A 72,089-nucleotide genomic window follows, 5' to 3' on the forward strand; every position below is an offset into this window, starting at 1 on the left:
TTGCCACAGCACACACGAAACACTACTTGTTTCTCTATCTGTTTTCGGCACATATCATTTGTAAGTTTTGCACTGATGCATGTGCATCTGTTGAGTCGTCAGGTGCTAGAATCGGTGCAGGTGGAGAATTTGGTGATCTCGGCGGTGGCCGAGGTAGTGGACACATGGAAGAAGCTTGGCTTCATGACCGTGGATCCACAGCTGAGAGATGAGGCCAAGAGGCTCAGCATGGTCACCATTGCCGGCACCATCCTACTCCAGAAGCCCACCGCATTGCCGATGACCGAGGACGAGCTGGCGTTCCTGGAGATGGGCTGGCCGCTCTGCAGCTTCGTCGACCTCTTGAACGGGATCGCATTCCCATGGCCGCCATATGCTGACCCCGTGGCCGCTGCCGTGAGGGGGGCGGGCGGCAAGGCGTAGCTACGCCGCGGCCTCATGCAGCGGCAACCTCCACCTCGGCGTGAACAAGTGATCATGACGCCATTTTTCTGAAGAATTTGTTGTGTTTCTTTATTTGACAATTGAAGTTAGTTTACATACCGTTTGCTTTAAAAAGTCAGAAGAATGGACCGATAACTCTGAAGTTTTGACATTTGGAGTTTTTTTACATATCTTAGACATGGTTGGGGAACTTCAGTGTATGCTTATGTTATCATGGGATCTACAAGTTTTTGGATGACAAGGAATCGTATTTTTCTGTCGTTGATTGTTGCGATGGTATTTTTTTTTCTAGTGAGATTCTTGGGATGATGGTAGGAACCTTGCATGTACTCCCTCCGTTTCTTTTTAGTCCGCATATAAGGTTTGGTCAAAGTCAAGCTTTGTAGAGTTTGACTAACTTTATATTAAAAATATAAACATTCATAATGTGAAATCAATATTATCAGATGCATCATGAAACGTATGTTCATACTATATAGTTTTAGTATTGTAGATGTTCATATTTTTTATATAAATTTGGTCAAACTTCGTGCAGTTTCACTTTGACCAAATCTTATACGCAGAGTAAAAAGAAAGAGGGAGTACAACACTTTTTAAACAGGATGGGCTCCTAGAAAATGAACGACACGACTCCTTCCCCGGCACGTCGCAGGCTGTTGACACAGCCTTACTCAGCATCCCTTCTGGGCATGATTCTTGTACTTCAGTTATGGTCGATGTGTGATTTTCTGTTTTGGATCTAGTTCATCAAGAAAGAAATAGTCGTGTCTTTGTTCTATTGTAAGCCCAAGAGAAAATCATGGTACATACTCACCCTATCGATCGCCACCTCGGTCCACATCCGTCAACAAATGAAATTAGAGGGTAACAGACTGGTTGAACGGAAGAATGATGCACGGCTCTTTCTTAATGGCAAACTTATACTAGTGTGGTCATTAGAATTTTGTTTTTGGTGAATGGAGAATTTCATTGATCAAGTAGGTTCAGTTTGGTTTTGCACCTTCAGGCATCAATTTGGTTTTCCAGTTCCCCTGGTTCAGTACAATCAGCAGCACAAAGGGCCAGTAAAACCACAAGGCGCCTCCCTTCATTCCAGTGAGAGCGCAACGCCGTCCAGACATGCAATAACCTTGGCCTCAATGGCGCAAGAGCGTGCAATAGATGGCGACACGAAGTGATAACTTGCCCAGACGAGTCTCGCAGCACCATGACCGCCAACGACCACGCGGCAGCGGCTTCAGCAAGGGGGTCGTCGAGCTCTTCTTCGACGAGGCGTAGGAGTAGGGTGGTACATCAAACTTCAAACACATTCTTTATTTTCATATCCTGCACGTTCAAGGACAAGCACATATTAAGCATGGGGCGACATATCGATTCCTTTTGAAGCACATACTCAGCCAGACAGTGGGTTAGCGATTTGTTCAGGCTTGAACTCATGTTTGAAAGTTATAAATACTGAGTCTTTTATGCTCTCCATATTTGCAAATGCATCTGTGTATTCTTTTGAGCTTCTCTTATTGAAGCTGCGGGCCTGCGGTAGAACATGGAAAATTATTGTTTGCAGAATTAGGTGGCACCCTGGATAGGATGTGTATATATTGTCCATCAGGGTAAGAAGTGAAATGAAAATGTATAGCAAACCAATTTCAGTACAAGTACCTGCTCTCCCGGTTGCCTATTTGCACTGGTTTCTACTACGTACTCCCTCCGTTTCAAAATATAAGTCTTTGTAGAGATTCCACTATAAACTACATACGGAGCAAAATGACTGAATCTACACTCTAAAATGCATCTACATACATCCGTATATGTGGTCCATAGTGAAATTTCTACAAAGACTTATATTTAGGAACAGAGGGAGTATATGATAGAGATGAACAGTTAATACATCCACAAAACAGAAAATGGTGATGATGCCAGAATAGTTAAGAAACATGTTCAGATTAATGGTAGTACCGAAAATTCATAGGCTCCTTGCGCTGGTCCAAGTCTGCATTTCAGTACACCAACTACTGATAGAATGAAAAGAAGAAGTTTTTTTTTCTCGAATACAAGGAGGAGAAGTTTTATTACACCAGAGCAGTTCTTGATGGGAAACCAAATTAACATGATTGATTCTATTGAATAATTATTTTGATCCAGGGCCCTGGTAGGCACATATTGACATCCTGAAGGTCAGCATCAGCAATACCTAAACCTCCAGACTGAGATGGTTCATCCGCTTGTGAAATCTGTAGACGTCGTAGCTGATGGCTATGGCCGACTCCTATGGCCGGTGTTCCCTTCATTTTTGAGAATCATCATGTTGCTAACGGTTATACTAGCTCGGTATCAGCCCCTTGTGATTTGTTGCCATCATTGACAGGTTCTAACACACAAGAGACTGGAATAATAATCACGAGAAGCTTTATTCTGGTTCACGATTAGAGCGCTTATTTAAGCGCTGCACGCGCGCGCGATAGGGGCTGATGGCCGCCAAGCACGCACGCATGCATACGCTATACGACTGTGCGCAACATCACACATACATATGCTGCTGACATATACACACATGGTAGTGTGCTCCGTTACGTGTAAGCTCAGTCATCGGCCCTGACGACGAAGTTCTCCTTGCGCTCGTGGAACTCGCCGGTGCGGGTGTTGACGTCCTCCTCGAGCCTGCTCTCGCGCACCTCGAAGTGGCCGGAGCCGCGGCCGTGGTGGCCGTGGCGGCGGCCGGCGGTGTCGAACTCCTGCACGAACGTCTCCCTGACGATGTGCTCCTGCACGCCGCCGCAGCCGCGGCGGGCCGGGTTGCCCACCGCCCTCACCTCCTCCGAGCAGTAGTCCACCTCCTGGAAGTGCGCCATGCCGATCTGTGATGTTACTATGTGCTTGGGTTTGTGTGTGTTCGCGCGTTGTAGGACCAGTTGTGTGCAGGATGTTGTGGGATGAGGTGCGCTTTTATAGTGTGGTTCCGTGCAAGAGTGTGCAGGGAATTTCCTCGTGAAAGACACATGTGCACACTGCTTTCTGCCTTCTTCCTTCACCTTTTTCTAGCATCCTCTAAGAATTTTTGGCCGGGAGGATCGATACCTTGGCTGCTTTGGTGCCCTTTTTACTCAGTTGGACATTGGGAAAAAGAACTAATTAACGGCTCACACTGATCTGCTTTTTTCTTTTTCTTTTTTGCAGAAAGATCTGCTTTTTTCTTTGGAGTCTACTCACACTGATCTGCTGTTTGCTCGCAAAGAGAGCTACTTTAGCAGTAGCTCCGTTGCCTCTCCGATCTTGGTCATGTTGCTTCTGATCGATCTAGTAACTTTAGGGACGTAAATCGGATCCCGTTTAAACCCGTTGATGGTTTAACAATTCAATAATTAAAAAAAACAATCGAGGTAGCTAAAGCTAATAAACGGGACTTACCCGCAAAAAAATAAAATAACGGAAAGTTTCTGCCTAGGCCGAGCTCCACATGACCCACTATCCATACCGTCCGCTCACGTCGTGATATGTGCTACACAAGCTGTCCTTCTGACATGTGCAGAGTAATTAGCAGGAGAGGCGAGCTGTGGGGAAGCTGCAGGATGCACTGTTCTGTTTTTTTAATCGACACGCATGGGCCAAACCACTGTACACATTTTCTCCTCCATCCCACCGCCTGCACGCCTTTGACCAATCTGGAGAAGAGTGAGCAGAGAGTGCTCCTTTTTTCCTAGAGAGATGCTGTCAGATATGAGATTCAAAGGGAGCGAGGTGCTGTTTGTGAGAGAGAATAGGAAGAGAGAGAGGTGCTACGTGACTGTGTGAGAGGAAAAAAGAAGAAGAGAGAGGGGTTGTGAACAGTGACAGAAGATGTTGTGTGACAGTGTCTCCCTCTCAACTCTGGATGCAACTTCTTTCTCGCTCTATCAACTTCTTCTTTTTCCGCAAATCAACTTCTTTTCTTCTATCTCTCTATCAACTATGCATGCACAACGCAGCTCTTTTTTTTATTTAAATCTTGCATGCGGCAGCCTCTCTCTATTGGAGAATTTTTAAGAGAGAGGATCACTGCATGCATGTCAGACTAGAGATGGCAATGGGTACCCATTACCCGCGTACCCGACGGGTAAAAACCTTATTAGGACAAGGGTATGGGTCACAAAAATACCCTTGGATACATAAATAGGAAAATTTAAGACCCATCGGGTATAGTGGGTACAGGTATGGTTTAGTACAACCCATACTCGTGTACCCATGTACCCGCATGTAATATGAGTTTTTAAATAGGCCTTAAATATTATGTATCCATATACTAAACGTTTTTTACATAAATCCTGCAACTGGCCCACAACAAAGCCATTGGACCCACAAGCCATCCCATACGTGTACATATCTAGGTGATTAATGTCCTTATCTCATAAAAGGTGATTAATGTCCAGAATTGCCTCGTTCCTTATATGGCTATATCAGCGTGATTCACGTCTAAAATTACCTCGCACGCTCGTAGCAGCCAGCGCCCAGCAAATCGATCTCATCTTCTCGCCGCTGCCCACTTCCGCCGGCGCCTCCAGCCATGCCTCGCACCACCACCCCTTTCCTGTCTTCCGAGGTGGACGCCAACTCCCCGGCTGACATCAAGGTCTCCCTCCTCCTGCTCTGGGGTCCAAGGCGCAACATCGTTGCAACTCTATGTCCAAGTTGTCCATGAAGCAGCGACACCCTAGCTTGCTTAGCAATGGTCCATCTGCTGCTGCTGCTACCAAACACAAGAACAAGAACAAGGTTATTTCGGCTAGGTGAGTTTCAATTTTATTTACTATTTTATGATTATGAGCGCTGATCTTAGAGTAGGAATATATTTGTTGTCCATAGATAATGTCATGTATTCATGTGTTGCTGTCATGATGTGTTGATGTTTATAAATTATTATTTTAAGTTGTTGTTTATGACTATGTAATGCTCAAATTGATGTGTTGCAAATCTGGGTAATTTTACCCGCGGGCACCCATTTACCCTGACGGGTGATGGGTATGGGAAAAAGTTGTACCCGTCGACGGGTATGGGTACGGGTGATGGGCAAGATTTGAGGCGACGGGTAAGGGTATGGAGTGGCTCTACCCGTACCCAAACCCTGCGGGTGCCATCCCTATGTCAGACATACTAGCGTGAAGGGAGAGAGATGCGTATACAGTAGACCAGCCTATCATAAAAATTACTATTGTACTCACCTAGGGGATAGGCCCCTTTTTTTACACAACGCACCATGTGCGTCTGGACTGGATGGGGCGGCGCACTGTTCCTGCGCTGTTAACTACTGACAAGGCATGTTTACATTGCACATATCTCCATGAAACATGGGCACGAATGGAAGGTTGAGATAGGGGGTACCGTGTAGCTCCAGCTAGGAAAAACCGTTTTCATAAAATAAACGGGACTTACGGGGGGCATTTATTTGCCATTTACATCTCTGTAGCTTGCAGTGGCAAGCATCGGTCTATCATGATCAACTAAACATTTCCCATCTCTTAGTTAGTTTAGCGTTAGTTTCTCCAACTCGTAAGAGAATTTGTTAGTCGAAATTCAGTTTTTCGTAGAAGAACGGAAAATAACCTGGTGATTAGCAACGAGAGCTGCCAACAGAAATGTCTCCATGCTCATGTCTTGTAGGTCACCTTCAAGAGTGGTCGCCAGTCATGTAAGAATAAACTTATCTCTTGCAAGTGGGAATATATACTTGCGTCTCGCCCTGCACTACGTTAGGACGGGCAGAAAGATGCGCTCCGTCGAACGTAGGATATGGTACAGAATAGTCCCCAAGTTAACTGACATGCATGGTCATGAACTCATGATAAACCCTGATAGCACTGTTGAATTGCGAAGGGCATCTCCAACGGCGTCCCAAAATCAGATATCCGTCCGCGGAAGCATCCTCTACGAAAGCCGTGCATCCAACCCTGTCCGTTTGTCCCTCTTTTCTCTTTTCTAAAGTCCGCAGCACTCAAAATAACTATAGATGAGTATAATTCTTTGAGTATTCAGAATACTCAAATGCAACACTAGTTTAACATCAAATATTATTACCTACGTTCCCAAATATAAGATGTTTTTGCATCTTATATTTAGAAAAGGAGGGAATACAATCCAAACATCAAGTTTTAAAATAAAAATAATCAAAATTGAATTCAGCTTATGTTCTAGTTGTCCCCATTAATCACACAGATGTTTAAACAGATCATTCTTAAGCTCCTCATGAGTTTCTCGATGCCGAATTTGTTGATGCATTTGCACAAACTCCTCAAATTTCTGAGTTGGAAGTTGGATAGGATCTCATGTTCTCTAATTCCAGACCTCCACCAGCTCCTTCATCCTCATCCTCCACAATCATACACAAGTTGTCATCTACTCATCTCATATTTTTTGCAGGTCCTCAAACAACTGCAAAACGAGCTTGGAGCACTCCAAATGCCCTCTCCACATCATTTCTAGCTCATTCTTGTCTTTGGAAAAAGTGAGCTCTTTTCTGACCAACAGGCTCAGAGATGATCTTGACAAAGGTCGCCCACGAAGAATAGATACTATCAACTACTCCCTCTGTCCTATAATATAAGATGTTTTTGCAAGCTAATATAGCTTGCAAAAACCTCTTGTATTATGGGGCGGGGGGAGTAGATACTAGCACATGTTGCAGTCCTGACCATTGATAGTATAGTTGCATGGAGGAGCTTTTCCTTTAGTCAACCTAGCAAACAATGGTGACCACTGCAGCATGTTAATGTCATTGTGAGACCCGGGCATTGCCAAAGAAAGCATGCCAAATACAAAGGTCTTGTGATGTGACTGATTCAAAAATGATGGTGGGCTTCTTAACATGGCCCTGATATCGCTCTTGTAGAGCATATGGGCAGTTCTTCCCTCTCCAATGTATGCAATCAAGGGGTCGGAGCATACCTGGCCACCCTCTTGCTTCCAGGGTATTGTGAGTCTTTTGGTGTCTGCGATAGTTAGTTCTCTCGGTTACTGCAGTCCAAACACCTTGACCACCGCGGTAGCAAACCAAACCATGGAAACTCCATATGTGCTTCCAGACATCCGGAGGTACTCGTCCCACTAATCTATGGTCGTGCCATAGGCAAGCATCCTCAATGCAGCCATGCACTTCTGGTAACCAGACAATGCAATTCTTCCAATGGCGTCCTTATTCAAGATGAAGTATTCATCATAGGCCCGTACACCATTGTAGAGGTGATCAAAACTTTTTTCCGATCCGAAGGTGAGCTTCCTCTTAACTAGGAAGGTGTTGGGCCTCAAGTGTAAGGGTTTGTAGCAAGCAACAATGTTTCCTCAAAATGGTTGACCTTAAGGTTTATAGAACCAGTTAGAGTTTACTAAGTAACCAATGATAAGTACATGCACACATAAATACAAAACTGCATTGGCCCCAATGAAACTAGCGAGATTGTCAGTCTCACTAGTTTTGCTTGTTAAAATGATTAAATGCAAGTGTTATGGAAGATTGATTGTAAAAAAAAGTAAAATCAAGAATTGTAAAAGAGCTTTGACCGAGATTGGAAGAAAAAGGAAGAGGAATGTACCGGGTACCATAGGTTCACTAGTGGTTTCTGTCCAAAAGATAGCGTAGTGTGTTGAATAAATTACAATTGTGCATCGATTAAATTGCATTTTTTATGACTCTGATTATACATGGCATAACTACATATGAGCATCCGTTATCCAACTGCATCTATAACTAATACTCCACCCAAGATCGTTATCCAGCATGCATCTTTAAGTATTAAATAATAAAACAGAGTATTATATTAAGTGTGATGACATAAAGTAGATGCTATATTATCATCACCCTGCATTCAAAGGACAACTATGCAATCATCTTTTTATCCCTAGTGACAACAACACAATACAACCATTTTCCAGTTTATGTCACTGTGGTAGATTCCTTGCAAGATTCTACCCAACTATCATACACAACTCCCTTTTGGAGAGCACTCATCAAACTTGGTCAAAGAAAGACAACACATATCAAAGAGCATATATGATAAGAATTATGCAGCAAAGAAAGCAAATTGATCTCAGAAGAATCCATGGATAGATATGATCATAGTGATAATTCATCATATTGCAACAAACACACGAACAGATTACATCAGATTGATCACAATCATATAGGGCAGCTCATGTGATCTTTGTATTGAGAAGCAAAGAAGAGAAACCATCTACCTAAGGATCAATAATCCAAAGGAAACTACTCACGGACGATCATGGTGACCTTCAAATTGATGGAGATGGTCATCGCAATGATTTTCCCCTTCGGCGGAGTACCGGAAAGGGCCTCAAGATTAGATCTCCGAGGAATAGAGAGGTGTGGCGGTGGAAACAGAGAAACTCCTCAATGGTTAGGGTTTTCGGAGTGAAAAAAATATAGGCGTAAAGAGATGGTGGAATCGAGTCTCGGGGGGGGGGGCCACGTGACCACCTCCCTAGCTGCATGCTCTGCCCACATGGGGCCCACAAGGCTCCCCTCTGGTGGGACCCAGGATCCCTATAAGCTTCCCGACTCAAAACTCTTTCTGAAAATTTTTCATGATTTTTGGAGCTTCGTAAAATTGATTTTCCTGTAAGTCCAAAAACACACACAAAACAACATTTGACACTGAGTTAATAGTTTAGTCTAGAAAATAATAGTAATTGATGTTAAAACTATGCCAAGATGATATTTACACATAATGAAACAATCAAAAGTTACAGATATGTTTGAGATGTATCAAAGCGTCGGCGACAGCTAGTATGACGTCGGGGGCAAAATAGTCGTCCACCAGCATCAAATGCCCCCTTGCCCTATTCCGACTAGTTGCCTTGTAACGCATACACTGGAGCGTTTGTCCCATCGACGAAGGCCACTATACGCGTTTTCTAAAGAGCAACATTATCCTTTCTTTTCCTCTAGCTACTAAGATGTTTCAGTTCACCAGGTTGTTTCTTGCCCAGCTCATGGATTCAGCGAGCAGTTCAAAAGGTTGACCTACTTGAGAATCTCTAGAACTATGCTTATTTTAAATTCCCTCGCTTGTCACGCCCTGGGTGCCATCCTTAAGAATCGATGCACCTTGATTGATACTTGAAATTGTGCTTATTTTTTTTAAATCACCAAAGCATTTCGTCACTTGCCATGCGCCATCCTTAAGAATCGATGTACCTTGATTGATTCTTGAAATTTAGAGAATGCTCCTCTGCATGCTCCATATCTGCAAGGACCGCCCGCATCATCGTCGTTTCATCCTCATATTCCTTATCTGACGAAGACGAATCCATGAAGTTGGTGTAGAAGTACTCGTCGTCCGAATGCATGGTGTTTGCTTTAAAGTAAGGCATAAACTGTCAACAATTTGCCCATTGGGACAAACTCGTGTCCTGCGGACGTCCACAGGGAGCGGACAGCGGAGTGCCAGATGTTCAAAGGCCTGGGCGGGTGGTACAACAACGACGTTGGCCTAGGCAAAGGGGGACAGAGTGAGGAAAAGCAACACGCTGTTGGAGATGCCCTAACATGGGGAAATAAGAGAAGGCCTCCAGTATAGAGAGATGCAGAAGCAACAAAACATATGAGCACAAAAAATACATGCTTAGTTCACTGTTTCGATAGAACTACTGTAATCTCCAAGGTCGCTGATACATGAGATTCTTTCATATGAGCTCCGGTACAAAAATATTAAGAATGACTTTTGTTTTGATCTCTAACAGTAGCAGGATTTCAAAGAAATTCCCCAAAAATGCATTTAATTTAATGCCTAATGTATACAGATAAAACTTCATCGTTCCGTCTTTTCCAGCATCAAAATGGATCTTCATTTTCGTTTCTTAGTATCTTCTACGTACTGGAATGGAATTTGATCCAGAACGGTTACCACCATACCCACCACCAAACCCACCTCGGCCTCTTGACCGGAAATTGCCTCCTGGATACAAGACAAAGAAGAAATTAGCAAAAGAGAATCAAAATAGGGACACTACGCAGCATTTTCCTGAAAACATTTGGGTTAGTACCTCCTCCCATAGAACCAGAGGACTTGGACATAGCTTCTAGCGCTGGATTCACAACCTGCCCAGCTTCGCGCAAGATCTTAACGAGATTCCTTGAATATTTTGCATTGGAATGTGTGAAGAACGTAAATGCCATCCCGGTAGCACCAGCACGGCCAGTTCGGCCTATCCTGTGAATATAATCCTCGATAGTTGTCGGGAAATCAAAATTAATCACGCACTTAATATCCTTCACATCTGCAAAGTCAACAAGACCATCATCAGTATACAAACAAGATAAATGTGTAGTCCTGATTCCTGAATACCACTGCGGACCACACTGGGCATCAACATTGTCGATCTCCACAGAAAGGTAGCACATGGCTTAGACAAGATCCAAAGAACACTGCACAAGGCTTCACTTTCAACATCTACAGCTAACACAAGTCGAAGGGGCTGCAGAACTGAACTGGGTATCAATCACTGCTGGATGTGGAATTGATGGTGCTTAAACTCAAGCCTTTTTTTACAAAGGGTGACTTTTATATCCAATATAATGTACCAACACCAACATATATCCGTGTGAACCAGAACAAATCTGTCATCCACACCAATCCAACAAAGGCCGCAATGCTTAGGTGCTTCATCAGAGGTCAACTTGAGGATTTCAATGACAATACTACAAACCATCTTTATACCAATTGGCAGTGATACCAACAGACGAGGCACTTATTAAGCAGGTAATAAGTGTAGGGGGCAGGGAGATCCTTACAGTTCTATAAGAATGAACAAATTATCTTAATTACCTATGCAAGTCACACTGTGTGAGCGCTTTTATTGCTTTACACCAATAAGGGCAGTCACAGTGCTCCATGGAGAGAGTTTTAACTTGTCTTACTCTAGATATAGCTCATTTCACTGAAACCAGGGCAACTAATACTTTTTGTCTAACAAAACATATTAAATGAGAGCACTTCTAGATACAACACTAAGATAAAAACCATCAGGGAAGTTGTATCTAAACACATATTTAATGTATATGATGATACAAGCTCCATATCAAAATGTACGTTTTTGTAGGGTAGTTTAGCCTTTAAAAATGTCTTATATTTTGGTACGGATGTAATATAACTTAAGATATGATGCATTAGGAGTGCCCTATGCATAACTAGGCATAGTATATGTTCATGCAGAATTATTAGCAACATTATCTCAGGAATCAATGCAATGGAAGATGTTAAGATGCAAAACATGTACTACTACCAGTTAACCAAGATGGTACTTTATAATAAGGTATGTAAAGGATGGTACTTACCGAAGAAGACAGCAACAAATAATTAGCAATGCTTACAGAAGATGTCTTCCAGGGATAGTTAGAAAACTATTACGATGCATATTAAATAATAGGTGCTCAAGCGAAGCTGCTAAAAAATCAAATAATAGGCGCCCTTTTTAAAACTAAGTTAAGGATCTCCCTCAAATGCAAAGCCCACAAGTCTAACAGGTCTCTAAATCGTAGACAACTTGGTCACCATGATAGATGGAAACTGAAGTCCCTGGTAACACTGCCAATTGCTTACGCTCAAGTGAGGCAAACGGAGGGAAAAGATGATCTACCTCTGACTTGATAGCACCTCGCATACACCACCAACCCACAAGTTCAGTTCACTCAACCAAAAGCAGCTGAACAGCCCTCCGACTTATCATCCCTGAGCACTTGGAACTATAACATAATCCTAATATTCAAACAAGTCACCATACCAAGACCACGTGCCGCTACATCTGTGGCAGCCATTATAGGACTCTTCCCATTTTTAAACTCTGCCAGAACATAGTCCCTTTCAGACTGAGCTTTATCGCCATGTATAGATAATGCTGGCCATCCGTCCATTCTAAGTTGCCGAGTGACCTTATCACATTCCTTCTTTGTTTGAAAAAATATCAAGATTCGGCTCCCATCCATCAGATCAGATAAAAGTTTACTTAGCCTGTGAGGAAAGAAGTGGAAACAAAACACATACTGTCAGTTCTGTAATTATTAGACTGAATTTTGACTTAGTGTACCACTAGATAGGATGTGAGTAGTACATACCTGGGATATTTTTCATGATCCGAGATAACTTCAACAATTTGCTGTATGGAATGGTTAGCTTTAAGTTCAGCTGTTCCTATCATTACCTGCATAGCATAGCATAGGATTACATGTAAAATGTTAATGGCTGGATGAACAAAATTGTCTAGCCAACATTTCAACTTCACGTGGCACTCCAGTACAAGGTTTGCCTGTCTGGACAGATCTATCAGCCTATGTGCCCCATGCCACCAGCATTTTAGACGTGCACACGCCAGATTTGGACGTATCTGTGCCTTCTGAATTAAAGGTCACAAAAGGAATGTAAGTAATGACACAGCGGAAACCATGCGCACCTTGTAAGGGTTTTGTAGAAATTGTCTAGCCAGCGTTTCAACTTCTCTCGGCCACGTGGCACTCCAGTACAAGGTTTGCCTGTCCGGACGGATCTATCAACAGCAGAAGCATGCAATACCATAAGAAACATGGAAACAGGACTAAATCATAAGATTTCGTAGTCAGTTCTGGAAGTACATACTTGTGCCAATATTTTTCGAATCTGAGGTTCAAAACCCATATCGAGCATACGGTCTGCCTCATCCAGGACAAGGTATGTAACCCGGCGTAGGTTTGTGTGACCAGCTTCCAGCATATCGATCAACCGGCCTGGTGTTGCAATGACAATTTCAACTCCTAGGAATAGAGATCACAGGCAACAGAGTTAGCTTTGAAATCATTATTCTCAAAAAGAAGTATGTAGAAGTACTAAATACCTCTCCTTAGGTCACGTATTTGTGGTCCCTTAGGTGCTCCACCGTAGATACATGTGCTTCTAGTTCTCGAGTATGATCCAAATTTTGTAGCTTCTGCCTGTATTTGGACAGCCAGTTCTCTTGTTGGGGCAAGGATCAAGACAATCGGGCCATCACCTTGTTCTACATCCATTGCACTCATTAATTAATAAGATGGATCAAATCTATCAACAATTTATAACATACATAATGCAACAACAGGAACATACCTAGTCGAGGCTGTGCACCAACATGAACCAAACCAGGTAGTATGTAAGATAGTGTTTTCCCGGATCCAGTTTCTGCAATACCAATCACATCCCTGCCCTTCAAGGCCATCGGCCATCCCTGAGCTTGGATAGGCGTTGGCTCCACAAATCCGGACTTAGCAATTGCTTGCATGCAGTAATCTGTTCAGACATAGTTAAAAGGGCACATAATTAGCAATTGCTTGCATGCAGTAATCTGTTCAAACATAGTGAAAAGGGCACACATCATGTTCATCTTCATACAATGCATGCTGCAGCACTCCCAGCTTAATCAGCTCGCAGCTAGAATAAAGGTATGCTTCGAATTAGCACTGCATACCTGGAAAGTTAGCTTCATGGAAGAAGCGGATAGGCTTGGGCACCTCCCGGCCTTCCACGGTGATATCCCGGAGCTGACGGTACTGCGCCACCTCCGTGTCCGACATAGCCTGCACGGCGGGGCACTCCACGTAGAAGCTCTTCTCGAACGGTATAAGGCCCCGGAAGTCCGCCTTGGGCAGGGAGAGCGAGTCGAGCCCGTCCCTCCCGTTGCTGCCGCCTCTGCCACCGCCGCCACGGAAGCCACCTGGTCCACCGCCGCCGCCGCCGCCGCCTCTGCCTCTACCGCCGTATCCCATGCCACCGCCGTAGCCTCCGCCGCCCTGGCCGAAGCCACCGACGGGGGCGGCCATGGGCGTGTACGGGGCGGCGTAGGGGTTCTGGGCGGGGGCCACGGGGACCGGAGGGGCGAGTATAGGGGCCGCGGCCAGGTCGCTGCACGGAGGAATCAACCACGCGAGCGAGCTCGTATCAGATCAGATCGAGGAACACGGGAGCTAGGGTTGGGCAAGGGGGGAACGTACCTGCGCCTGTCGCGGTAGGAGGAGGGGTCGGCGTAGCGGTTGTCGGCGTAGGGATTCATGGCGGCCGCGGGGGGGATTGGGCCGGCCGGAGATCGGCGGGGGGGCGCTGGTGGAGGGAGGACGCCGGGGACGCTCGGGGAGGGTAGATTTGGAGGAGTGGATCTGTCGGGCACGAGGCGGCGGGCGGGTGGAGGCGTGCGTTTGCGCTTGCGGGCGGTGGGTGCGCTTTTGATGGTGGTGCGTGTGGGGACGGGACGGGACGGGGGCTAGGTTTTCGTGGCCGACTATCAGAAATTGGAGAATAGTCTGCCGACTGCGGGTCCGAGGAGCACAAATCCCTCACGCAACTCGCCGCGCGTCGACGGGCCGGGCTAAATATCTTGGGCTTTGCGTGGCGTGGAGCGGACGTGGTAGGCCCACGCACTGATAACTTGTGCGCATCGCTAAAAAAAATAATAACTAGGGTTACATATATATGTACCCTAAATTTCTCGGGGTCTGTCCACCGACCGGCGGTCTTCCGCCGCCGTGAGTCTCCGATTGTTCGAGCACCGGCTCTCGGACGGATGGACTGCTGGGAGATGGCGAGTGAGGGATACACATCAGGTGGGGGAAAGGACCTGGTACGTTCGTAATGAATTAAGTAGTTCACTACAAACCAGCGCCGCCCATGCAAGTGTCAATCAGTTTTCTTCAGAGATACAGAAAAGAGTTGTTGTGCATTAAGCTGAACCCACATGCAGATCCAGTGAAAGGAAAGTCGATCATTACGCTCGACCGAGCCGCCAGACAACCTAGTGTTGCCGCGCCAGAGAAAGAATTAGCTTGGGTCCCTCCAGTACCTGATTGGGTTAAACTAAATACGGACGGCTCCTTTGTATCAAGTTCTAGTGCAGGTGCAGGGATGATTCTGCGAGATAATATGGGCTCCATCATTTTTTTGGCTTGCAGAGCACTATGGTCGTGTAGAGATGCTTTGGAGGCGGAGTTGTGTGCGTGCATGGAAGGACTATCTCTGGCGTTACAGCGATCTGATCTTCCTATAGCCATTGAGATGGACTCAAGCATGGCTGTGTCTATGATCTCATGTGGCGACATTGATCGATCAGTTTATGCTTCTCTGGTGAATGAAATCAGACTTCTTTTAAGTCTTAGGCAGACTTGTGTTACTCATGTTTCTAGACTACAAAATAAAGTAAGTGATAGACTAGCTACCTTTGCTAGAGTTGAAGGTCGGACTATGACTTGGCTAGGGTCTGGTCCAGTAGAGGTTTTGGAACTAGCTCAAGGTGATTGTAAGGACATTGTTATTGAGTAATACAAGTTATGTTGCCGCAAAAAAAGGTGGGGGAAAGGAAGAGGTCGACCTGAGGACATGTTGCAGCTGACTCACTGCAATCTGGTTTTCTGGTAGCAAGATCTGTCACGGAGAACTTTGCCCTTATGGCGGAACTAGTCCAGTGTGTGCACAAGAGGAAGCTACTCATGATGGCCTTAAAACTCGATTTCAGAAAGGAGTTTGATAGTGTCAGTTGGCCTGCGTTGCTTGCCATTCTTCAAGCAAGAGGTTTTGACGCAAGATGGATCAAGTGGATTGATAAGAGACAGGGGGTCCCTTATCCCCATACCTTTTCATCCTTGTTGTTGACGTCCTTCAACGGCTCATCTGCAAGGCGTACTGTTGCGGATATACCCCACGGTGTAACCCGACCAGCAGTATGACCTGGCTGGCAGAAGACAGCTTGACGATGACTCGGCCAGTGGGCCAGGCAAGACATGGCCCATAAGGCGGCTCATAGAAGGCTGGCTCATGACGGGGCAACTGTTGGGCCGGCTCTTAAGGAAAGATAAGGAGTATTTACCTTGCTTGGGAAGTGATACGTCTCCAACGTATCTATAATTTTTATTGTTCCATGCTATTATATTATCTGTTTTGGATGTTTTATATGCATTAATATGCTATTTTATATGATTTTTGGGACTAACCTATTAACCTAGAGCCCAGTGCCAGTTTCTGTTTTTTCCTTGTTTTAGAGTTTCACATAAAACGAATACCAAACGGAATAAAACTTTCGCGATGATTTTTCTTGGATCAGAAGACACCCAGGAGACTTGGAGTGCAAGTCAGAAGAGCCACAAGGCGGCCACAAGGGTGGAGAGCGCGCCCAGGGGTAGGGCGCGCCCTCCGACCTTGTGGGCCCCTCGGTGACCCCCTGACCTAGATCTTCCTTCTATATATTCTCAAGTACCCCGAAAACTTCTAGGGGAGCCACGAAACCACTTTTCCACCGCCGCAACCTTCTGTACCCATGAGATCCCATCTAGGGGCCTTTTTCCGGCATCCTGCCGGAGGGGGATTCGATCACGGAGGGCTTCTACATCAACACCATTGCCTCTCTGATGAAGCGTGAGTAGTTTACCACAGACCTACGGGTCCATAGCTAGTAGCTAGATGGCTTCTTCTCTCTCTTTGATTCTCAATACAAAGTTCTCCTCGATGTTCTTGGAGATCTATTCGATGTAATACTCTTTTGCGGTGTGTTTGCCGAGATCCGGTGAATTGTGGATTTATTATCAGCTTATCTATTGTTAAGGCATATCTCTCTAGATGTAGTTTTGGTGATTGATGACAACATGTTTGCGGACTAATCATGTGCTTTGAGCATTTCAGAGATTCATCCTTTGGCACGAGACGATTTCTTTCCCCTCGGAGTGGTATTCAAGACGGTGTAGCTCTTTCGTTCCTATTTTGGTGAACTAGTTCCGTAGGAGTCACCGTACTATCAAGAGGGGTCCGCTTTGGTAAGGCTAGGGTGGAATCAACACGTACACATCCTTTTCACACCCTCTGAGCCTTTTCGCTTCAATGGAGAGCTCATTCCCCTTCCTTTGTGCATCGTTTGGTCCCAGCGGTAGTACCGCGGTGCCCAGCGGTAGTACCGCTTAGGAGTCACAGGCGGCAGTACCGCTCGGCAGCGGTAGTACCGCTAGTGGGTCCTCAGTCGTAGTACCGCTGCGGTACCAGGCTCCTACCGCGTCGACTCGAGGGGGTCGCTCCTCGTGTCGGATTGTGCGGCACTAGGCAGCGGCAGTAGAGCGGTAGTGCCGCTCATGAGCGGTAGTACCGCCCTACCACCACGGTAGTACCGGCTTGGGTCCAACTCCTGCTCTCTCGCCAGCCCTCCTAGACTGCACGGCAGTACCGCTAGGTGGAGCGGTAGTACCGCTGGCCACAGCGGTAGTACCACCCACACCTGCGGTAGTACCGCCCTCTGCGGGGCTGTTTAGGGGGGTAACGGTTGGATTGTTCCCCCCTCTATAAAAAGGGGTCTTCTTTTGTTGCTCCAAGCTCCATTTTCGCCCGATCTCTCTCCCTAGCAAATCAAACTTGTTGATTTGCTCGGGATTGGTTGAGAAGGCCTCAATCTACACTTCCACCAAGAGAAATTTGATCCCCCCCCAACTAATCCCTAGCGGATCTTGTTACTCTTGGGTGTTTGAGCACCCTAGATGGTTGAGGTCACCGTGGAGCCATAGTCCATTATGGTGAAGCTTCGTGGTGTCGTTGGGAGCCTCCAATTAAGTTGTGGAGATTGCCCCAACCTTGTTTGTAAAGGTCCGGTCGCCGCCTTCAAGGGCACCAATAGTGGAAACACGGCATCTCGCATTGTGTGAGGGCGTGAGGAGAACACGGTGGCCCTAGTGGCTTCTTGGGGAGCATTGTGCCTCCACACCGCTCCAACGGAGACGTACTTCCCCTCAAAAGGAAGGAACTTCGGTAACACATCCTCGTCTTCACCGGCTCCACTCTTGGTTATCTCGTCCCTTTACTTTTGCAAGCTTACTTGTGTTAATCCCTTGCTTGTTTGTGTGCTTGTTGTTGTTGCATCATATAGGTTGCTCACCTAGTTGCATATCTAGACAACCTACTTTGATGCGAAGTTTAAATTGGTGAAGAAAAGCTAAAATTGTTAGTTGCCTATTCACCCCCCTCTAGTCAACTATATCGATCCTTTCAATTGGTATCAGAGCCTCGTCTCTTTATTAAGGACTTTACCATCCGAAGAGTATGGTTGACGTCGTAGAGGGTGTGGAGGAGCACTCCGATGAGAATCCGGTCTCGTCTACGGGAGATGGGGGAACCGCAGTCTCTCGTGAGGAATTCAATGTGGCGTTGGACACATTGAAAACCTCCATGACGACCGAGGTCGAAAGCATGTTTAATAAATTCATAGAAGGGCTTAAACTTTCCACTGCACCGTTGAAAGTGGGTGATCCCGCTAACAAGGTGACGGATGCTACCTCCGACAAGGGAGAAGCTACTGGCGAGAAAGCTCCTTCTTCTAGTGGTAAAAATGGCACCGGCATCTTTGCCCATGTGGAGCCTCCACTTGTCTATGGTGGACCGCTTCCTTCCACTCATTTGAATCATGCCGGTCCGGCCCCTAAGATTGAGAAGAATGTGGAATTTGATTCTTGGGTCTATCGCTTTAAGCGTCATTTAAATCATGTGAACACTAACCTTTGGAGAATCATTGAAGAAGGTTTCTATACGCATGACCGAAGCAACTTCACTCCTAGAGAAGCCGTGGATAATCAATTCAATGAGAATGCTCTCTTCATCATCCAAGAAGCAATCCCACCAAAAGATCTACCTCATATCCGACCCTACTCCATGGCCAAAGATGCTTGGCACCAAGTTGTTTCCCTCTACCGGGGAAGTGCAAGCATTCAACGCTCCAACTATGAAGTGGTGCAAGATGAAGTCGATGAGTTTGCAATGAAAGAAGATGAAGAACCTCGTGAGCTATATCGGAGGGTAACCAAACTCGCGGTCTCACTCCGAGATCATGGAAGTAAGGACACGGATGACAATTGGATCAAGCGCAAATTCCTCAAGGCAATGATGCCCTACCACAAAGCCATGTCCTCCGTCATTCGTCAAAGACCGGACTTCCACACTTTGTCCTCAAGTGAAGTGTTGGATGAGTTTGTTGCTATGAGCATCTTGGACAAGACCGCCGACAATGCGGTACTTCGCTCTCAAAGAGTAAAGAAGCCCAACCTTGCACTAAAGGCCAAGGTTAGTATGGAGGAAGAGGATGAAGAGGAAGAAGAGGAGAGCAACCTCGAAGATACGAAGTATGCCTATCATGAACACATGGCTCTTGCTTCAAGGCAATTTTGGAGCAAGAAGAACTCAAGGCCCAACTTCAACAAGAACAATTCAAGTGGCGCAAAGGGCAAGCAACGAGTGAGGACTTGCTTTAATTGTGGCAATGTGAGCCACTTTGTTGCGGAGTGCCCTTATGAGAAGAGGGAAGACAATGGAGGCAAGCTCATCCGAAAGGACAAGGCCAAGTCTTTCCCCAACAAGAGCAACTTCACCAAGAAGACTCCTCCCAAGGCATTGGTGGTACAAGAAGAGTACAATGAGGATGATGATGATGATGAAGATGGTGAGTCGATTGCCATGGCCTCCGTTGCCATTGCAACGACTCCACGGGTGTCTCTCTTCGACTCACCCAATGAGAGCATCACCGCCAAGTGCCTCATGGCTAAAGCCACCAACAAGGTAACCCCCAACATCAAAACTACCATCATTAATCATCCTTCTTTGACGGATGGCATTGATGAACATGAGGGAACAAATGTGGAGGAGAATGAGTTTGAGACCTTTATGGGTAAACTCAAGGGTAAATCCATGAAGCACTTCGTTGCCCTCTTGGAACAACTTGGTGAAGCCAATGACATGATCGAGGCTCACGAAGATACCATCTCTAAGATGGAGGGGCATAGTCGTGACTATGCCGACGAGATTTCGGATCTTTCCAATGCTCTTGAGGAAGAGCGTGGTCTTCATTTGGCTCTTGAGGAGTCACACAACGATGATCATGCTAAGTTAAAGAAAGACCTTGATCATGCTCTTGTTGTTTCTCGCGTGCTCAATTCCGAGAAAGACAAACTTGGGGTTGATCTTGCTAGACTCAAGGAGGAGTTTGATATACTTGACAAGGCTCACAAAGCCTTGAAAGGTATTCATGCTAGCCTCAAGGAGTCTCATGATCAACTCCAAGTGAAGTTAACCAAGGAGAAAGTCACCTTTCCTCATATGGTGTTAATTGATAATGCAAATGCTACTAACCCTTGTTGTGAGCATGTGCATCTTGTTGAGGAGAATGCTAAGTTGAAGGAGAAACTTGAGAAAGGCCTTGTGTCGTGCATTCAAGGTAAGAAGAACCTCAATGACCTTTTGAGCAATCAAAATGAAGTTGTGGGCAAGGAAGGGATTGGGTTCCTACCCATGCCCAAGAACAAGAAGAAGAATGACAAGACCAAACGACCTCCCCCTCTCAAGCAAACCTTTGTGAAGGAGGGAGAGGGTGCTTCCAAGGAGAAGAAGAACAATGTGAAGGGTGGTGTTGTCAAGAACGGCAATGCCACACCTTCCAACAAAGTCGGCGACTTTAACCCTTCTTATGTTTTGTGCCATGCTAGTGATGGGCATGTTTATGCCAAATTTGTTGGTTCTCCTCGTGAGTATATTGAATGGTGTATTTGGGTTCCTAAGACCCTTGTTACTAACATCAAAGGACCCATTACAAAATGGGTACCTAAAACCAAGCATTGATCTCTTGTAGGTGTTTGCTTCCGGTGGGGGATCATGGTTGCTCGATAGTGGAGCTACAAATAATATGACCGGAAGCAAGGACTTGGTGGTGGACATGCACAAGATTCCATCTATGCCCACCAATGTCGAGTGGGGTGATGCCTCGTCTTCTAAGGTATTGGGACTCGGCAAGGTTGTCATTTCTCATGATCTCACGATCGAGAAGGTCATGCTTGTTGAGTCCCCTGCATACAATTTACTTTCCGTTCGTCAACTTGCAATCACGGGCTTTGCCACTTTCTTTGATATTGATACCGTGGCCCTCTTGTGGAGCAAGACTCTTAAAGTAGCCTTTGTTGGGCATGTCGAGAACGGTCTCTATGTGATTAACTTTTCGGAGCGACCCACTAAGACCGCGACATGCCTAATGGCTAAAGTTGACGTGGGATGGCTTTGGCACCACCGTTTAGCCCATGTCAATATGAGATCTTTGCAAAGTCTTCTCAAGGGGGACCATGTCCGTGGACTAACGAATGTTAGTTTTGCTAAAGATCGTGCTTGTAGTGCCTGTATCGAAGGAAAGCTACATGAGAAGGCTCACCCTCCCACGACTATCATTTACTCGAAGAGGCCTTTGGAGCTCCTTCATTTGGATCTCTTTGGGCCTCCATCCTTTGATAGTCTTGGAGGTAGGAAATATTGCTTGGTGATTGTGGATGACTATTCAAGATACACTTGGGTGTATTTCTTCAAGAGGAAGAGCGAGACCCAACAAACCGTCATTGACTTTGCAAATGAAGCCCAACGTCAACACAATGCAAAGATCTTGACTATAAGAAGTGAAAACGGCACCGAGTTCAAGAACTACACCTTGGATGAGTTTCTTAGTGATGAGGGGATCAAGCATCAATATTCCGCACCATACACCCCTCAACAAAATGGTGTAGCGGAGAGGAAGAACCGGACGTTGATGGATGCGGCAAGGACCATGATGGCGGAGTTCAAGTCTCCCTACAACTTTTGGGCCGAAGCCATCAACACCGCGTGTCATGCATCTAATCGGCTCTACCTCCGCAAAGGCTTGAACAAGACTCCATATGAGATACTCACCGGCAACAAGCCCAACCTCAAGTACTTCCGGGTGTTCGGGTGTAAGTGTTTCATTCTCAAGAAAGGTGTCAGTTTGTCTAAATTTGAGGCTAGAGCTTATGAGGGCATATTTGTTGGCTATGCTACAAACTCTCATGCTTACCGTGTCCTCAATAAGTCCACGAGGCTTATTGAGGAGACGTGTAACGTGGAGTATGATGAGAATAACGGCTCCCAAGTGGAGCAAAGTGGCACTTGTGATGTAGGTGATGAAATTCCTCCTCGAGCCATAAGAAGAATGGGTGTTGGATTTATCCTACCCATTGAGGAACCCCTTGTGGCCGAAGGAGAAGGACAATGCTCCACTCAAATGGAGCCATCACCAACCCAAGGCCCACACGCTTCCGAAGAACAAAGTGAAGGCCCTCAACCTCAAGAACAAGACCAAGGGCAAGATCAATCTCAAGATGGTGTTGTAACAACAAGTGATGCCCAAGGTCAAGTTCTATCCTCCGAGCATGTTCAAGGTCAAGAGCCTCCTCGAGATCAAGAACAAGCTCAAGACGGTGCTCAAGATGATCAAGTGACCGCTCCTCCACTCACCCCGAGGAGGAATTGGAGCGTCGTGCCGCCAAGATTGCTTCCAAGCTCTCCACCAAGGGTCATCTCATGAAGAGTGTGCTTGGAAGCATTCAAAAGGGGGTAAGCACTCATAGACAACTGGCAAACTATTGTGAACATCACGCATTTGTCTCTTGTGTTGAACCCCAAAAGGTATATGAAGCACTCGAAGATCCGGATTGGCTTAATGCCATGCATGAAGAACTCAACAACTTTGAGTACAATAAGGTGTGGAGATTGGTGCCAAGGCCAAGGGGAACCACAATGTCATTGGAACTAAGTGGATATTCAAGAACAAGCAAGATGCTCACGGGACCATCGTTCGCAACAAGGCAAGATTGGTGGCACAAGGCTACTCACAAGTCGAGGGTATCGACTACGGTGAAACCTTTGCTCCCGTTGCTCACCTTGAATCCATTCGTTTCTTGATTGCTTATGCTTCTCATCACAACTTTAAGTTGCAACAAATGGATGTGAAGAGTGATTTTCTTAATGGTCCTATTAATGAGTTGGTGTATGTCAAGCAACCCCCCGGGTTCGAGGATCCCTACTTTCCCGATCATGTGTATCAACTCGATAAGGCACTCTATGGCCTTAAACAAGCCCCACGTGTGTGGTACGATCACCTTACTGAGTTGTTACAAGATCGTGGATTTGAAGTTGGGCTAATCGACCCCACTCTTTTTACTGAGAAGGTCAAAGGGGAGTTGTTTGTGTGCCAACTATATGTTGATGATATTATCTTTGGTTCCCCTAACAAAGCTTTCAATGAGGAATTTGCCGTACTCATGACCTCAAAGTTCAAGATGTCTTACATGGGAGAGTTGAAGTTCTTTCTCGGGTTCGAAGTGAAGCAAAGAAGAGAAGGAACCTTCATCAATCAAGACAAATACACTCAAGACATGCTCAAGAGATTTAAGCTAAGTGATGTCAATCCGGCTTCCACTCCAATGCCCACCAAGTGCCAACTAGACATTGATCCCAATGGTAAAGCGGTGGATCAAAAGGTATATCGCTCCATGATTGGCTCCTTGCTTTACCTTTGTGCATCTAGACCGGATATCATGTTGAGTGTGGGAATTTGTGCACGGTTTCAAGCCGCACCTAAGGAAAGCCACTTTGTGGCGGTCAAGCGAATCTTTCGATATTTGGCTCATACCCCAAACTTTGGCTTATGGTACCCAAGAGGAGCAAACTTCAAGCTTGTAGGATATTCGGATTCGGATTGGGCGGGAGACAAAGTGGATAGGAAGTCCACTTCCGGAGGGTGCCAATTCCTTGGTTGCTCTTTGGTAAGTTGGTCTTCTAAGAAGCAAAGTTGTGTGTCTCTCTCGTCCACCGAAGCGGAGTATGTGGCGGCCGGTAGTTGTTGTGCACAACTTTATGGATGAGGCAAACTTTAAAGGATTACGGTGTCATTTGTGACAAAGTGCCTCTTTGGTGTGACAATGAAAGTGCCATCAGGATTTCTCTCAACCCGGTGCAACACTTCAAGACGAAGCATATTGAGATTTGGTATCACTTCATCCGGGATCACATCAGGCGAGGGGAGATCGAGCTCAACTACGTCAACACTCATGATAACCTTGCAGATATTTTCACGAAGCCATTGGATGAAGCAAGATTTCGCGAGTTAAGGCATGAGCTAAATATCATTGATTCGAGCAATGTTGCTTGAACCCTTGCACACCCCACCATACTCAACTTTTTGTCTTGTTTAGATGTAGGCATGGACATAGGGGGAGTACTGTTCTCTCAATGAACTCTTCCTCCCCCCACTATGCATAAATTGATCAACTCTTTCACATTAGCCATTTTTTATGGTACTTGTGCTTCAAATACGAGTTTTGGTCATGGGCCCAAGGATAATTCTTCGCGGTGCCATACCAATTGACTCAAACATAGGTGGCTCCGGCCACCGCCCTCTCCTTGGAGAGGTTGTGTCTCGTGTTTGGTCCTTGTTGTCTCTTGCCTTTCTCTCTCGTTGCTGAGTCTTGGTTTCCTCTTCGTGCCTTTTGTTTTCCATTCTTTTTGAGCCGAGTCTCTTGGTGTCTAGTCGTTGAGTCTCGCTGGGCGGTACTACCGCTGGTGGTGCGCGGTACTACCGCTTATGTTGACAAGCGGTACTACCGCCCACCCGAGCGGTACTACCGTTGGGGGCGGGATCAGGGGGTTATGTCGGGGCAGGGGGAGGTTTCATCTCCCCCATACCCATTTGCACCTTCTCCTCGTTTCTCTTCGTCTCTCCAGCGCCGACTCGCCGCGGGAGGGCTCCGGCGGGCCGCCGTCTCCGGGCTGTCCCTCTCCTTTTCCTTTGGTGGAGTCGATCCCCACCCCGTCCTCTTGCCATGGATGCCGGTATTACCCCCATTCCTCCTCTCTTTTTGTCTAGTTTTCAGATCTAGCGTCTTTGGGGCAATAGTGGTTGCATCTCTCGATTTTTGGCTTAAATCTAGGCTTGAGTAGATTGGAGAAGGCGTCTAGACTGTGTGGATTAAGTTTTGGTAGAAGTATTTTTGAATTTGGCAGTCCGGTAGTGCCGGATTTGACCACGGCAGTAGGGAACCGCCGTTTCCTAGTCTTGAGCGGTACTACCGCTCCAAGTGGAGCGGTACTACCGCTTGTGCGGTACTGCCGCTTATGGGCAGCAGTACTACCGCTGCTTGCCCGATTCCATTTTTTTCCTACCACTATTTGATCCATGTTGTTTTGTTTGGAGGCTTATGCTCTTTCTTTCGTGTTGGTTCTTCTGTTCGTGTGTTTGGTTCCAGGTTGTTGGGAATATTACCATTGGGCGTAAACCGGCCAGGAGAGGCCGGGTTAACCCCATAAGTAGCTCATTTGTATCTGAAGTCCATGAAGATAGACGGTGACGCTTTATGAAGGCCCAGGGCCCAAAGCCGGTTTAAGGCCTGTAGACATAAACCGGCATTGATATGTAAACTTGTGTTGTAAGATAGAAGTAGCAGAGACCGAGCCGGACACGATTATGAGCCGGCCTCGGGATTCTGTAAACCGACGGGCGTCAACCCATGTATATAAGGGGACGACCCGGCGGCGGTTCAGGGACAACAGACAATAACTCGAGACTCAGGCAAAGCGTATTCGCTCCCTGGTCATCGAAACCCCAGCAATTCCAACACAACTAGACGTAGGCTTTTACCTTCATCGTAAGGGGCCGAACTAGTATAAAACTCTCTTGCGTCCCTTGTCCGCTTTAACCCCTTTAAGTTAACCCGTAGCGATGGCTCCACGACTAAGTCCTTTCTCTAGGACATCTGCCGTGACAAAACCACGATAGTTGGCACCCACCATGGGGCCATCGCACGATGGTTTCAAGTTCTTGGAGGGCAACTTCGAAGGACTCAAGGGTTACGCTGTGTGCCGGATGACCAAGAGTCGTCGCGGCAAGCTCTACATCAACGATGCAGGCCGGGGCCCCGAGGCCGGCTCAATCGAGTACGGGTACCGGGTCCCCTTTGGTGGCATACACGTTTTCATTGGCAAGATCGGTGAACTGGGCCCTGAGCCGGACATCTGCACCGACCTCGTCGAAACGGCTCAACGTGCGAGATCTGCCCGGGTCAAGCCTGTCATGAAGTGTGCCTTCGTGGGAGTTATCCATGGAGGGGAATCTGAGGATAGATCGGAATCTGGTGGTGAGACCGTCGTTTATTCCGGCGACGAGTCATCGACCGGAGAGACCGAGTCGTTATATCAGTTACAAGATGGCCGGATTGGGGGCTGTTCCGATGGCGACAGTATTCCGGACCCCTTTGATCTGCCAAATCGGGTTGCGATCTTCATGGCCGGCACGCAACCGGCGCTCCACTCTTCGACCGCATCGGCAATGATTTCCGGATCGGCAGCGGCAACAGCGGCTGGGGCAGGAGGCCCTGTGCGACCGCCAGCTCAGGTTCTATCTTATTTGTTTGACGCGTTGGCAACGCTGATGGCGGAGGTTAACCCGGCGGATCAGGATGCACACAATGCGGAAATCGCGAAAGTGAGAGATCAGATCACCCAGGCCAAAGCGGACTTAGCAGCTGAGGATACCAGGATGGCCGCAGAGCGGGCTGCTTTGGATGCACAAGCTTACCGGATTATGCTGGATCAGAGTGCGTCGAACGAAGTCCTAAAGAGGAGGTACCGATCTCGCCTGCCGCCGGTTTATGACGCTAGAAATCTCTTTAACACCCCAGGAGCAGGGACCAGTAATCCGCCGGTGGTAAACCGGGCGGAGGCACCTGGAGCAGGGGCGCCGGTTCAGCCACGTTTGGTGGATCCGCCTCGTCAGAACAACATTGTAACACTGCATGTCCCCACGCCACCGGGTCATTACTCTAACCCGATGGACAACATTGTCGCTGCCGCTTCACGGCTGGCGGCCATCCCGATCGAAGGTGATTCTCCGACGGCGGTCGAGACGCGTCGGGTTAAGGAGCTTCTTCAGACAGCCTTGGTTCAACAGGAGGCTTATTCATATAGTCGCGATCGGATTCATTCCACTCCCCGTCCAAGCCGGAGTTACAGCAGGCGTATGGATGAACCGGCAGTGTCAAGCAATGCGCGGAACCGTGATCCGCCCCATGGCAATAACCCGGCGGATGGTGCTGGTGATGCTCAGGAGGTGGTGGACCGGGCTCGGGCACGCAGAGAGGCCGAGTTAGCGGCGCAACATGAAGCACGTCAGCTTACTCCGGTTCGTCCAACCACATCGGTGGAACCAGGAGTTACCTCTAGTTATTTGGGAGTGCCGTGTCTCATCCCGGCGTTGCGCAATGTGCGCCTGCCCAAGGATTTCAAGAGCCCGCGCAAGGTGCCGAATTACACCGCCAATTTATCCCCTGAAACATGGGTCGAAAGCTATGAGATGGCCATGGAGATGCTGGATGTGGATGATGCGGCATGTGCGAAATACTTCACCATGATGCTAGAAGGGACGGCCCGCACTTGGCTAAAGAGCTTACCGGCTAATTCTATCACGTCATGGGCCGAGTTGAGAGCCCGGTTTATTCAGAATTTCAAGGATACATGCAAGCAGCCCATGTCAATTGTGGACTTAGCTGCCTGTGTCCAGGAGGAAGGAGAGTCAACAACCCATTGGGTGCGCCGGGTTTCGGAGATTTTGCATTCATCGGACCGCATCAACGCTGACACCGCAGTTTTAACATTGGAAGGCAATTGCCGGTTTGAACCCCTGAAGTTGAAGTTGGGACGGCTCAAATGTCATTGTAATGACATGGGAACCCTCATGGCTGCACTGGTGAAGTACGCCGACTCTGATAGTACCAAGGATCCCGAGTCTGACGATGATAAGACAGGGAAGGGAAAAAAGAGCAGCAACGCCAAGGGACAGCACCACAACCCGGCGGGTCATGGAAACGGCGACAAGCGTAAGGCGGACCACAGTTTAGACTTTGTGGCTAATACTAATACACATGACAAGGGCCAGCGGCGTAAGGGTAAACCGCCCCAGCGCGATGGAGGGCCAAGTCCTAATCCGGACCGTTTGTCTTATCTGTTGAACCAGCCCTGTCCAAAGCATGGGATGAAGGAGATCCCGTCCACGCACCTCTGGAAAGATTGTTACATCATGCAAGAGTTCAAAAATTCTGATTCTTTCCGGTATGATCATGGACCAGGAGGCGGTTCGGGCCCTGGGTCTCATGGGCCGGGTTATGGTGGAGGAAATTCCGGTTCAGGCTTCCACGGTAATCAGGGTGGACATAACAATCAAATTAATCAGGGTAACCAAGGTGGCTATAATCATCAGGGCAATCAGCAGCAGCAGCAGCAGTCGGGTTACCAGAGCAACCCGAAGCAGTTGAATAGCGGACAATATCATGTCTTCACCACTAGCTTGGACAAGCGCGATCAGAAGCTTCATAAAAGGGCGGTGAATGCCGTTGAACCGGCGGTGCCCCGTTATTTGCGCTGGTCCGAGCAGCCGATTGTGTGGAGTAGAGAAGATCATCCACCCCGGGTTGACAATCCGGGTCATCTGGCTCTGGTGGTGGCACCTCAGGTGGGAGGTTATAAGTTCACTAAGGTACTCATGGATGGAGGGAGTAGTATCAATATCCTTTATTATGAAACTTTCCATAGCATGGGGTTAACAGATAAAAATCTTAAACCGTCCAATACGGTGTTCCATGGTGTGGTGCCTGGTAAGTCGGCATATCCTGTTGGTAAGATAGCTCTCGAGGTGGCTTTTGGAGATGAGCATGACTCGAGATCAGAAACCTTGACCTTTGAAGTGGTGAAAATCAGAAGCCCGTATCATGCCCTATTTGGACGGCCAGCTTATGCTAAGTTTATGGCACGGCCTTGTTATGTCTATCTGCAGCTCAAAATGTCGGGTCACAAGGGAACTATAACCGTGCATGGGAGCCGCAAGATTGCTCTGGAGTGTGAAGAAGGTGATGCGGCTTATGCTGAGTCGGTTTGTGCAACAGAAGAGTTGAAGTTTTACAAGGACAATGTTGATCTGGCAGATATGACTTCGTTGAAGAAACCAACTACAGAGCATGATCTGGCCCTGAAGTTTAAATCGGCTGATGAGACTAAGCTTGTTGACTTCGTGCCTGGCGATTCGTCCAAGCAGTTTAGCATCAGCGCTAACTTGGATCCGAAATAGGAAAGCGCGCTCATCGAGTTCATCCATGAGAATCGGGACATCTTTGCATGGAAGCCTTCTGACATGCCAGGTGTATCGAGAGAACTCGCTGAGCACACTCTCAATGTTGATCCCAAGTATAAACTGGTTAAGCAGTTTCTCCGCCGGTTCAATGAAGAAAGACGCAAAGCTATTGGAGAAGAAGTAGCCAGGCTCTTGGTGGCTGGATTTATCGTTGAAGTATTCCATCCTGAGTGGTTGGCTAATCCGGTGCTGGTCCTTAAAAAGAACGGCACTTGGCGTATGTGTGTGGACTACACAGACCTTAACAAAGCTTGTCCAGCAGATCCTTTTGCCCTCCCTCGTATTGATCAAATTATTGATGCTACGGCGGGTTGTGAGCGTTTGAGCTTTTTGGATGCATATTCTGGTTATCATCAGATCAAAATGGCAGTTAAGGACCAGGAGAAGACAACCTTCATAACTCCCTTTGGAGCCTTCTGCTATGTGTCCATGCCCTTTGGGCTCAAGAGTGCCAGGCGACTTATCAACCGTGTGTGCAGAATTGTCTTCATAAACAGATCGGCCACAATGTTCACGCCTATGTGGATGATATTGTGGTGAAATCAAGGAAGAAGGGGACATTGATTGATGACTTGAAGGAAACCTTCGATAACCTGCGGGTTTACAAAATGATGCTTAATCCGGCCAAGTGCATCTTTGGTGTACCTGCAGGCAAGCTCTTGGGTTTTTTGGTGTCTAACCGGGGTATTGAAGCTAATCCAGAAAAGATCAAGGCCATCACCTCCTTGGCCAAACCGAAGTGTATCAATTATGTTCAACGCCTGGCAGGCCGGATTGCCGCGTTGAGCCGGTTTATCAGTCGCCTTGGCGAGAAGGCCATCCCTTTGTATCAGATGCTGAAGAAAACGGATAACTTCGTCTGGAGTGACGCCGCTAATGAAGCATTTGAGGACTTAAAGCGGCAGCTGGCTAATCCACCGGTTCTCGCTGCTCCGGTTGACAAAGAGCCATTGTTGCTATATGTGGCAGCTAACGCCCGGGCTGTTAGTGTGGCTATTGTGGTGGAGCGCAAGGAGGCCGGAAAGGAATATCCGGTTCAACGGCCGGTCTACTATATCAGTGAGGTACTTATTGAGTCCAAGCAGAGGTACCCGCATTGGCAAAAATTGGTGTATGGGGTTTTTATGGCAAGCCGGAAGCTTAAGCAGTATTTCCAAGGTCATCCCATCACGGTGGTCAGCTCTGCTCCGTTGGGAGATATAATCCAGAACAGGGAAGCAACTGGCCGGATTGCTAAGTGGGCTATAGAGCTCGGGCCTCACGGGTTGAAATACATACCCCGAACGGCGATCAAATCTCAGCCACTTGTGGATTTCATCAATGATTGGACAGAATTACAAGTGCCAGAGGAGAAGCCGGATCATACTTATTGGACTATTCATTTTGATGGGTCCAGGCAATTGGAGGGCTCGGGGGCTGGAGTCGTATTAACTTCCCCACGAGGTGATAAGTTTTGTTATGTTCTCCATTTAATGTTCCCTTGCACTAACAATGCAGCTGAATATGAGGCTTTACTCCATGGTCTTCGGATGGCTAAGGAGATGAACCTAAGCCGAGTTAAGTGCTTCGGCGACTCGGATCTGGTGGCTCAACAAGTGTCCGACACTTGGGATTCCAAGGACCCACTAATGGCAGCATATCGTCGTGAGGTGGATATTGTTGCAGGTCACTTTAAAGGTTATCAGGTGGATCATGTGGACCGGCGGAAGAATGAAGCGGCGGACGCTTTAAGCCGCCTGGGTTCCCAACGTAAACCGGTTCCACGTAATGTCTTCCTGGATGTTTTGCATAATCCGTCCGTCAAGCTCCCTGGTGAAGAGGATTTGGCTGTTCCTGATCCGGAGGCTCAGTTGGTGGCGGCTCTTCATGTTATCCCGGATTGGACGGTTCCATATCTGGCGTATATGAACCGGGGTGAGTTACCAGAGGATGAAACTTTGGCCAGGCAGATAATCCGGCGGTCCAAGTCCATGACTATTATCAATGGAGAGTTACATCATTGCAGTGTGACAGGGGCATTTCAATGCTGTGTGTCTCTTGAGGAAGGCCGTGAAATTTTGCATGAGATCCACGAAGGAGATTGTGGTCACCACGCCGGTTCAAAATCTTTGGTGGCCAAGGCGTTTCGTCACGGTTTCTATTGGTTGACAGCTCATGCTGATGCCGAGGACTTGGTCAAAAGATGTGATGGCTGTCAGAAATTCTCAAGGCGCGCTCATGTACTGGCTCAAGAATTAAGGATGATTCCAATCACCTGGCCGTTTGCAACTTGGGGGCTGGATATGGTTGGGCCTTTCAAGAGGTCCAAGGACAAGAAGACCCACCTTTTGGTGGCGGTTGATAAGTTCACGAAGTGGGTGGAGGCAGAGCCAGTTAGTAAGTGTGACGCAGCCACGGCGGTTCAATTCATCAAAAAGGTGATATTCCGGTTCGGCTTTCCACACAGCATTATAACAGACAATGGTACCAATCTGTCAAAAGGTGCCATGAAGGAGTTCTGTCAACGTGAGCACATCCGGCTTGACGTGTCATCAGTGGCTCACGCACAGTCTAATGGTCAAGCGGAGAGGGCCAATCAAGAGATCTTGAGAGGAATCAAACCCCGGCTTATGGTTCCTTTGCAACGAACGCCGGGTTGTTGGGTTGAGGAGTTACCTTCTGTGTTGTGGAGCATAAATACCACACCCAACAGATCGACAGGATATACACCATTCTTCATGGTTTATGGAGCGGAAGCAGTTCTTCCTAGTGACATTCGTCATGACTCGCCTCGTGTAGCGGCATATGTTGAAGCTGACAACAAGAAGGCACGGCAGGAAGCTCTTGACCTGTTAGATGAGGAACGTGACATGGCGGCAGCCCATTCGGCGATTTATCAGCAAGATCTGCGTCGTTATCATAGCCGCCGGGTTAGAACCAGAACCTTTCAAGAAGGTGATTTGGTGCTTCGGCTCATCCAGGATCAGACGGATATGCATAAGCTATCCCCCCTTGGGAAGGACCCTTTGTGGTTAGCAAGAATCTGCACAACGGGTCATACTACCTAATCGATGTTCGAGAGCGCAAAGACTCACGTAAATCGGAGGAGGAGACCAACAGGCCGTGGAATATTGCTCATCTTCGGCCCTACTATACTTGAGCTATAGGCTCTGCTTATGTACATATTATGACATTGTATATATTATGATCAATATAATAAACCGGAACCTCAGCTAAAGCGGGGTATCTGTTGTTTTTCTTACATCATGTGTGGTTACATGGAGCTTACAAAGCGGCGTCCGGTTTACCCCTTGATTTAGCTTCTCAAAGCTTTATATTACATCACTTGGGGACTTGGTCGTATCCGAACCATAGCTACACCTCTTGATCGGCGCAATGCCACAACATCACTTGGGGGCTTGGTCGTATCCGAACCATAGCTACACCTCTTGATCGGCGCAATGCCACAACATCACTTGGGGGCTTGGTCGTATCCGAACCACAGTCACACCTCTTGATCGGCTCAAAGCCACATCAATCCGGGGCCAAAGAGAGTGTTGTAAAACAACAGCTCAAACATAGGCACCCACTGAGCACGGCTCACAATGTTGCTTGGGGATTCTTTGTTGTCGAAATGAACTAAGAATCTACACTTGTAACAGGCTATCAAGCCATGGCTTGGAAGCCTGGTGTATACACCTAAAACCCCGGGTTAACCTGCCTATTTAAGTAAGTCACTCCGCCCAAGTAAACCTGGTATGACCCTTCGAACTTTGACAAGTTACTCTAAAATGAAGACCCTGAACTTGTCAAGATAAAATGATGATTGGTTAAGGATTGAGGACCATCTTAAAAGGCTTTGCAAAAATGGTTTAACTCAGTGGCCTGGCAGCCCATGAAAAGCCTCGAATTTGGGGCCTGGCAGCCCGTGAAAAGCCTCGACTACAACGGTTTTTATTTGCCTTTTGCTAAGTTTTCTTTGTTTCATAAGATTTGTGATGTTTTTAAAACCGGTGTTTATCAACCCGGTTAGGCTGTCAACTACAAGTTGTCAGTACACGATCAAATTATAATCCGGAGACTATCAGCCCGGTCTGGTTTTGACTCAAAGGCACCAGTATGGAGTAAACCGGTGTTTCTCACAACCCGGAACGGTTTTATTGTAAACCGGCATCATATATCAGGAGTTACTTATCCTCCAGAGTAGGGTTATGACCCTCACTACAAAGTTGGTCAGCCAACATCATGCCTAAAGGTCGCGGGTATTATATATTACCATATTTGGTTACCTTTTACAACCTTGATTACAGACCTTGATCATATATATATTTGGGTATCATGACCCGCCCGGGGGTAAACCACCAGGGTGCTTTACGCTTCTTATCTGCAGGAACATCTTGAATAAATGGCTATGGATTATGAATATCATATCTTAAGCATGTTGGATTAAGAAGCATCAGTCGCAGATAAATATGCACGAAGGCATACCAGACCAAGTATTTTAACTAGCATATTACAAGGCGTTTCAGTGCCCAAAAGGATAATTGTTTTCTCAAATACATGTTGCAGCATGTAGAAGACTAAACCGGCCTCCAGTTCATGGTTGGTCACCAGCTTGGCCTGACGGCTGCGGATCATCTTGCACCGGTTCAACTCCCTCCTCTCTACCCAGTGGCTGGAAATCAACAGTTGCCCAGTCGATCCCAGTTAGGGCTTGGAATACAGCTTCATCACTTATCAGCGTGGACGGTTCAATGTCAGGGGCATAAGTGTGCTTACGGATTGGTGGGATAAGATTTTGCGCTTCTGGAATTGGTGCCGCAACCCGTCTATTCTTATCATCATAACTCGCCTGATAGTATGAAAGATCTGCCTCTTCAACCAGTTGACAAGCCAATGGGTGTACTTCCCGGTTTATGATTCGGAGATCATCATTGCCAAATTCTGTTCCGTCTTCTTTTAAACTAGGATAGCCTTGGGCCGCCTCCACTGGATCAAAGTCAGGTACCCACGCTTTTGCCCGGGTTAGTGCGGCCAAAGCGCCCGTTCTAGCGGCAGACTTTTTTAGCTCGTCTACCCGGGCAGGAAGCATAGATAACCTTTCTAAGGTATCCTTGATCAAAGTGGGAGGAGGATTATTATGTGAAGTAGTATAGATGATCTGCTGCGCACCGGTATACAGCTGCTCTATCAGAGTGTAGGCAGCTTTCAACTTCTTCTGTACATCAGAGCCCAGATGGCTAATGCAAGTTCCTGCACCATTGTACATATCAGTAAACCGACAACACATGGGAGAGATATGTTGAAAGTATTAAGGAAAAGATGTTTTACCGAACACAGCAACAGTCATAGCATGAATCTGCTGCTTTACGCCGGTCAGTTCATCAACCACCGGTTTAAGAGCGGCTTCGGCTTTTTCAACCCTTTTTATCAAAGCGGATTTTTCAGTCTCCCAATCCGCCCGCTCTTTGTGGAAGCCCTCTTTTAGTTTCTCCATAGCACCTAGAGTGTGGTCAATTCTTCCTTCACTTTGGAGGTTTCAGCTTGTTGGGATTTGAGGTTCTCTTGCAGATCAGCGGTTTGGCTTTCCTTCTTGCTCAGTTCAGCCTATAAAGAGACAGATATATAATGAGTTGACAGTACATATTTGAAGTACCAAGCGCATAACAAGTTATGCCCTTAGTACTTGGGGGCTAATGCATATTTGCTCTTTATCAGAAATTTTTACAAGTCCCAAGCACAATACAAGTATTAAGCTTGGCACTTGGGGGCTAATGTGTATTTGCTCATAAAATGCTGATATGGGAATTCTTCTACAAAGTCCCGGTTCATCTTTATAAAGTTAAACCGGCCCTTGGGGGCTACATCAGTGAAGTTAAGATGCATTGTTGCAAACATGAAATTGTTACTAAGTCCCGGTTTAAATTGGTATCTTAAACCGTCACTTGGGGGCTACTGGAGTTGATAAGCTGCAATTAAATATAAGAGAGAAACACTTATGAAGTTACCTCATATCGCTCCTTCATCATATATTTACCAAACCGGCTTCATAGTCACGGCTGGTGTATAGACGGTTCAAGAAGCCGGAGTGAAGGTCTTGAGCATTCAGATGGGCATAATTGGACAAATCGGCGTTCCATTTGCCTTTGCCAATTGCAGAGAGCTCATCTTTGGCAGTATGCTTTGACAAAGTGACTGGATTGCCAGGAGTGGTATGACCAGTGCCAGTAATCATAATATCATCGTCTTTGTCATCAGCAGCCGTTACTGGGGTTGGCGGTTTGTCATTATTTTTCACTGGACTGACCGGTTTGTCATCAGTCCGGACAGGGCTGGCTGGCTGGTCAGCATGGCTTGTGGTGCCAACTTCTACCTGATCAGCAATGAAGTCATGATCTTGAGGTGGAGGGTCATTCAGTATGGCATCAATGTTGGTCTCTTCAGGATCTGGAGTTTTCTCCGGTTCAACAGCCACGTCCTCATCAGCCGGTTTATTCAACCGAGCCTTCTTGCTGGGTCTGGGCTTGGCGCTGAGAAGAATAAACAAGAGGATCAGTACAGTATCTATTAAAATAACATATCAAGGATAAAAGTAAGTGTATGACTCACCCAAGAACTGTTTTGAGGGGTGGAAGCTTTGTGGCCGACGATTCGCCAGAAGATGAGTGAGAAGTACCCTGATAATTTGAATGAGATGGGTTAAGAGGCTGGCGGAAACAACCCGCTTTGGGGCATGAAGTGTCAAGGGGATAAGAGACCTCTGATCGGCGTTTCTGAACCGGAGTGTTCGGTAAACCGGCGGAGGTAACTACCTGGCCGCTGTGTCGGGTTGTGCGGCGAGCCTCGTGCTGCTGTGTCTTCAAAAGAAAGTTTGGGTCCAAGTAAGCAAGGGGTGAGAAAATTTTACTTTCCGGTTTGCTCGACGGATTTTTGATGTCGGCAGAGGATCTGAAATCGGAGGAAAGAAGGATTACCTCTACATCATCAGCATGACTGCCTTCAGTGTCGTCCTGATAATAATCATTGTCAATGAGGTGTACGAAAAATGAACCAAGAGAGTCAAGTTCTACCTCTGATTCCGGATTACCCACATCGTCATCAGCTGGTAGATCGGAGGATGCAGTGGTCCTTTTCTTGGCAGGTTTTTTAACAACCTTGGTCTTTGGACGAACTGGCTTGACCGGTTTATCTTGCGACTTCGCCGGTTTGTCTTGTGGTGGTTTCTTATTCCAGAACGGATCATCACCCTGTCAGAAAATAATCACACTTTCAGAGAATATTTGGACAGAAGCAACTTCAGATAAAAAGATTATATGATTCTTACAGCTGGTGGTTTGTTAAAGGTGCAAAAAGGGAGTAGTCCAGTTTGGGCACAGACAGCCTCCAGTTCGTTCAGCATCTTTTTTACAGCCTCAGTGACTTCTTCATCTGTAAGCTGAATGTCAATGTGCGGCTGAGCATCCTTCAAACTCCCTGTATACTCACACATCAAACCGGAGCACCGGCTTAAGGGCAGAATACTCCAGCTTATCCAACAACGAGCAAGATCAACTCCTGTCAAACCATTTGCCATGAAGGCTCTAAGCTTTGATAATTGAGGAGCATAGTTGGCCCTTTCTTTTGCAGTCAACCTCTGAGGAAAAAGATGTGTGTTGCTCAGGCGTTCAGGGCGGTAACCCGGCAGGGGGTTTTCATCAGGTGGAGATGTATCCTTGCAATAAAACCAGGTCTGGTTCCACTCTTTGGGGTGACTGTGGAGCTTGGGGTGAGGGAAAGTGGTTTCCTTCCTTTTCTGAACCGCCATTCCACCCAGTTCCGTATTGGGTCCATCCGAGAACTCTGTGCGACGGTTAAAGTGAAAGAAATCCCTAAACAGTTCGACTGTAGGTTCCTCTTGCAGATAAACCTCACAGAAGACTTGGAAGTGGCAGATGTTGGTCACAGAATTGGGACCGATGTCTTGAGGGCGCAGCTGAAAATTGGCTAGTACATCTCGGAAAAATTTCGAACTGGGAGGGCTAAAACCTCGACTCAGATGGTCAGCAAACACGACTACCTCTCCGTCCTTGGGTGTAGGAGGACTTTCCGGGCCAGGGACCCTCCAGTGGATGACATCTTTCTTGGCTAAAGCGCCCGTTTTAACAAGATTGTTTAACTGTTCTTCGGTTACTCGAGAAGGAGCCCAATTGCATTCATAGACTTGCTTGGCCATGGCAATGAAAGATCTGAAACATGATTATTGCCGGTTTAAGATTTACAATGGACAACTATACAACGCTATAAGGATGTAGGCATATTGTTAAACCATAATTGGTTATTCGTAAACCGGAGTCTGACAATGGAAACAGTACAATGATGAAAGCATTGGCGGTTCAACAGGGGACTAATGGTATCTACTGGGTCATCATTTTGTATATGAAGTTAAACCGCCCAATCTGGTATTAAAAGTGTATAAGTGAAGGAAGAAACAAGTTTCACATCTTGCCATGGTAATTTCAGATCTACCGCGCGTTGGAAAAACAAAATATATTCTGACCTAATTTCCAGCGTGTTAAAGGTTCACCAAGTTGAGATGAGTTTTATACAAGGCAGATGTTCTAACAAGGAAGCAGGAGTTTAAAGTACAAAGGCTTTGGAAAAAGCATATCTAAACTAGCCATTGGTACTGCTAAAGAGAAACAAACAGATTCAAAAACTTCGAAGAACTACGAAGAACGACGAACCCTAATGGTCGATCTGGAGTAAGAAAGGAGGAACGTACTGGTGCTGAGGAAGCAGCGGAGGATTGCCGTGTTTTTCTGGTCCGATCAGGTTGATGCAGCGGCCGTCGCGGAGGAAGAAACAAAGGTCGACGGTGGCGGCGGATCTCCAAAGGATGGGCAGTGCAAGGAAGAAGATGAGGTGAAGAGATGCGGGGGGAAAATGGAAAGACCCCTGGCCCTATTTATAAGGGCAGAAAGATAAGCGTCAGGCGCGAAAATCGAGGAGCCTAAATTTTGGATATGAGGCGGAGCTGTCGCCTCGATTGTCGGAGGCTCATGAATGAAGGTGGATTATACACAGTTTTAAATAACAGGTGACGTCACGGCGGTTTACCATGGTCCTAGAAGAAGATGTCACGGCGGTTTACAAGATTATGTGAAGATGTTGAAGAAGAAATTTTCTTAAGTATTGAGGATTGACATGATCCAGTTCAAATCAATCTGGGGCCTAATGTTGGGGATATTACCACTGGGCGTAAACCAGCCAGGAGAGGCCGGGTTAACCCCATAAGTAGCTCATTTGTATCTGAAGTCCATGAAGACAGACGGTGACGCTTTATGAAGGCCCAGGGCCCAAAGCCGGTTTAAGGCCTGTAGACATAAACCGGCATTGATATGTAAACTTGTGTTGTAAGATAGAAGTAGCAGAGACCGAGCCAGACACCATTATGAGCCGGCCTCGGGATTCTGTAAACTGACGGGCGTCGACCCATGTATATAAGGGGACGACCCGGCGGCGGTTCACGGACAACAGACAACAACTCGAGACTCAGGCAAAGCGTATTCGCTCCCTGGTCATCAAAACCCCATCAATTCCAACACAACTAGACGTAGGCTTTTACCTTCATCGTAAGGGGCCGAACTAGTATAAAACTCTCTTGCGTCCCTTGTCCGCTTTAACCCCTTTAAGTTAACCCATAGCGATGGCTCCACGACTAAGTCCTTTCTCTAGGACATCTGCCGTGACAAAACCACGACACAGGTGGTGAACATCCTGAGCAGCAAGTCCGCCGTGTCAACCCCGGACGTGCAACGTCAAAGCGCTACCGCACCTCTGAGTCGGCAGGTGCTTCCTCTAGTGCTCCACCTCCGCCTCAACTCCAGAAGAAAACTGCCAATAGGCCGAAGCCAAGGGGCAAGACTGTGGCTGAGTTGACTGCCAAGGAGTTCTGGGAAAGGCGTCGCCGCAACCCCTATGCGGAAGACCAAGAACCCAATTTGGTCAATCGCCCGTTCTGGAACTGCTTTCAGTTTGCCATCTACTTTGACGTGATCAAGGCGAAGAAGAATCTCTATGTTGATGTACGCTCCATCGACACGGATGCTATGGAGAAGGACCCTGAGTACTTTGGCGAAGCCCTTCAGATGTGTTCTCAGCTGAACATTCTCAGAATCATGCAGTTCAACAAGGATTTTGATGCAGATTTGGTGGCTCAGTTCTATGCTACGGTTCATCTTGGAACTGATGCAGAAAGGACACTGACTTGGATGACAAATGGCAAGTTGCTTTCCGTCAAGTGGAAGGCCTTCATGGAGTTACTTGAGGTGGAAGATCACGGGCTTGAGACTCCAGTCGGCTTCCGCCCTCACCGCAACGCTTCCTCCACTCACAAGCAAGCCCTCTGGCCCTACTGTTCTGTGAAGGTTCACCTTGTGACTAAGAAGGAAACTTATGAGTTGTCTACCTTTCTGGACATCCTTCATCGTGTCTTCCGAGAGACTCTCTTCCCTTGCATCAGGAATCTGGATATGGTCCATTCCTATCTCGTGGACATGCTTCTCTTCTGCCAGCACGAGAAGGAAGCAAACACTGGCGAGTCCCTGGACATTTCTCATGTTATGTGGTCTGAACTTCTTTCTGCCGTTTCTGAGCGCAAGTGCCCGATCTATGGTCCGTTCATCATGCTACTCATTGAGAAGGCCTGGGCACGTGTCTATCCCCAGGTTATGCTGGAAACTGGAGAAGTGGTTTCTCATGAGATCAAGCGTCTGAGGAAGAAGGACAATTGGGGCACCCCAGCTCCTAAATCCGGGGGTCCATCTACTGCTGCTGACATGGAGACCGAGGGCGGGGCTGAGGCCGATGATGACGATGAGGACTATGAGCCTTCTGGAGCAGAGCCCTCTTGGGCAAAGAAGCTCAAGCGCAAGATGAAGAAGCTCTTCTGCATGGAGTCTCATGGTCAGTACATGACTCATGTGGCTGAGAAGCAGGCCAGGGGGCATCACAAGGAGCTCATGCGTTAGCTGGGTGCGACCGTTGCCAGCGGTTCTGAGGGCCAGATCACCGAGGAGGAGGAGTGGATTCAGCAGCACTGTCCGTGGACCGATTCAGACACCGAGCAGTTTCCGACTGAGGATGGCAGTGTGGATGACCCTGCCGGGATGTGATGAGAGAGCTCCTCAGTTTGCTATCACCTGGAGCCGTAGCAACGCTCTTTGCCCTTTTGATGTCTCGATGCCAAAGGGGGAGAGAGTTTAGGGATTTGTGCTTTGTGGTGTTGTCGTTTCTTGTCGTTTCTTTGTGGTGTCGTTGTGTTTTCTCGCCATTTGCTTTGTTTGGTTTGTGCCAGTGAGACCTAAGTTCCAGTATGGTGTGAGACATATGCTACCTTATCTTTATCTATGTCTATCTAGTACTTTGGTATCTTATGTGTGCTTGCTTATCTTGTTGTTTACCCTGCTCCCACATATCCTATGCTTAGGTTGCTGGACTATAAAATATAGGGGGAGTGTTGATCCCAATGTGTGTGTCTTGCATTCCAAAGGCACTACTAACTAGGTGCACACATTCAGGGGGAGCCCGTCTATATTTTGTAGTTCTAAGTTTCCTTACTTTCATGTTGTATCCTTGTGCAAATCCCTGGTTGTCATCAATCCACCAAAAAGGGGGAGATTGTTAAGGCATAGCTCTCTAGATGTAGTTTTGGTGATTGATGACAACATGTTTGCGGACTAATCATGTGCTTTGATCATTTCAGAGATTCATCCTTTGGCACGAGACGATTTCTTTCCCCTCGGAGTGGTATTCAAGACGGTGTAGCTCTTTCGTTTCTATTTTGGTGAACTAGTTCCGTAGGAGTCACCGTACTATCAAGAGGGGGTCCGCTTTGGTAAGGCTAGGGTGGAATCAACACGTACACATCCTTTTCACACCCTCTGAGCCTTTCCGCTTCAATGGAGAGCTCATTCCCCTTCCTTTGTGCATCGTTTGGTCCCAGCGGTAGTACTGCGGTGCCCAGCGGTAGTACCGCCTAGGAGTCACAGGCGGCAGTACCGCTCGGCAGCGGTAGTACCGCTAGTGGGTCCTCAGCCATAGTACCGCTGCGGTATGATACGTCTCCAACGTATCTATAATTTTTAATTGTTCCATGCTATTATATTATCTATTTTGGATGTTTATGGGCTTTATTAAACACTTTTATATTACTTTTGGGACTAACCTATTGACCCAGAGCCCAGTGCCAGTTCCTGTTTTTTCCCTTGTTTCAGTGTTTCGAAGAAAAGGAATATCAAACGGAGTCGAAACGGAATGAAACCTTCTAGAGAAGTTATTTTTGGAAGGAAAGCAACCCGGGAGACTTGGAGTCCACGTCAAGAAAGCAACGAGGAAGGCATGAGGCAGGGGGGCGCGCCCACCCCCCTAGGCGCGCCCTCCACCCTCGTGGGCCCCTCGTGGATCCCCTGACGTATTTCTTCCTCCTATATATACCAATATACCCTAAAACCATCGGGGAACAGAATAGATCAGGAGTTCCGCCGCCGCAAGCCTCTTTAGCCACGAAAAACCAATCGGGACCCTGTTCCGGCACCCTGCCGGAGGGGGGGATCCCTCACCGGTGGCCATCTTCATCATCCCAGCGCTCTCCATGACGAGGAGGGAGTAGTTCACCCTCGGGGCTGAGGGTATGTACCAGTAGCTATGTATTTGATCTCTCTCTCTCTCGTGTTCTTGATTTGGCACGATCTTGATGTATCGCGAGCTTTGCTATTATAGTTGGATCTTATGTTTCTTCTCCCCCTCTACTCTCTTGTAATGGATTGAGTTTTCCCTTTGAAGTAATCTTATCGGATTGAGTCTTTAATGATTTGAGAACACTTGATGTATGTCTTGCCGTGCATATCTGTGGTGACAATGGGATATCACGTGATTCACTTGATGTATGTTTTGGTGATCAACTTGCGGGTTCCGCCCATGAACCTATGCATAGGGGTTGGCACACGTTTTCGTCTTGATTCTCCGGTAGAAACTTTGGGGTACTCTTTGAGGTTCTATGTGTTGGTTGAATAGATGAATCTGAGATTGTGTGATGCATATCGTATAATCATACCCACGGATACTTGAGGTGACATTGGAGTATCCAGGTGACATTAGGGTTTTGGTAGATTTGTGTCTTAAGGTGTTATTCTAGTACGAACTCTTGGTTGTTTGTGACACTTATAGGAATAGCCCAATGGATTGATTGGAAAGAATAACTTTGAGGTGGTTTCGTACCCTACCATAATCTCTTCGTTTGTTCTCTGCTATTAGTGACTTTGGAGTGACTCTTTGTTGCATGTTGAGGGATAGTTATATGATCCAATTATGTTATTATTGTTGAGAGAACTTGCACTAGTGAAACTATGAACTCTAGGCCTTGTTGCTGGGAATCGTAGCAGAATTTTAAAATTTCCAACGCATCACCAAGATCCATCTATGGAGTATACTAGCAACGAGGGGAAAGGAGTGCATCTACATACCCTTGTAGATCGCGAGCGGAAGCGTTCAAATGAACGGGGTTGATGGAGTCGTACTCGCCGTGATCCAAATCACCGATGACCGAGTGCCGAACGGACGGCACCTCCGCGTTCAACACACGTACGGAGCAGCGACGTCTCCTCCTTCTTGATCCAGCAAGGGGGAAAGAGAGGTTGATGGAGATCCAGCAGCACGACGGCGTGGTGGTGGAAGTAGCGGGATCCCGGCAGGGCTTCGCCAAGCGCAAGCGGGAGGGAGAGGTGTTGCAGGGGGAGAGGGAGGCGCCAAGGGCTAGGGTACAGCAGCCCTCCCTCCCCCCTTTATATAGGCCCCCTGGAGGGGGGGGGGGCGGCCCTGGAACCCATCTACAAGGGGGGGCGGCGGCCAGGGGGGGAAACTTCCCCCCCAAGTCAAGTGGGGCGCCCCCCACTGTTGGGAATCGTAGCATAATTTTAAAATTTTCCTACGCTCACCAAGATGCATCTATGGAGTCTACTAGCAACGATGGGAAAGGAGTGCATCTACATACCCTTGTAGATCGCGAGCGGAAGCGTTCCAATGAACGTGGATGACGGAGTCGTACTCGCCGTGATCCAAATCACCGATGACCGAGTGCCGAACGGACGGCACCTCCGCGTTCAACACACATACGGTGCAGCGACGTCTCCTCCTTCTTGATCCAGCAAGGGGGAAGGAGAGGTTGATGGAGATCGAACAGCACGACGGCGTGGTGGTGGATGTAGCGGGTCTCCGGCAGGGTTTCGCCGAGCTTCTGCGAGAGAGAGAGAGGTGTAGCAGGGGAGGAGGGAGGCGCCCAAGGCTGTCTATTGCTGCCCTCCCTCCCCCCTTTATATAGGCCCCCTGGGGGCGGGGCGCCGGCCCTAGAGATGGGATCTCATGGGGGGGGCGGCCAAAGGGGGGAAGGGGTTGCCTTGCCCCCCAAGGCAAGGGGGAAGCCCCCCACCCTAGGGTCCCCAACCCTAGGCGCATGGGGGGAGGCCCAAGGGGGGCGCCCCAGCCCACTAAGGGCTGGTTCCCTTCCACTTTTAGCCCACGGGGCCCTCCGGGATAGGTGGCCCCCACCCGGTGGACCCCCGGGACCCTTCCGGTGGTCCCGGTACAATACCGGTAACCCCCGAAACTTTCCCGATGGCCGAAACTGGACTTCCCATATATAATTCTTCACCTCCGGACCATTCCGGAACCTGTCGTGACGTCCGGGATCTCATCCGGGACTCTGAACAACTTTCGGGTTTCCGCATACACATATCTCTACAACCCTAGCGTCACCGAACCTTAAGTGTGTAGACCCTACGGGTTCGGGAGACATGCAGACATGACCGAGACGCCTCTCCGGTCAATAACCAACAGCGGGATCTGGATACACATGTTGGGTCCCACATGTTCCACGATGATCTCATCGGATGAACCACGGTGTCGAGGATTCAATCAATCCCGTATACAATTCCCTTTGTCAATCGGTATGTTACTTGCCCGAGATTCGATCGTCGGTATCCCAATACCTTGTTCAATCTCGTTACCGGCAAGTCTCTTTACTCGTATCGCAATGCATGATCCCGTGACTAACGCCTTAGTCACATAGAGCTCATTATGATGATGCATTGCCGAGTGGGCCCAGAGATACCTCTCCGTCACACGGAGTGACAAATCCCAGTCTCGATCCGTGCCAACCCAACAGACACTTTCGGAGATACCCGTAGTGCACCTTTATAGTCACCCAGTTACGTTGTGACGTTTGGCACACCCAAAGCACTCCTACGGTATCCGGGAGTTGCACGATCTCATGGTCTAAGGAAAAGATACTTGACATTGGAAAAGCTCTAGCAAACGAAACTACACGATCTTTTATGCTATGCTTAGGATTGGGTCTTGTCCATCACATCATTCTCCTAATGATGTGATCCCGTTATCACCGACATCCAATGTCCATAGTCAGGAAACCATGACTATCGGTTGATCAACGAGCTAGTCAACTAGAGGCTTACTAGGGACACGTTGTGGTCTATGTATTCACACATGTATTACGATTTCTGGACAAAACAATTATAGCATGAATAAGAGACAATTACCATGAACAAAGAAATATAATAATAACCATTTATTATTGCCTCTAGGGCATATTTCCAACACCCACCCCCATGGTTTCCAACCCTAGGCGCAGGGGGAGGCCCATGGGGGGGCGCCCCAGCCCACTAAGGGCTGGTTCCCTTCCCACTTCAGCCCATGGGGTCCTCCGGGATAGGTGGCCCCACCCGATGGACCCCCGGGACCCTTCCGGTGGTCCCGGTACAATACCGATAACCCCCGAAACTTTCTCGGTGGCCGAAACTGGACTTCCTATATATAATTCTTCACCTCCGGACCATTCCAGAGTTCCTCGTGACGTCCGGGATCTCATCCGGGACTCCGAACAACTTTCGGGTTTCCGCATACTAATATCTCTACAACCCTAGCGTCACCGAACCTTAAGTGTGTAGACCCTACGGGTTCGGGAGACATGCAGACATGACCGAGACGCCTCTTCGGTCAATAACCAACAGCGGGATCTGGATACCCATGTTGGCTCCCACATGTTCCACGATGATCTCATCGGATGAACCACGATGTCGAGGATTCAATCAATCCCGTATACAATTCCCTTTGTCAATCGGTACGTTACTTGCCCGAGATTCGATCGTCGGTATCCCAATACCTTGTTCAATCTCGTTACCGGCAAGTCACTTTACTCGTACCGTAATGCATGATCCCGTGGCTAACTCCTTAGTCACATTGAGCTCATTATGATGATGCATTACCGAGTGGGCCCAGAGATACCTCTCCGTCATACGGAGTGACAAATCCCAGTCTCGATCCGTGCCAACTCAACAGACACTTTCGGAGATACCCGTAGTGTACCTTTATAGTCACCCAGTTACGTTGTGACATTTGGCACACCCAAAGTACTCCTACGGTATCCGGGAGTTGCATGATCTCATGGTCTAAGGAAATGATACTTGACATTGGAAAAGCTCTAGCAAACGAAACTACACGATCTTTTATGCTATGCTTAGGATTGGGTCTTGTCCATCACATCATTCTCCTAATGATGTGATCCCGTTATCAATGACATCCAATGTCCATAGTCAGGAAACCATGACTATCTGTTGATCAACGAGCTAGTCAACTAGAGGCTTACTAGGGACACGTTGTGGTCTATATATTCACACATGTATTACGATTTCCGGATAACACAATTATAGCATGAACAATAGACAATTATCATGAACAAAGAAATATAATAATAACCATTTATTATTGCCTCTAGAGCATATTTCCAATAGTCTCCCACTTGCACTAGAGTCAATAATCTAGTTACATTGTGATGAATCGAACACCCATAGCGTTCTGGTGTTGATCATGTTTTGCTCTAGGGAGAGGTTTAGTCAACGGATCTGCTACATTCAGGTCCGTATGTACTTTACAAATATCTATGTCTCCATTTTGAACACTTTCACGAATGGAGTTGAAGCGACGCTTGATATGCCTGGTCTTCCTGTGAAACCTGGGCTCCTTGGCAAGGGCAATAGCTCCAGTGTTGTCACAGAAGAGAGTCATCGGGCCCGACGCATTGGGAATCACCCCTAGGTCGGTAATGAACTCCTTCATCCAGATTGCTTCTTGCGCTGCCTCTGAGGCTGCCATGTACTCCGCTTCACATGTAGATCCCGCCACGACGCTTTGCTTGCAACTGCACCAGCTTACTGCTCCTCCATTCAAAATATACACGTATCCGGTTTGTGACTTCGAGTCATCCAGATCTGTGTCGAAGCTAGCGTCGACGTAACCCTTTACGACGGGCTCTTCGTCACCTCCATAAACGAGAAACATATCCTTAGTCCTCTTCAGGTACTTCAAGATATTCTTGACCGCTGTCCAGTGTTCCATGCCGGGATTACTTTGGTACCTTCCTACCAAACTTACGGCAAGGTTTACATCAGGTCTGGTACACAGCATGGCGTACATAATAGACCCTATGGCCGAGGCATAGGGGATGACACTCATCTTTTCTCTATCTTCTGCCGTGGTCGGGCATTGAGCCGTGCTCAATTGCACACCTTGCAATACAGGCAAGAACCCCTTCTTGGACTGATCCATATTGAACTTCTTCAATATCTTGTCAAGGTACGTACTCTGTGAAAGACCAATGAGGCGTCTTGATCTATCTCTATAGATCTTGATGCCTAATATATAAGCAGCTTCTCCAAGGTCCTTCATTGAAAAACACTTATTCAAATAGGCCTTTACACTTTCCAAGAATTCTATATCATTTCCCATCAATAGTATGTCATCCACATATAATAAGAGAAATGCTACAGAGCTCCCACTCACTTTCTTGTAAACACAGGCTTCTCCATAAGTCTGTGTAAACCCAAACGCTTTGATCATCTCATCAAAACGAATGTTCCAACTCCGAGATGCTTGCACCAGTCCATAGATGGAGCGCTGGAGCTTGCATACCTTGTTAGCATTCTTAGGATTGACAAAACCTTCCGGCTGCATCATATACAATTCTTCCTTAAGAAAACCGTTAAGGAATGCCGTTTTAACGTCCATTTGCCATATCTCATAATCATAGAATGCGACAATTGCTAACATGATTCGGACGGACTTCAGCTTCGCTACGGGTGAGAAAGTATCATCGTAGTCAACCCCTTGAACTTGTCGATAACTCTTAGCGACAAGTCGAGCCTTATAGATGGTCACATTACCATCCGCGTCTGTCTTCTTCTTAAAGATCCATTTATTTTCTATGGCTCGCTGATCATTGGGCAAGTCAGTCAAAGTCCATACTTCGTTTTCATACATGGATCCTATCTCGGATTTCATGGCTTCTAGCCATTTGTCGAAATCCGGGCCCGCCATTGCTTCTTTATAGTTCGAAGGTTCACCGTTGTCTAACAACATGATTTCCAGGACAGGGTTGTCGTACCACTCTGGTGCGGAACGTGTCCTTGTGGACCTACGAAGTTCAGCAGTAACTTGATCCGAAGCTTCATGATCATCATCATTAACTTCCTCCCCAGTCGGTGTAGGCACCACAGGAACATCTTCCCGCGCTGCGCTACTTTCCGGTTCGGAAGGGGTGACTATCACCTCATCAAGTTCCACTTTCCTCCCACTTAATTCTTTCGAGAGAAACTCTTTCTCCAGAAAGGACCCATTCTTGGCAACAAAGATCTTGCCTTCGGATCTGAGGTAGAAGGTATACCTAATAGTTTCCTTAGGGTATCCTATGAAGACGCATTTTTCCGACTTGGGTTCGAGCTTTTCAGTTTGAAGTTTCTTGACATAAGCATCGCATCCCCAAACTTTTAGAAACGACAGCTTAGGTTTCTTCCCAAACCATAATTCATATGGTGTCGTCTCAACGGATTTCGATGGAGCCCTATTTAAAGTGAATGCGGCAGTCTCTAAAGCATAGCCCCAAAATGAGAGCGGTAGATCGGTAAGAGACATCATAGATCGCACCATATCCAATAGAGTGCGATTACGACATTCGGACACACCGTTTCGCTGAGGTGTTCCAGGCGGCGTGAGTTGTGAAACGATTCCACATTTCGTTAAGTGCGTACCAAATTCGTGACTTAAATATTCTCCACCACGATCTGATCGTAAGAACTTTATTTTCCTGTCACGTTGATTCTCAACCTCACTCTGAAATTCCTTGAACTTTTGAAAGGTTTCAGACTTGTGTTTCATTAGGTAGACATACCCATATCTACTTAAGTCATCAGTGAGAGTGAGAACATAACGATATCCTCCGCGAGCCTCAACACTCATTGGACCGCACACATCGGTATGTATGATTTCCAATAAATTGGTTGCTCGCTCCATTGTTCCGGAGAACGGAGTCTTGGTCATCTTACCCATGAGGCATGGTTCGCACGTGTCGAATGATTCGTAATCAAGAGACTCCAAAAGTCCATCTGCATGGAGCTTCTTCATGCGTTTGACACCAATGTGACCAAGGCGGCAGTGCCACAAGTATGTGGGACTATCGTTATCAACTTTACATCTTTTGGTATTCACACTATGAATATGTGTAAAATCACGTTCGAGATTCATCAATAATAAACCATTGACCAGCGGGGCATGACCATAAAACATATCTCTCATATAAATAGAACAACCATTATTCTCGGATTTAAATGAGTAGCCATCTCGAATTGAACGAGATCCAGATACAATGTTCATGCTCAAAGCTGGCACTAAATAACAATTATTGAGGTTTAAAACTAATCCCGTAGGTAGATGCAGAGGTAGCGTGGCGACGGCGATCACATCGACCTTGGAACCATTCCCGACGCGCATCGTCACCTCGTCCTTCGCCAATCTCCGCTTATTCCGCAGTTCCTGTTTTGAGTTATAAATATGAGCAACCGCACCGGTATCAAATACCCAGGAGCTACTACGAGTACTGGTAAGGTACACATCAATTACATGTATATCACATATACCTTTGGTGTTGCCGGCCTTCTTGTCCGCTAAGTATTTGGGGCAGTTCCACTTCCAGTGACCACTTCCCTTGCAATAAAAGCACTTAGTCTCAGGCTTGGGTCCATTCTTCGACTTCTTCCCGGCAATTGGCTTACCGGGTGCGGCAACTCCCTTGCCGTCCTTCTTGAAGTTCTTCTTACCCTTGCCTTTCTTGAACTTAGTGGTTTTATTCACCATCAACACTTGATGTTCCTTTCTGATCTCCACCTCCGCTGATTTCAGCATTGAATATACCTCAGGAATGGTCTTTTCCATCCCCTGCATATTGAAGTTCATCACAAAGCTCTTGTAGCTCGGTGGAAGCGACTGAAGGATTCTGTCAATGACCGCGTCATCCGGGAGATTAACTCCCAGCTGAGACAAGCAGTTGTGTAACCCAGACATTCTGAGTATGTGCTCACTAACAGAACTATTTTCCTCCATTTTACAGCTGAAGAACTTGTCGGAGACTTCATATCTCTTGACCCGGGCATGAGCTTGGAAAACCATTTTCAGCTCTTCGAACATCTCATATGCTCCATGTTTCTAAAAACGCTTTTGGAGACCCGGTTCTAAGCTGTAAAGCATGCCGCACTGAACGAGGGAGTAATCATCAGCACGTGATTGCCAAGCGTTCATAACGTCTTGGTTCTCTGGGATTGGTGCTTCACCTAGCGGTGCTTCTAGGACATAATCTTTCTTGGCAGCTATGAGGATGATCCTCAGGTTCCGGACCCAGTCCGTATAGTTGTTGCCATCATCTTTCAGCTTGGTTTTCTCTAGGAACGCGTTGAAGTTGAGGACAACGTGGGCCATTTGATCTACAAGACATATTGTAAAGATTTTAGACTAAGTTCATGATAATTAAGTTCATCTAATCAAATTATTCAACGAACTCCCACTCAGATAGACATCCCTCTAGTCATCTAAGTGAAACATGATCCAAGTTAACTAGGCGGTGTCCGATCATCACGTGAGACGGACTAGTCAAGATCGGTGAACATCTCCATGTTGATCGTATCTTCTATACGACTCATGCTCGACCTTTCGGTCCTCCGTGTTCCGAGGCCATGTCTGTACATGCTAGGCTCGTCAAGTCAACCTAAGTGTATTGCGTGTGTTCCGAGGCCATGTCTGTACATGCTAGGCTCGTCAACACCCGTTGTATGCGAACGTTAGAATCTATCACACCCGATCATCACGTGGTGCTTCGAAACAACGAACCTTCGCAACGGTGCACAGTTAGGGGAACACTTTCTTGAAATTATTATAAGGGATCATCTTACTTACTACCGTCGTTCTAAGCAAATAAGATGCAAAACATGATAAACATCACATGCAATCAAATAGTGACATGATATGGCCAATATCATTCTGCTCCTTCGATCTCCATCTTCGGGGCGTCATGATCATCTTCGTCACCGGCATGACACCATGATCTCCATCATCATGATCTCCATCATTGTGTCTTCATGAAGTTGTCACGCCAACGATTACTTCTACTTCTATGGCTAACGCGTTTAGCAATAAAGTAAAGTAATTTACATGGCGTTCTTCAATGACACGCAGGTCATACAAAAAATAAAGACAACTCCTATGGCTCCTGCCGGTTGTCATACTCATCGACATGCAAGTCGTGATTCCTATTACAAGAATATGATCAATCTCATACATCACATATATCATTCATCACATCTTCTGGCCATATCACATCACAAGGCACATGCTGCAAAAACAAGTCAGACGTCCTTTAATTGTTGTTGCAAGTTTTTACGTGGCTTGTATAGGTTTCTAGCAAGAACGTTTCTTACCTACGTAAAACCACAACTTGATATGCCAATTTCTATTTACCCTTCATAAGGACCCTTTTCATCGAATCCGTTCCGACTAAAGTGGGAGAGACAGACACCTGCTAGCCACCTTATGCAACTAGTGCATGTCAATCGGTGGAACCTGTCTCACGTAAGCGTACGTGTAAGGTCGGTCCGGGCCGCTTCATCCCACAATACCGCCGAAACAAGATAAGACTAGTAGTGGCAAGAAAAATTGACAACATCTACGCCCACAACTGCTTTGTGTTCTACTCGTGCATAGTAACTACGCATAGGCCTGGCTCATGATGCCACTATTGGGAATCGTAGCAGAATTTTAAAAATTCCTACGCATCACCAAGATCCATCTATGGAGTATACTAGCAACGAGGGGAAAGGAGTGCATCTACATACCCTTGTAGATCGCGAGCGGAAGCGTTCTAATGAACGGGGTTGATGGAGTCGTACTCGCCATGATCCAAATCACCGATGACCGAGTGCCGAACGGACGGCACCTCCGCGTTCAACACACGTACGGAGCAGCGACATCTCCTCCTTCTTGATCCAGCAAGGGGGAAAGAGAGGTTGATGGAGATCCAGCAGCACGACGGCGTGGTGGTGGAAGTAGCGGGATCCCGGCAGGGCTTCGCCAAGCGCAAGCGGGAGGGAGAGGTGTTGCAGGGGGAGAGGGAGGCGCCAAGGGCTAGGGTACACCAGCCCTCCCTCCCCCCTTTATATAGGCCCCCTGGAGGGGGGGCGCCGGCCCTGGAACCCATCTACAAGGGGGGGCGGCGGCCAGGGGGAAACTTCCCCCCAAGTCAAGTGGGGCGCCCCCCACCCCCAGGGTTTCCAACCCTAGGCGCAGGGGGAGGCCCATGGGGGGCGCCCCAGCCCACTAAGGGCTGGTTCCCTTCCCACTTCAGCCCATGGGGCCCTCCGGGATAGGTGGCCCCACCCGGTGGTCCCGGTACAATACCAATAACCCCCGAAACTTTCTCGGTGGCCGAAACTGGACTTCCTATATATATTTCTTCACCTCCGGACCATTCCGGAACTCCTCGTGACGTCCGGGATCTCATCCGGGACTCCGAACAACTTTCGGGTTTCCGCATACTAATATCTCTACAACCCTAGCGTCACCGAACCTTAAGTGTGTAGACCCTACGGGTTCGGGAGACATGCAGACATGACCGAGACGCCTCTCCGGTCAATAACCAACAGCGGGATCTGGATACCCATGTTGGCTCCCACATGTTCCATGATGATCTCATCGGATGAACCACGATGTCGAGGATTCAATCAATCCCGTATACAATTCCCTTTGTCAATCGGTACGTTACTTGCCCGAGATTCGATCGTCGGTATCCCAATACCTTGTTCAATCTCGTTACCGGCAAGTCACTTTACTCGTACCGTAATGCATGATCCCGTGGCTAACTCCTTAGTCATATTGAGCTCATTATGATGATGCATTACCGAGTGGGCCCAGAGATACCTCTCCGTCATACGGAGTGACAAATCCCAGTCTCGATCCGTGCCAACTCAACAGACACTTTTGGAGATACCCGTAGTGTACCTTTATAGTCATCCAGTTACGTTGTGACGTTTGGCACACCCAAAGCACTCCTACGGTATCCGGGAGTTGCACGATCTCATGGTCTAAGGAAATGATACTTGACATTGGAAAAGCTCTAGCAAACGAACTACACGATCGTTTATGCTATGATTAGGATTGGGTCTTGTCCATCACATCATTCTCCTAATGATGTGATCCCGTTATCAATGACATCCAATGTCCATAGTCAGAAAACCATGACTATCTGTTGATCAACGAGCTAGTCAACTAGAGGCTTACTAGGGACACGTTGTGGTCTATATATTCACACATGTATTACGATTTTCGGATAACACAATTATAGCATGAACAATAGACAATTATCATGAACAAAGAAATATAATAATAACCATTTATTATTGCCTCTAGGGCATATTTCCAACACTTGTTTCAAAGCATTGCAATACCGTTTGTGCTCACTTTTATCATTAGTTACCTTGCTGTTTTTATATTTTCAGATTACAAAAACCTATATCGACCATCCATATTGCACTTGTATCACCATCTAGTGCACCTATACAATTTACCATTGCATTGGGTGTGTTGGGGACACAAGAGACTCTTTGTTATTTGGTTGCAGGGTTGTTTGAGAGAGACCATCTTCATCCTACGCCTCCCACGGATTGATAAACCTTAGGTCATCCACTTGAGGGAAATTTGCTACTGTCCTACAAAACAGCATGGTAGTTTGCTTTAACAATAATAGGCATACAGGATTAGTAAAAGAAAAATTCTTATGAGTGTGTTGAATACTATGAGAAGTTTGATGCTTGATAATTGTTTTGAGATATGGAGATGGTGATATTAGAGTCATGCTAGTTGAGTAGTTGTGAATTTGAGAAATACTTGTGTTAATGTTTGTGATTCCCGTAGCATGCACGTATGGTGAACCGTTATGTGATGAAGTCAGAGCATGATTTATTTATTTATTGTCTTCCTTATGAGTGGCGGTCGGGGACGAGCGATGGTCTTTTCCTACCAATCTATCCCCCTAGGAGCATGCGCGTAATACTTTGCTTTGATAACTTGTAGATTTTTACAATAAGTATATGAGTTCTTTATGACTAATGTTGAGTCCATGGATTATACACACTTTTCCTCCTTCCACCATTGCTAGCCTCTCTAATACCGCACACTTTTCACCGATCATACACCCACCATATACCTTCCTCAAAACAGCCACCATACCTACCTATCATGGCATTTCCATAGCCATTCCGAGATATATTGCCATGCAACTTACCACCGTTCCGTTTACTATGACACGCTCCATCATTGTCATATTGCTTCGCATGATCATGTAGTTGACATTGTATTTGTGGCAAAGCCACCGTTCATAATTCCTTCATACATGTCACTCCTGATTCATTGCATATCCTGGTACATCACCGGAGGCATTCACATAGAGTCATATTTTGTTCTAAGTATTGAGTTGTAAGTAAATAAAAGTGTGATGATCATCATTTTTAGAGCATTGTCCCAAGTGAGGAAAGGATGATGGAGACTATGATTCCCCCACAAGTCGGGATGAGACTTCGGACGAAAAAAAGAGGCCATAAAAAAAGAAGAGAAAAGGCCCAAATAAAAAAATGAATGAGAGAAAAAGAGAGAAGGGACAATGCTACTATCCTTTTACCACACTTGTGCTTCAAAGTAGCACCATGGTCTTCATGATAGAGAGTCTCCTATGATATCACTTTCATATACTAGTGGGAATTTTTCATTATAGAACTTGGCTTGTATATTCCAATGATGGGCTTCCTCAAAATGCCCTAGGTCTTCGTGAGCAAGCAAGTTGGATGCACACCCACTTAGTTTCTTTTGTTGAGCTTTCATATACTTATAGCTCTAGTGCATCCGTTGCATGGCAATCCCTACTCACTCACATTGATATCTATTGATGGGCATCTCCATAGCCCGTTGATATGCCTAGTTGATGTGACACTATCTTCTCCTTTTTTGTCTCCTCCACAACCACCATTCTATTCCACATATAGTGCTATGTCCATGGCTCACGCTCATGTATTGCGTGAAGATTGAAAAAGTTTGAGAACACCAAAAGTATGAAACAATTGCTTGGCTTGCCATCGAGGTTGTGCATGATTTAAATACTTTGTGTGGTGAGGATAGAGCATAGCCAGACTATATGATTTTGTAGGGATAACTTTCTTTGGCCATGTTATTTTGAGAAGACATAATTGCTTAGTTAGTATGCTTGAAGTATTATTATTTTTCTGTCAATATTAAACTTTTGTCTTGAATCTTTCGGATCTGAATATTCATACCACAATTAAGAAGAATTACATTGAAATTATGCCAAGTAGCATTCCACATCAAAAATTCTGTTTTTATCATTTACCTACTCGAGGACGAGCAGGAATTAAGCTTGGGGATGCTGATACGTCTCCAACGTATCTATAATTTTTGATTGTTCCATGCTATTATATTATCTATTTTGGATGTTTATGGGCTTTATTAAACACTTTTATATTACTTTTGGGACTAACCTATTGACCCAGAGCCCAGTGCCAGTTCCTATTTTTTCCCTTGTTTCAGTGTTTCGAAGAAAACGAATATCAAACGGAGTCGAAACGAAATGAAACCTTCTAGAGAAGTTATTTTTGGAAGGAAAGCAACCCGGGAGACTTGGAGTCCACGTCAAGAAAGCAACGAGGAAGGCACGAGGCAGGCGGGCGCGCCCTCCACCCTCGTGGGCCCCTCATGGCTCCCCTGACGTATTTCTTCCTCCTATATATACCAATATACCCTAAAACCATCGGGGAACAGAATAGATCAGGAGTTCCGCCGCCGCAAGCCTCTTTAGCCACGAAAAACCAATCGGGACCCTGTTCCGGCACCCTGCCGGAGGGGGGGATCCCTCACCGGTGGCCATCTTCATCATCCCAGTGCTCTCCATGACGAGGAGGGAGTAGTTCACCCTCGGGGCTGAGGGTATGTACCAGTAGCTATGTGTTTGATCTCTCTCTCTCTCTCGTGTTCTTGATTTGACACGATCTTGATGTATCGCGAGCTTTGCTATTATAGTTGGATCTTATGTTTCTTCTCCCCCTCTACTCTCTTGTAATGGATTGAGTTTTCCCTTTGAAGTAATCTTATCGGATTGAGTCTTTAATGATTTGAGAACACTTGATGTATGTCTTGTCGTGCGTATCTGTGGTGATAATGGGATATCACGTGATTCACTTGATGAATGTTTTGGTGATCAACTTGCGGGTTTCGCCCATGAACCTATGCATAGGGGTTGGCACACGTTTTCGTCTTGATTCTCCGGTAGAAACTTTGGGGTACTCTTTGAGGTTCTATGTGTTGGTTGAATAGATGAATCTGAGATTGTGTGATGCATATCGTATAATCATACCCACGGATACTTGAGGTGACATTGGAGTATCTAGGTGACATTAGGGTTTTGGTTGATTTGTGTCTTAAGGTGTTATTCTAGTACGAACTCTAGGGTTGTTTGTGACACTTATAGGAATAGCCCAACGGATTGATTGGAAAGAATAACTTTGAGGTGGTTTCGTACCCTACCATAATCTCGTCGTTTGTTCTCCGCTATTAGTGACTTTGGAGTGACTCTTTGTTGCATGTTGAGGGATAGTTATATGATCCAATTATGTTATTATTGTTGAGAGAACTTGCACTAGCGAAAGTATGAACCCTAGGCCTTGTTTCAAAGCATTGCAATACCGTTTGTGCTCACTTTTATCATTAGTTACCTTGCTGTTTTTATATTTTCAGATTAGAAAAACCTATATCTACCATCCATATTGCACTTGTATCACCATCTCTTCGCCGAACTAGTGCACCTATACAATTTACCATTGCATTGGGTGTGTTGGGGACACAAGAGACTCTTTGTTATTTGGTTGCAGGGTTGTTTGAGAGAGACCATCTTCATCCTACGCCTCCCACGGATTGATAAACCTTAGGTCATCCACTTGAGGGAAATTTGCTACTGTCCTACAAACCTCTGCACTTGGAGGCCCAACAACGTCTACAAGAAGAAGGTTGTGTAGTAGACATCAAGCTCTTTTCTGGCGCCGTTGTCGGGGAGGTGAGTTCTTGAAGGTATATCTTTAGATCTTGCAATCGAATCTTTTTGTTTCTTGTTTTAGCACTAGTTTAGTTTATAAAAGAAAACTACAAAAAAATGGAATTGAGTTTGTCTCATACGCTTCATCTTTTTAATATCTTTCGTGAGTATGATGGAAAGGAAAATTGTGCCAAAGTGTTAGAAGAAGAATGCATTAAAATGTTTGGCACTAAATCTTTGAATGATGAGCATGATTGCAATGTTGTTAGTATGAATTCCTTGAATATCCATAGTAGTAATGATAATTGCACTAGTCATGATGAAAATATCTCTTATAAGCATGTCGATTTTTGTGGAGTGTATTGGGTTTGCAAGTACACACCAAATAGGGAAGATAGATATTGCAAGAGGCACAAGCATTTAGAAACTAAATTGTTGCAAGAAAGTCTTGATGTTTGTGCTGAAAAATTCAATATTTTTCGCGATCCTTGTGAACTTTGCAATGAACATGGTCATTTAAATCTCCAATGCAAATTGTTTCATGACCGAATCATGTCCAAAAATTGTGATAATTTGATTACCCTTGAGCATCATAAAGAGCTTAGTCTTCTTTTGGGGTATGAGGAAATGAAACGTATAACTGAGGGTATTCCAAAGTTTAATCTTGATAGATTTCTTGATTTTGATCTAGAGAAGATTTATATGTATTGTGCGGTGAATTGCATTGAAAATCCTTATATTGCCAATTACATAAAGAAAACAAAACAAATAGAAGATGAAGAAACTACTAATGAAAGGGAAGAGACTTCCCAATATCCTCCTATTATTTCTTATGATGAATCAGGTAACGAGGAGGAGCCTTCTATTCAACCAATCTCATTAATAAGGAGCTCCAAAAAGAGGATTGAACCCACACATGATGTGGTGAAGAAGAAGAAAAGAAAAAGGAAGAGAGGTAAAAAGGTATCCCTCCCAAATAATGTTGCTCCTATTATTGTTGTGCCTCATGAAAATGAATCAAAAATAATTGTGGAAGATGATGCACTTGAAGATGATCTAGTTATGCCTATTGTTTGTTGTGATGATTGTGATAGGGAAGATAATGATACTTCTTATGATCTTGAAAATCTTTTTGGCACTTGCTTGGAATATGACAATCGCTATACTATTGGTGCTATCCATACTATTAATGATGAGAGTGATTATGCTTATGATATGAAAAGGCCCAAGCTTGGGGATGCTATGTTTGATGAAGATGATGTTTCTGAGAATATATTTGCTGCAATTAATGTTTGTCCCAAGCTTGGGGAGGCTACGTTTAATAATGATGATATTTTTAGCCTCCCAAGTTTTGATATGCAAAGTTGTTATGATGATATCATGCCTTCTACCTATGATGATTATATTGATGAAAGTGGGTTTGGAAGAGTGTCAACTTTAGGAAGTAATGATCCCACTATTTTGGAGGATGTTGAATCTTATAATATTTATGAAAGTGGATTTGGAGAGGTCATGACTTTATTTAGTGATGTATCCACTATTTCGGAAGAGGTTTCAATTGATTATGATGAGAACAAAGTTGCTACTTATGATGATTATTGTGATGAAACTTATGCTATAAAAAGTAGTGATGATTATATTTATAAAACTTGTCATGATTATGATTACCCTTTTTCTGAACATTAGTCTTTTAATGTGGAAACAATATATAGTATTCAAGTCTCTTATGATACTCCCACTATTCCAAATGAGAAGAATTTTGCTTATGTGGAGAGTAGTAAATTTTCTATGCAAGTAGATCATGAAAAGAATGCTTTAGGTGCTGGTTATATTGTTGAATTCATTCATGATGCTACTGAAAATTATTACGAGGGAGGAATATATGCTTGTAGGAATTACAATAATATCAAGTTTCCTCTCTATGTGCTTAAAGTTTTGAAGTAATGCTTGTTTTGCCTTCCTATGTTAGTTGATTGTTGTTCCCATAAGTTGTTTGCTCACAAAATCCCTATGCATAGGAAGTGGGTTAGACTTAAAGGTGCTAGTCATATTCTTCATGATGCTCTATTTATGTTTCAATTCTTATCTTTTATGTGAGCATCATTGAAATCATCATGCCTAGCTAGGGGCGTTAAACGTTAGCGCTTGTTGGGAGGCAACCCAATTTTATTTTAGTTTCTTGCTTTTTGGTTCTGTTTAGGAATAAATAACCCATCTAGCCTCTGTTTAGATGTGGTTTTATGTTTTAGTTAGTGTTTGTGCCAAGTAAGACCTATAGGATCTTCTTGGATGATAGTTATTTGATCTTGCTGAAAATTCCAGAAACTTTCTGTTCACGAAAACAATTGTTTAAAATCACCAGTGTTGGGGAACGTAGTAATAATTCAAAATTTTCCTACGTGTCACCAAGATCAATCTAGGAGATGCTAGCAACGAGAGAGAGGGAGTGCATCTTCATACCCTTGAAGATCTCTAAGCGGAAGCGTTACAAGAACGCGGTTGATGGAGTCGTACTCGCGACGATTCAAATCGCGGTAGATCCGATCCAAGCGCTGAACGGACGGCGCCTCCGCGTTCAACACACGTACAGCCCGGGGACATCTCCTCCTTCTTGATCCAGCAAGGGGAGAGCAGAAGTTGAGGGAGAACTCCAGCAGCATGACGGCGTGGTGGCGATGGAGCTCGTGGTTCTCCGACAGAGCTTCGCTAAGCACTACGGAGGAGGAGGAGGAAGAGTTGGAGGAGGAGAGGGCTGCGCCAGGGGAAGGGGTGCGGCTGCCCTCTCTCTCCCTCACTATATATAGGGGAAGGGGGGTGGAGGAGGCGCCCTAGGGTTCCCTAGGGGAGGGGCGGCGGCCATAGGGGAAACCCTAGATGGGTTTGGGCGCCCCCACCCCTAGGAAACTTGCCCAACAAGCCGGGAGGGGCGGCTGCCCTAGGGGAGGCGCCCCCACCTCTCCACGTTACCTGAGATGGGGTGGGAGGGGCGCACAGCCCCTTAGTGGGCTGATGTGCCCCCTCCCCTTGGCCCATAAGCCCCCCCCCAACGCTTGCCAGGGCCTCCGGAACCCCTTTCGGACACGCTGGTCGTCACCCGGTACCCTCGAAACAATTCCGGACTCCAATACCCTTCGTCCAATATATCGATCTTCACCTTTGGACCATTCCAGAGTTCCTCGTCACATCCGGGATCTCATCCGGGACTCCGAACAACCTTCGGTAACCACATACTATTTCCCATAACAACTCTAGCGTCACTGAACCTTAAGTGTGTAGACCCTACGGGTTCGGGAACCATGCAGACATGACCGAGACGTTCTCCGGACAATAACCAACAGCGGGATCTGGATACCCATATTGGCTCCCACATGTTCCATGATGATCTCATCAGATGAACCACAATGTCGCGGATTCAATCAATCCCGTATTCAATTCCCTTTGTTTATCGGTATGTTACTTGCCCGAGATTCGATCGTCGGTATCCCCATACCTCGTTCAATCTTGTTACCGGCAAGTCTCTTTACTCGTTCCGTAACGCATGATCCCGTGACTAACTCCTTAGTCACATTGAGCTCATTATGATGATGCATTACCGAGTGGGCCCAGAGATACCTCGCCGTCATACGGAGTGACAAATCCCAGTCTCGATTCGTGCCAACCCAACACACACTTTCGGAGATACCTGTAGTGCACCTTTATAGCCACCCAGTTACGTTGTGACGTTTGGTACACCCAAAGCATTCCTATGGTATCCGGGAGTTGCACAATCTCATGGTCTAAGGAAATGATACTGGACATTAGAAAAGCTCTTAGCAAACGAACTACACGATCTTGTGCTATGCTTAGGATTGGGTCTTGTCCATCACATCATTCTCCTAATGATGTGATCCCGTTATCAATGACATCCAATGTCCATGGTCAGGAAACCATAACCATCTATTGATCAACGAGCTAGTCAACTAGAAGCTTACTAGGGACATGTTGTGGTATATGTATTCACACATGTATTGCGGTTTCCAGTTAATACAATTATAGCATGAACAATAGACAATTATCATGAACAAGGAAATACAATAACAACCATTTTATTATTGCCTCTAGGGTATATTTCCAACAGTCTCCCACTTGCACTAGAGTCAATAATCTAGTTCACATCACTATGTGATTGTAATGAATCCAACACCCATGGGGTTTGTTCATATCTCGCTTGTGAGAGAGGTTATTAGTCAACGGGTCTGAACCTTTCAGATCCGTGTGTGCTTTACAAATCTCTATGTCATCTTGTAGATGCAGCTACCACGCGCTACTTGGAGCTATTCCAAATAACTGCTCTACTATACGAATCCGGTTTACTACTCAGAGTCATCCGGATTAGTGTCAAAGTTTGCATCGACGTAACCCTTTACGACGAACTCTTTTACCACCTCCATAATCGAGAAAATTCCTTAGTCCACTAGTTACTAAGGACAAGTTCAATCGTTGTCATGTGATCCATTCCTGGATCACTCTTGTACCCCTTGACTGACTCATGGCAAGGCACACTTCAGGTGCGGTACACAGCATAGCATACTGTAGAGCCTACATCTAAAGCATAGGGGACGACCTTCGTCCTTTCTCTCTCTTCTGCCGTGGTCAGGTCTTGAGTCTTACTCAATACTCACACCTTGTAACACAGCAAAGAACTCCTTCTTTGCTGATCTATTTTGAACTCCTTCAAAATCTTGTCACGTTATGTATTCATTTGAAAGTACTATTAAGCGTTTTTGATCTATCCTTATAGATCTTGATGCTCAATGTTCAAGTAGCTTGATCCAGGTTTTCCATTGGAAAACACTTTTCAAATAACTGTGTATGCTTTCTAGAAATTCTACATCATTTCTGATCAACAATATGTTAACAACATATACTCATCAAAAATTCTATAGTGCTCCCACTCACTTCTTTGGAAATACAAGTTTCTCATAAACTTTGTATAATCCCAAAATCTTTGATCATCTCATCAAAGCGTACATTCCAACTCCGAGATGCTTACTCCAGTCCTTAGAAGGATTGCTGGAGCTTTGCATACTTGTCAGCATCTTTCAGGATTGACAAAACCTTCTAGTTGTATCACATACAACCTTTCCTCAAGAAAATCGTCGAGGAAACAATGTTTTGACATCCTATCTGCAAGATTTCATAAATAATGCAGTAACTGCTAATATAATTCCAACAGACTCTTAGCATCACTACGAGTGAGAAAGTCTCATCGTAGTCAACTCCTTGAACTTGTCGGAAAACATCTTAATGACAAGTCGAGCTTTCTTAATGGTGACACTTACCATCATTGTCCGTCTTCCTTTTAAAATCCATCTGCACCCAACAGCCTTACGACCATCAAGTAGTTCTTCCAAAGTCTATACTTTGCTTTTATACATGGATCCTCTCTCGGATTTTATGGCCTTGAGCCATTCGTCGGAATCCGGGCCCACCATAGCTTCTCCATAGCTCGTAGGTTCATTGTTGTCTAGCAACATGACTTCCAGGACAGGATTACGTACCACTCTAAAGTAGTACGCATCCTTGTCGACCTACGAGGTTTGGTAGTGACTTGATCCGAAGTTTCATGATCACTATCATAAGCTTCCACTTCAATTGGTGTAGGTGCCACAGGAACAACTTCCTGTGCCCTGCTACACACTAGTTGAAGTGACGGTTCAATAACCTCATCCAGTCTCCACCATCCTCCCACTCAATTCTTGCGAGAGAAACTTTTCCTCGAGAAAGCACCTGTTTCTAGAAACAATGACTTTTGCTTCCGGATCTGAAACAGGAGGTATACCCAACTGTTTTGGGTATTCTATGAAGATGCATTTATCCGCTTTGGGTTCGAGCTTATCAGCCTGAAACTTTTCACATAAGCGTCGCAGCCCCAAACTTTTAAGAAACGACAGCTTAGGTTTCTCTAAACCATAGTTCATACGGTATCGTCTCAACGGAATTGCTTGGTGCCCTATTTAAAGTGAATGCGGTTGTCTCTAATGCCTAACCCATAAACGATAGTGGTAATTCGATAAGAGACATCATGGTATGCACCAAATCCAATAGGGTGCAGTTATGATGTTCGGACACACCATCACACTATGGTGTTCCAGGCGGTATTAGCTGTGAAACAATTTCCACAATGTCTTAATTGTGTGCCAAACTCGTAACTCAGATATTCATCTCTATGATCATATCATAGACATTCTATCCTCTTGTCACAACGATCTTCAACTTCACTCTGAAATTACTTAAACCTTTCAATAATTCAGACTTGTGTTTCATCAAGTAAATATACTTAGCATCTACTCAAATCATTTGTGAAGTAAGAACATAACGATATCCACTGCGTGCCTCAGCACTCATTGGACTGCACACATCAAAATGTATTACTTCAAACAAGTTGCTTTCTTGTTCCATCTTACTGAAAACGAGGCCTTTCAGTCATCTTGCCCATGTGGTATGATTTGCATGTGTCAAGTGATTCAAAATCAAGTGAGTCCAAACGATCCATCTTTATGGAGTTTCTTCATGCATATATACCAATAGACATGGTTCGCATGTCTCAATCTTTTCAAAAACGAGTGAGTCCAAAGATCCATCAACATGGAGCTTCTTCATGCGTTTTATACCAATATGACTCAAATGGCAGTGTCACAAGTATGTGGTACTATCATTACTATCTTATATCTTTTGGCATGAACATGTGTATCACTACGATCGAGATTCAATAAACCATTCATTTTAGGTGCAAGACCATTGAAGGTATTAGTCAAATAAATAGAGTAACCATTATTCTCCTTAAATGAATAACCGTATTGCGATAAACATAATCCAATCATGTCTATGCTCAAAGCAAACACCAAATAACAATTATTTAGGTTTAACACCAATCCCGATGGTAGAGGGAGCGTGCGATGTTTGATCACATCAACTTTGGAAATACTTCCAACACATATCGTCATCTCACCTTTAGCTAGTCTCCGCAGCCTTTTATTTTGAGTTACTAACACTTAGCAACCGAACCGTATTTATTACCCTGGTGCTACTAGGAGTACTAGTAAAGTACACAATAATATAACGTATATTCAAAATACTTCTGTCGACCTTGCTAGCCTTCTAATCTACCAAGTATCTAGGGTTGTTCTGCTTCAGTGACCATTCCCCTCATTACAGAAGCACTTAGTCTCGGGTTTGGGTTCAACCTTGGGTTTCTTCACTAGAGCAGCAACTGATTTGCCGTTTCATGAAGTATCCCTTCTTTCCCTTGCCCTTCTTGAAACTAGTGGTTTTACTAACCATCAACAATTGATGCTCCTACTTGATTTCTACTTTCGCGGTGTCAAACATCGCGAATTGCTCAAGGATCATCATGTCTATCCCTGATATGTTATAGTTCATTACGAAGCTCTAATAGCTTGGTGGCAGTGACTATGGAGAACCATCACTATCTCATCTGGAAGATTAACTCCCACTCAATTCAAGCGATTGTAGTACTCAGACAATCTGAGCACATGCTCAACGATTGAGCTTTTCTCCCTAAGTTTGCAGGCTTAAGAAATTTGTCAGAGGTCTCATACCTCTTGACGTGGGCACTAGTCTGAAATCCCAATTTCAGTCTTTGGAACATCTCATATGTTCTGCGATGTTTCAAAACCGTCTTTGGTGCCACAATTCTAAACCGTTAGCATTACGCACTGAACTATCACGTAGTCATCAAAATGTGTATGTCAGATGTTTCGCAACATCTACAGACGACGCTCGAGGTTCAACACACCGAGCGGTGCATTAAGGACATAAGCCTTCTGCGCAGCAATGAGGATAATCCTCAGTTTACGGACCCAGTCCGCATAATTTCTACTATCAACTTTCAAGTAAATTTTCTCTAGGAACATATCTTAAACAGTAGAACTAAAGCGTAATCTACGACATAATTTGCAAAGACCTTTTGACTATGTTCATGATAATTAAGTTCATCTGATTATTTAATGAACTCCCACTTAGATAGACATCCCTCTAGTCATCTAAGTGGTACATGATCCGAGTCAACTAGGCCGTGTCCGATCATCACGTGAGACGGACTAGTCATCATCGGTGAACATCTTCATGTTGATCGTATCTACTATACGACTCATGTTCGACCTTTCGGTCTCTTGTGTTCCGAGGCCATGTCTGTACATGCTAGGCTCGTCAAGTCAACCTAAGTGTTTCGCATGTGTAAATCTGGCTTACACCCGTTGTATGCGAACGTTAGAATCTATCACACCCGATCATCACGTGGTGCTTCGAAACAACGAACCTTCGCAACGGTGCACAGTTAGGGGGAACACTTTCTTGAAATTTTAGCGAGGGATCATCTTATTTATGCTACCATCGTTCTAAGCAAATAAGATGTAAACATGACAAACATCACATGCAAATCATAAAGTGACATGATATGGCCAATATCATCTTGCGCCTTTTGATCTCCATCTTCGAGGCGCGGCATGATCACCTTCGTCACCGGCATGACACCATGATCTCCATCATCGTGTCTTCATGAAGTTGTCTCGCCAACTATTACTTCTACTACTATGGCTAACGGTTAGCAATAAAGTAAAGTAATTACATGGCGTTTTTCATTGACACGCAGGTCATACAATAAATTAAGACAACTCCTATGGCTCCTGCCGGTTGTCATACTCATCGACATGCAAGTCGTGATTCCTATTACAAGAACATGATCAATCTCATACAGCACATATATATAATTCATCACATCCTTTTGGCCATATCACATCACATAGCATACCCTGCAAAAACAAGTTAGACGTCCTCTAATTGTTGTTGCATGTTTTACGTGGCTGCTATGGGTTTCTAGCAAGAACGTTTCTTACCTACGCAAAAGCCACAACAGTGATATGCCAATTGCTATTTACCCTTCATAAGGACCCTCTTCATCGAATCCGATCCGACTAAAGTGGGAGAGACAGACACCCGCTAGCCACCTTATGCATCAAGTGCATGTCAGTCGGTGGAACCTGTCTCACGTAAGTGTACGTGTAAGGTCGGTCCGGGCCGCTTCATCCCACAATGCCGCCGAATCAAGATAAGACTAGTAACGTCAAGCAAATTGAACAAATCATCGCCCACAACTACTTTGTGTTCAACTCGTGCATAGAATCTACGCATAGGCCTAGCTCATCATGCCACTGTTGGGGAACGTAGTAATAATTCAAAATTTTCCTACGTGTCACCAAGATCAATCTAGGAGATGCTAGCAATGAGAGAGAGGGAGTGCATCTTCATACCCTTGAAGATCTCTAAGCGGAAGCGTTACAAAACGCGGTTGATGGAGTCGTACTCGCGGCGATCAAAATCGCGGTAGATCCGATCCAAGCGTTGAACGGATGGCGCCTCCGCGTTCAACACACGTACAGCCCGGGGACGTCTCCTCCTTCTTGATCCAGCAAGGGGGGAGGAGAAGTTGAGGGAGAACTCCAGCAGCACGACGGCGTGGTGGCGATGGAGCTCGTGGTTCTCCGGCAGAGCTTCGCTAAGCACTACGGAGGAGGAGGAAGAGTTGGAGGAGGAGAGGGCTGCGCAAGGGGAAGGGGTGCGGCTGCCCTCTCTCTCCCTCACTATATATAGGGGGAAGGGGGTGGAGGAGGCGCCCTAGGGTTCCCTAGGGGAGGGGCGGCGGCCACAGGGGAAACCCTAGATGGGTTTGGGCGCCCCCACCCCTAGGAAACTTGCCCCCCAAGCCGGGAGGGGTGGCTGCCCTAGGGGAGGCGCCCCCACCTCTCCATGTTACGTGAGATGGGGTGGGAGGGGCGCACAACCCCTTAGTGGGCTGATGTGCCCCCTCCCCTTGGCCCATAAGGCCCCCCAACGCTTGCCGGGGCCTCCGAAACCCCTTTCGGACACGCTGGTCGTCACCCGGTACCCCCGGAACAATTCCGGACTCCAATACCCTTCATCCAATATATCGATCTTCACCTCCGGACCATTCCAGAGTTCCTCGTCACATCCGGGATCTCATCCGGGACTCCGAACAACCTTCGGTAACCACATACTATTTCCCATAACAACTCTAGCGTCACCGAACCTTAAGTGTGCAGACCCTACGGGTTCGGGAACCATGCAGACATGACCGAGATGTTCTCCGGCCAATAACCAACAGCGGGATCTAGATATCCATATTGGCTCCCACATGTTCCACGATGATCTCATCGGATGAACCACAATGTCGCGGATTCAATCAATCCTGTATTCAATTCCCTTTGTCTATCGGTATGTTACTTGCCCGAGATTCGATCGTCAGTATCCCCATACCTCGTTCAATCTTGTTACCGGCAAGTCTCTTTACTCGTTCCGTAACGCATGATCCCATGACTAACTCCTTAGTCACATTGAGCTCATTATGATGATGCATTACTGAGTGGGCCCAGAGATACCTCTCCGTCATACGGAGTGACAAATCCCAGTCTCGATTCGTGCCAACCCAACATCACTTTCGGAGATACCTGTAGTGCACCTTTATAGCCACCCAGTTACGTTGTGACGTTTGGTACACCCAAAGCATTCCTACGGTATTCGGGAGTTGCACAATCTCATGGTCTAAGGAAATGATACTTGACATTAGAAAAGCTCTTAGCAAACGAACTACACGATCTTGTGCTATGCTTAGGATTGGGTCTTGTCCATCACATCATTCTCCTAATGATGTGATCCCGTTATCAATGACATCCAATGTCCATGGTCAGGAAACCATAACCATCCATTGATCAACGAGCTAGTCAACTAGAGGCTTACTAGGGACATGTTGTGGTCTATGTATTCACACATGTATTACGGTTTCCAGTTAATACAATTATAGCATGAACAATAGACAATTATCATGAACAAGGAAATACAATAACAACCATTTTATTATTGCCTCTAGGGTATATTTCCAACAACCAGAACGTGATAAAATACTGATTCCAATTGCAGAAGATCAATAATCAAATTATCTAGGTCGTCCTATTTTGGTAGATTTTTCTGAGTTCCAGAAGTTTGCGTTAGTTACAGATTACTACAGCATGTTCTGTTTTTGACAGATTCTGTTTTTCGTGTGTTGTTTGCTTATTTTGATGAATCTATGGCTAGTAAAATAGTTTACAAAACATAGAGAAGTTGGAATACAGTAGGTTTAACACCAATATAAATAAAGAATGAGTTAATTACAGTACCTTGAAGTGGTGTTTTGTTTTATTTCGCTAACGGAGCTCACGAGATTTTCTGTTAAGTTTTGTGTTGTGAAGTTTTCAAGTTTTGGGTAGAGATTCGATGGACTATGGAATAAGGAGTGGCAAGAGCCTAAGCTTGTGGATGCACAAGGCACCCCAAGGTAATATTCAAGGAAAACCAAGAGCCTAAGCTTGGGGATGCCCAAGGCACCCCAAGGTAATATTCAAGGACAACCAAGAGCCTAAGCTTGGGGATGCCCCGGAAGGCATCCCCTCTTTCGTCTTCGTTCATCGGTAACTTTACTTGGAGCTATATTTTTATTCGCCACATGATATGTGTTTTGCTTGGAGCGTCATTTTATTTTCTTTAGCTTTGCTTGCTGTTTGAATAGAATACCAAGATCTAAAATTATTAAATGGGAGAGTCTTCACATAGTTGCATAATTATTCGACTACTCATTGATCCTCACTTATACCTTTCAGAGTAGTCTATCGTTTGCTCTAGTGCTTCACTTATATCTTTTAGAGCACGTGGTGATTTTGTTTTATAGAAACTATTGTTCTGTCATGCTTCACTTAGATTATTTTGAGAGTCCTACAAAACAGCATGGTAGTTTGCTTTAACAATAATAGGCATACAAGATTAGTAAAAGAAAAATTCTTATGAGTGTGTTGAATACTATGAGAAGTTTGATGCTTGATAATTGTTTTGAGATATGGAGATGGTGATATTAGAGTCATGCTAGTTGAGTAGTTGTGAATTTGAGAAATACTTGTGTTAAAGTTTGTGATTCCCGTAGCATGCACGTATGGTGAACCGTTATGTGATGAAGTCAGAGCATGATTTATTTATTGATTGTCTTCCTTATTAGTGGCGGTCGGGGACGAGCGATGGTCTTTTCCTACCAATCTATCCCCCTAGGAGCATGCGCGTAATACTTTGCTTTGATAACTTGTAGATTTTTACAATAAGTATATGAGTTCTTTACGACTAATGTTGAGTCCATGGATTATACACACTTTTCCTCCTTCCACCATTGCTAGCCTCTCTAATACCACGCACTTTTCGCCGGTATCATACACCCACCATATACCTTCCTCAAAAAAGCCACCATACCTACCTATCATGGCATTTCCATAGCCATTCCGAGATATATTGCCATGCAACTTACCACCGTTCCGTTTACTATGACACGCTCCATCATTGTCATATTGCTTCGCATGATCATGTAGTTGACATTGTATTTGTGGCAAAGCCACCGTTCATAATTCCTTCATACATGTCACTCCTGATTCATTGCATATCCCGGTACATCGCCGGAGGCATTCACATAGAGTCATATTTTGTTCTAAGTATTGAGTTGTAATTTTTGAGTTGTAAGTAAATAAAAGTGTGATGATCATCATTTTTAGAGCATTGTCCCAAGTGAGGAAAGGATGATGGAGACTATGATTCCCCCACAAGTTGGGATGAGACTTCGGACGAAAAAAAGAGGCCATAAAAAAGAAGAGAAAAGGCCCAAATAAAAAAATGAATGCGAGAAAAAGAGAGAAGGGACAATGCTACTATCCTTTTACCACACTTGTGCTTCAAAGTAGCACCATGGTCTTCATGATAGAGAGTCTCCTATGATATCACTTTCATATACTAGTGGGAATTTTTCATTATAGAACTTGGCTTGTATATTCCAATGATGGGCTTCCTCAAAATGCCCTAGGTCTTCGTGAGCAAGCAAGTTGGATGCACACCCACTTAGTTTCTTTTGTTGAGCTTTCATATACTTATAGCTCTAGTGCATCCGTTGCATGGCAATCCCTACTCACTCACATTTATATCTATTGATGGGCATCTCCATAGCCCGTTGATATGCCTAGTTGATGTGAGACTATCTTCTCCTTTTTTGTCTCCTCCACAACCACCATTCTATTCCACATATAGTGCTATGTCCATGGCTCATGCTCATGTATTGCGTGAAGATTGAAAAAGTTTGAGAACACCAAAAGTATGAAACAATTACTTGGCTTGTCATCGGGGTTGTGCATGATTTAAATACTTTGTGTGGTGAAGATAGAGCATAGCCAGACTATATGATTTTGTAGGGATAACTTTCTTTGGCCATGTTATTTTGAGAAGACATAATTGCTTAGTTAGTATGCTTGAAGTATTATTATTTTTCTATCAATATTAAACTTTTGTCTTGAATCTTTCGGATCTGAATATTCATACCACAATTAAGAAGAATTACATTGAAATTATGCCAAGTAGCATCCCACATCAAAAATTCTGTTTTTATCATTTACCTACTCGAGGACGAGCAGGAATTAAGCTTGGGGATGCTGATACGTCTCCAACGTATCTATAATTTTTTATTGTTCCATGCTATTATATTATCTATTTTGGATGTTTATGGGATTTATTAAACACTTTTATATTACTTTTGGGACTAACCTATTGACCCAGAGCCCAGTGCCAGTTCCTATTTTTTCCCTTGTTTCAGTGTTTCGAAGAAAAGGAATATCAAACGGAGTCGAAACGGAATGAAACCTTCTAGAGAAGTTATTTTTGGAAGGAAAGCAACCCGGGAGACTTGGAGTCCACGTCAAGAAAGCAACGAGGAAGGCACGAGGCAGGGGGGCGCGCCCACCCCCCTAGGCGCGCCCTCCACCCTCGTGGGCCCCTCGTGGCTCCCCTGACGTATTTCTTCCTCCTATATATACCAATATACCCTAAAACCATCGGGGAACAGAATAGATCAGGAGTTCCGCCGCCGCAAGCCTCTGTAGCCACGAAAAACCAATCGGGACCCTATTCCGGCACCCTGCCGGAGGGGGGGATCCCTCACCGGTGGCCATCTTCATCATCCCAGTGCTCTCCATGACGAGGAGGGAGTAGTTCACCCTCGGGGCTGAGGGTATGTACCAGTAGCTATGTGTTTGATCTCTCTCTCTCTCTCTCTCTCTCTCTCTCTCGTGTTCTTGATTTGGCACGATCTTGATGTATCGCGAGCTTTGCTATTATAGTTGGATCTTATGTTTCTTCTCCCCCTCTACTCTCTTGTAATGGATTGAGTTTTCCCTTTGAAGAAATCTTATCGGATTGAGTCTTTAATGATTTGAGAACACTTGATGTATGTCTTGCCGTGCGTATCTGTGGTGATAATGGGATATCACGTGATTCACTTGATGTATCTTTTGGTGATCAACTTGCGGGTTCCACCCATGAACCTATGCATAGGGGTTGGCACACGTTTTCGTCTTGATTCTCCAGTAGAAACTTTGGGGTACTCTTTGAGGTTCTATGTGTTGGTTGAATAGATGAATCTGAGATTGTGTGATGCATATCGTATAATCATACCCACGGATACTTGAGGTGACATTGGAGTATCTAGGTGACATTAGGGTTTTGGTTGATTTGTGTCTTAAGGTGTTATTCTAGTATGAACTCTAGGGTTGTTTGTGACACTTATAGGAATAGCCCAACGGATTGATTGGAAAGAATAACTTTGAGGTGGTTTCGTACCCTACCATAATCTCGTCGTTTGTTCTCCGCTATTAGTGACTTTGGAGTGACTCTTTGTTGCATGTTGAGGGATAGTTATATGATCCAATTATGTTATTATTGTTGAGAGAACTTGCACTAGCGAAAGTATGAACCCTAGGCCTTGTTTCAAAGCATTGCAATACCGTTTGTGCTCACTTTTATCATCAGTTACCTTGCTGTTTTTATATTTTCAGATTAGAAAAACCTATATCTACCATCCATATTGCACTTGTATCACCATCTCTTCGCCGAACTAGTGCACCTATACAATTTACCATTGCATTGGGTGTGTTGGGGACACAAGATACTCTTTGTTATTTGGTTGCAGGGTTGTTTGAGAGAGACCATCTTCATCCTACGCCTCCCACGGATTGATAAACCT

The 72,089-nt window shown here is 45.8% G+C and overlaps 3 protein-coding genes across 5 annotated transcripts in view; 1 reads left to right on the forward strand and 2 right to left on the reverse strand.

Moving 5' to 3' along the window:
* The window catches only part of LOC123080218 (increased DNA methylation 1), a 16,224-nt gene extending 15,542 nt beyond the window's left edge, over window positions 1–682 (forward strand). For both annotated transcript variants that reach the window (XM_044503116.1, XM_044503117.1), the window contains one exon: window positions 103–682. In XM_044503116.1, the coding sequence (XP_044359051.1) occupies window positions 103–423 (321 nt within the window). In that variant the 3' untranslated portion in view covers window positions 424–682. The remainder of the gene's footprint in view (window positions 1–102) is intronic.
* Window positions 683–2,828: 2,146 nt separating this feature from the next.
* On the reverse strand, window positions 2,829–3,366 carry LOC123080219 (uncharacterized). The gene has a single exon (XM_044503118.1). The coding sequence runs from the start codon at window positions 3,291–3,293 to the stop codon at window positions 3,024–3,026; it is 270 nt and encodes an 89-aa protein (XP_044359053.1). The 5' UTR covers window positions 3,294–3,366; the 3' UTR covers window positions 2,829–3,023.
* A 6,660-nt stretch (window positions 3,367–10,026) lies between these two features.
* LOC123080220 (DEAD-box ATP-dependent RNA helicase 30) lies at window positions 10,027–14,686 on the reverse strand. 2 transcript variants are annotated; one of them, XM_044503119.1, is made up of 10 exons: window positions 14,417–14,686; window positions 13,894–14,327; window positions 13,536–13,715; window positions 13,288–13,449; window positions 13,053–13,207; window positions 12,871–12,963; window positions 12,536–12,621; window positions 12,205–12,431; window positions 10,468–10,701; window positions 10,027–10,379 (listed from the first exon to the last, which is right to left on the reverse strand). In XM_044503119.1, exons 1-10 carry the CDS (start codon window positions 14,473–14,475, stop codon window positions 10,282–10,284), a joined length of 1,728 nt encoding a protein of 575 aa, XP_044359054.1. In that variant the 5' UTR covers window positions 14,476–14,686; the 3' UTR covers window positions 10,027–10,281. The 2 variants fall into 2 exon arrangements, 1 of the variants encoding a protein (XP_044359054.1); XR_006438261.1 differs by having other exon boundaries at window positions 10,251–10,379; window positions 12,061–12,431.
* Window positions 14,687–72,089: the final 57,403 nt, after the last annotated feature.

Source organism: Triticum aestivum, chromosome 3D (genome assembly GCF_018294505.1).
Source record: "Triticum aestivum cultivar Chinese Spring chromosome 3D, IWGSC CS RefSeq v2.1, whole genome shotgun sequence".
In the NCBI taxonomy this organism is placed as follows: domain Eukaryota; kingdom Viridiplantae; phylum Streptophyta; class Magnoliopsida; order Poales; family Poaceae; genus Triticum; species Triticum aestivum.

Bases quoted from the DNA above. Each gene is read 5' to 3' on its own strand.
- LOC123080219 (XM_044503118.1), bottom strand. From the start codon at position 3,293: ATGGCGCACTTCCAGGAGGTGGACTACTGCTCGGAGGAGGTGAGGGCG.
- LOC123080220 (XM_044503119.1), bottom strand. From the start codon at position 14,475: ATGAATCCCTACGCCGACAACCGCTACGCCGACCCCTCCTCCTACCGC. The intron at 12,964-13,052 runs GTATGTACTTCC...TGCTGTTGATAG, and splicing joins TTCGAAAAATATTGGCACAA to ATCCGTCCGGACAGGCAAAC. The intron at 10,702-12,204 runs GTATGGTGACTT...TTGACTTTGCAG, and splicing joins TGTAGCGGCACGTGGTCTTG to ATGTGAAGGATATTAAGTGC.